At 38.4% G+C, this 72,089-nt stretch overlaps 2 protein-coding genes across 2 annotated transcripts; both read left to right on the top strand.

Moving 5' to 3' along the window:
- The first annotated feature begins 26,877 nt into the window (after positions 1 to 26,877).
- On the top strand, positions 26,878 to 30,937 carry LOC126815085 (uncharacterized). The gene is made up of 2 exons (XM_050540627.2): positions 26,878 to 27,015; positions 27,387 to 30,937. The coding sequence occupies exon 2, from the start codon at positions 27,387 to 27,389 to the stop codon at positions 29,316 to 29,318; it is 1,932 nt and encodes a 643-aa protein (XP_050396584.1). The 5' UTR covers positions 26,878 to 27,015; the 3' UTR covers positions 29,319 to 30,937.
- An 80-nt stretch (positions 30,938 to 31,017) lies between these two features.
- On the top strand, positions 31,018 to 44,168 carry LOC126815070 (uncharacterized). The gene is made up of 3 exons (XM_050540606.2): positions 31,018 to 32,722; positions 34,014 to 34,126; positions 39,259 to 44,168. Exon 3 carries the CDS (start codon positions 39,259 to 39,261, stop codon positions 41,239 to 41,241), a length of 1,983 nt encoding a protein of 660 aa, XP_050396563.1. The 5' UTR covers positions 31,018 to 32,722; positions 34,014 to 34,126; the 3' UTR covers positions 41,242 to 44,168.
- Positions 44,169 to 72,089: the final 27,921 nt, after the last annotated feature.

Genomic DNA, 72,089 nt, shown 5'->3' on the forward strand with positions numbered 1-72,089 from the left:
TATCGTGAGTTGGGTGGACGGTTACCAGTGACATATCTGACTGCCACGACTTCATCAAATGTCTTCCAAGACCACGATGTGTCATAAACACGATATCATATCCGCAAGGCAAAAAAGAACGTGTGCTATTATTTGTTTTGTGTTGCCATGAAACTATGACAACGCCACAGGTATATCCATATCGCCAGTTTGGTATAAATTGGAAAATATACATTTCACCAGGCGCGTCTCATCTAATCTCTCAATCTGATTAAAATACAGGTCTATATTTCGTTTCGTTTTTTATACTTTCGATGGCCTACACTACATGAAGATCTGACGGGTTGTTGCAATAGGTCAAGTCAGAGGTCATACGAAGCAGCTTTTGACCTATGGCGTCAGAAATTTGATTAACCAATCAGCATTGATGTTACTAGTGGATTACCGACAGTTCCGTGCAAAACACCCCTAAAGCTCGTCGTAACAGACCGTTTCATTGGCTAATAAATCACACTATTCAGAACACGTCAACGATAACAACTTTTCCAGATCCTAGTGTAGTAAAGACAAGTAAAACGAAATTTTGAACTATAAAAACGAAACGAAATAGAATCTGTGTTTTAATCAGATTGCTAATCTCTGATATGGCTATCAAAATGTCTGGCTCGCTAGCCTGGAGGTCGGGTGTTCGATCCCTGCAGCATTGGCCGAGAAAGTTCATCCAGATTTTCTGGTGTGGTTCTCCCTTGTCAGTGATGCAGGACTAAGGGCCCGACAAGGACAGCTGTCTAGTCGTTTGGATGGGACGAAAAACCGAGGTCCCGTGTACACATTATCGTGCACGTAAAAGATCCCTTGACAGTTGGAATTCGAGAGTAGGCCGTAGTGTCGCTGTCCGAGCAAAATTTCCCTCATAGCATACTGTATGGCGTATGCCCGTCTTCTTTAGCCCAGTTCGGAGCAGAACAGTAGGACGTTAAACCCCATTTCATTTCATCAAAATGTCTGGATATTACAATACCAGCAGCTGAAACGTTATCCTGAGAGAACCAACTCTTTGCCAATCACGAGGTAGATCAAGAACAGATTTCGAGATGAGGGTCGATTTTCATCCACGTCTGCAATCTCTATCGGTTACAGAGTCGGATTGATGTATGTTATTACATCCCAGACCTCAGCTGTATGGTATCCAATCTAATTCTAACGCATTACGTGATTAGCCAATGCAGTCCCAAGCTTGAACTGGGTGTAGAACTAAATCTATTTGTTAAGGACAGCTCAATTTTTGTCAAGGTCGCTGAGATGTAAATAAGGTTATTGTTGGCGAGATTGTAGGTTAGGGTTGGGGTGAGCATTTACATCTCATGACCTACGACGATATATTGAGCTGGCGTTATCATTGAGCAGTAACCCTAGGTGCAGACTATTTCACACAATACTTGAATAACTTTGTCAACGTTTCTATCGTGACATTTGTACGTGACAAGGAGTAGGGTCGCCTGTCCAACCTCGTGGGTTTTCTCCGGGTCCTCCAGTTTCCTCTCACTGCTAAAGACCCCTTAGCGCAAGCGAATTATTGAAATAAAATTAAACCATATGTTAGTCCCGAAATGACCTAGTTTGTGTCGAGTGGACGTTAAATCCCATTTCTCTCACTCTATCTCTCTTAAAGGGACAATAACACTCTTGCTGGGTTGACAGCCCCAGAAAATAAATAATAGCCTTATTCTAAGTACAAGATGTTTAAGTGGCCTACCTGTTGTGTAAATTATCCATTACATCCTATTTTACTTGTCCAGAGGGTTCGAAAGTATTTTTAAATCCAAGTTACATTTGAAAAGGTTTACGTTAGGCTTTTCAAATCATTTAGTTGAATTTTTCCAATTTTTTAATTTAGGTGTGTTAGTGTTAAGATGAAATTTGTATCACAAATTAATTGGAATATTGTAATATAGTCAAATTTGTTGACCAGAATAACGACTGGGACATATTATTCAGTTACAACAAGAGTGGTATTGAGCCTTTAAAACCACATCCCCTTTACATATGTGTGCTACATCCGCGCATGATATATCTTGGTAACGGAACTAAATCGAAGAGTTTCGATTGATTGCCAATTATAATGGTCGTGTGGGTAGTCCGGAATCCGCTACGTCAAAATTGAGTGCACCGATCACAAGGGATGTGGAGGCTACACGAGTTATCCTTCAATATAACCGACTGAAGTGACGAGTGATAACAGATACACCGGCGAATTTCTGCTCACTAATAATTCCTTCGAAGACCAAAAGCTGTTGTGTGAGACTGTGGGAGGATATCTGATGATTTATAAAGTAATTGAATGTCACTAAGATAAGGGCAAATGAGTAAAAGAGAAATTGCCCGCACATTCCCTTGTTTTTGTTTATTTTATACTTAAAGTTGCAATTTCATATTTTTAATTCATATTTTTAAAATTTATTAAAGTAAAGCCTTAAAATAGAAGGTATCTATATATAAACAGTCCTACCTTGTTAAAGAATAATCCCCTAATAATCCTATAATTCACTATTGCCAGTTGAGAAATTGGCAAAAATATCATTTTCAATTTTAAATTCAAACGTTTGAAGATAGCTATTCCATGGGGGGGATAGAAAAACAAGGGAGGTAATTGTGTTATTATTTCCGGGGTCAAAGGATTTTTAAGTGGGAGAATAATACCTATGATCGTATAATAGTGAATTGACAACCTATTGAGCAAAAGACATAGAAAACATTATGTTTTGACTTTCTTAGAAAATATGAAATTATCGCTTTAATAAAAACAAGTGGATGTACGGACTTTTTCTATTTTTCTTTTATCTTATAGAGACAGTCAATCATTTTTTTTATGAATTGACAAATATCCTCCCACAATTTCATATAACAACTTTTGGTCTTGGAAGGAATTATTAGTGAGCAGAAATTCGCCCATGTATCTGTTATCACTCGCCACTTCAGTCAGGGGATACTCGATTGAACCTTCTGGAAATGAATTCTCTCAATCCCCAATATAGTGACAATCGAGTGAATATCTCGACCAACCAATGAGCGGAAACATATTCGTTGTGCTTAATTACCTCATGATTCTACTCACACCACCTCCGTTGTCGGAACTGATAGAACTGTGATAGGACTGAATTCCACGCCACTCGATTGCATTTCTGTCAATTCGGGACGTTCCTGACTGACAATTGAGCATCCCCAAAGTATATAGAAGGATAACTCGTGTTGTCCTTTTCGTTCGTCACTTCCCTTTCTTGAAAGCTCCATACCACATCTATAGTAGCAATGATCTTTTTGTACGTGTACGTGTTGAACCAGTTCTACCACATATGTGATGATGACTAACACCAATATTGTCCTTTAAATGAAGCAATAAACCAGTTGGTATGTGTGTTGTACGATTTTAACGTAGTTCAGAGCCGTATTTAAAACGAGTATGGCCAACTATTGGCACATTTGTAATTGGCTACCAAAATGACTCTTTTGTTTGGTCATAGTGCTATGTAGTTATAGATTCTTACACAGTGTCATCATTTGACCCACTGTATCTTATTCCGTTATCAGTGACATTAATTATTTTACTTATTTTGTTCTATTCTTCATATATTAAAGGGACAATCCCGATTATATTTTGGAGAATAAAACATCTCAATTTTGTGTTAAAAGCCCTTAAAATCCTCTACCGTAGGGAAGATAAACTAACTCAATATACGTGATACGTTTTCAAACAACGTAAACCCGTCAGTCTTCATCTGGAAATGTATACCAGTGTCCCAATCTGTATTATACGATGTCTGGATAAAACCAGACTTTTATTTTATATAAATAATGTGTAGGTGCAATTTACCTTTCGTTATAGACCTGTAAAGGAACGGCAATAGATTATCAAGTCACCCAACGAATAAACTGACCCAAAATATTAAAAAGGTTACGTGTCGGGATAAGCGGTTTTGATGTTCACATCCAAACGACTCAATATTTTGAGCTGAAATTTTGAGACAAGGTAAATATACCATTCCTCTATATTTTGGCGCTTAATTTTCATACGTACTCGGATTTTTATGTTTGAGACTCTGTTCAAATCGGGATTGTCTCTTTAAAGATACATTATTTGTTTTGTTCTAAAGATACATATTAAAGATACATTATGGAAGATAAGATAAAGAGCTGGCAGTTCTCACTATAATAGTTAAACAAATAGATACTGTAAAGGGAATTTGATGAAAATTTCAGTCAAATTGATTAACTCTGAACCAAGAATTTAGCGATTAAATTTTCGGCTAGCCTCGATCATCATAACTACAGTCGGTACGATAAAAAAATAGCCTCAATTATCCATTTCATGATTAAATCATGAATGAAAGTTAAGCAGCAAATCGGATCCTAATGCAGTAAATATCGCAGGATAGTGATGACATCGAGAGTTGATTATGGTCTGGATAAGTTAATTAATGTCTAATTAATAATTTAGATAACATTTCAGGCCTAAAGAAAGACCTGAAATAGGCAGATTTAGCTCTGGCATAATGCATCTTTAAAGGGTTTAACCATCTAAGTGGATAGCTTCCATATCAAAACATAAATTAGAATTCAATGTAGGTCATTTTCAATCCATATTGACGTCATCTTAGCATGAAAATATAGGATAGTAATATCCAATATGTAAGACACATTTTAAAAACAGGACAAACAGGATCAGGTTTAGATATCATGGATTCTCAAAGTTTGTATGATGAATTCATGGTGTAAACACAAGAACCTGAGTTTGACACCCCCAAAATCTTTTAGGGTGACGACGTCTTTAATGATTCTGTGATCAACCAAGCTACCAATAAAAAGGTCTAGATAAAGTTCTGGGTGACATTTGTAATGAACAAATGCAAACACATCTTACATGACAATATCATGTGGAATTAATTAATAATGGCTAATTCATGATACAACAAAATAAAACGTGTAGAATGGACTATGGAGGTGTAACCAACAGTCGTTCAATTTGCGTTTCAGCGTTACTTGTAACAAGGGACTCGAAGAACGAGGCTAGACATATTCCACGAGTCATGTCGCAATAAAAACTATATATGTCCATTTCTAGGTCTCAAATAGTAGCGATTAAGCTCCTTTACAGTTGGGATTATGTATAGACGTAAGGTTTTGAACAAAGACTGGTTGCCATCCCACAAAACAAATAATATAAGACAAGTTAGAGAGAGAGAGAGAGAAATGGGGTTTAACGTCCACTCGACAAAAACTAGGTCATTTCGAGACTAACATATGGTTTTAATTTTATTTCAATAATTCGCTTGCGCGTAGGGGTCTTTAGTAGTGGGTGGAAACTGGAGGACAGGCCACAAAACAAATAAACACGGAAAATCAAATGAAAGAGAAAATTATATTTTGTGATTTAGAATTTTAAACAAGTAGAGCCATGTTAAACATACAATATGCAAGAGCTAAATCTGCTTATCGCAGGTCGTTCGTTAGGCCTGAAATGTTACATAAACTATTAATTAGACATTTATTAACAAAACAAGACCATAATCAACTCTCGATGGCATCGGATATTCGAGATTTTAAATAGATTAGAAAGGTTTGCAATTTAAAAATTTTAATTTAAAAATGGGAAAGCGGGGCTAAGTCTCGAATATACCAGTGCCCTGGTTACCACAATGCATACATCTCGTCATAACTACAAACAGTGATAACTTGCCTCAGTAATTTTTGAGCTATAATAGCAAGAATGGTCCGTTCATTATCTAAATCTTACATAATGTATCTTAAAACTAGACTTAAAAAGTTTAGAAAAACAAATATCAAGAGAGAGATAGAAAAATGGGGTTTTAACGTCCATTCGACACAAACTAGGTCATTTCGGGACTAACATATGGTTTAATTTTATGTCAATAATTCGCTTGCGCGTAGGGGTATTTAGCAGTGGGAGGAAACCAGAGGACCCGGAGAAAACCCACGAGGTTGGACAGGCGACTCTTACTCCTTGTCACGTACAACCGGGGATTCGAAACCACGCCAGTTGACTCAATGACAGGCCTTATGATACAGCACGCACGTGCTAACCATTCGGCCATCCCTCCCCCCCCCCCGAATATGAAGAATAAAGTATGAAATGATACACGGTAATGTAAACTGCTAGAAGAAAGCTGAGAATATATAAATGTAAAATTGCCAGGAGAAATGAAATTTTTAGTTATCGGATTATTAGTTCGTTGAATTAATGGGTCTGTCATCTCCCGGGATATTTCCTTTTCTTTGTGTCACATTAGGCAGAATATGTAATATTCAAGCGCATTACTGTATTAAGCCCGAGATCAGTTTCAAAGTTTGGTGTATAAATTCCATGGAGTTTAGAAATGAAATGATATTAAATAGGGTTCAACGTCCTACTGTTCGACACCCAAAACTGGACAATAGCACTTTGCCCTACTCTTATATTGAATTCCGAGGTTGTTTTACGTGTTCGCCCATGTGTACGCTGGATTTGTTTCTCGTCCAATCCAAACGACTATACGCTGTCCCTCCGCCCTGCACCACTATCAAAGGGTGGCAGGGGGGGGGGTAAAGGTGTATAGGTGAAAATACAAGTAGTTGAACTTGATTGTAATGAAATGAAATGAAATGGGGTTTAACGTCCTACTGTTCTGCTCCTATACTTTGCTAATGATGACGGGCATACGCCATACAGCGTGCAATGAGAGAAATTTTGCCCGGGCAGCGGCAATATGACCTACTCTTATATCGAATTCCAACTGCCAAGGGTCCTTTTACGTGCACGCCAATGTAAACACCGTCAATAACCATCATTGCGTCAATATATTGACGGATCAAAACCATTTTGATTTTTATTGATGGTTCATCAATATATTGACGGACGGTCAATTCATTGAATGACAATATTGATCGTGTGTGGAGAATCTGTCAATAATTGCGTCAATATTTTCATTCCATCGTTTTTTTCGCGGTTCTTCTTCGTCAACCGCCATGACTAGCGCAACAGTGACCGCTGCACCCATTTTGAAAAATGACCAAAAAATGATGAAATTATTGATGGAAATATTGAATCGTGTGTGGGCAATTCCCGACAATATTATTGGGTCAATATATTGATGAGTCAATACATTGGGTCATTAATATTGACGGAATTATTGAACGTGTATGGGCCCCTTTAGGTCTAACTACTAAATTATCAGATACATGTTCGATACTATTAAGTGGCCCATACACGTTCAATTTTTTCGTCAATTAATTGATGTCAATCAATTGATATCAATGAAATGACGAAGAAATTGAACGTGTATGGAGGACATTGACAGCGAATTAATTGAAACAATTTAATTGAATTAATTATTTGACGGATCAAAGTTCCTTTGGTATTTATTGAAGGCTCGTCAATTATACTATTCAAACAAAGTAGGGGATATTTGATTTTGGGGGCATAATACTAAAATATGCAAATGACTACGAAAAAAGTCACTATAGAACCTAACAGAAGAAACATTTCCAGTTACATGTGACGCCCAAACGCACCAATAGCTACCGCATGGAATGCAGGTGATGCTTGGAATCATCATGGGGGTCCAACCCAAGATTTGCACGACTCTGACTTTGAATGTTACAGTCATTGTGGCATTGAATTCCAGGGTGGAAACATCAGTTTAATTGTTTTAGTGACCAGAAAACAAACTTTGATATGCGTCGGCTTACCCAAAATGAAAGGTTACGTGCCCTTGGCATGCTACAGATCGGCACAACACAGGCGGTTGTGGCGCGGACGATGAATGTTTCTCAGTCTGTCATAAGCAGGCTATGGTCCAGATACCGTGATACACAATCTGTACAGGACAGACCACGCTCAGGTCGACCAAGGGCGACAACTCAAGCCCAGGATCGATTTATCCGTACCTTGGCCTTGAGAAATCGTGTCATCACAGCAAATCAGATCAGCGCTCGTCTTCAAACAGACACTGGTGTGAGAGTGAGTGGCCAGACGATTCGGAATCGACTGCATAGGGGTCACCTTCGCGCCCGACGTCCTCGCGTGATCCCTTGTTTGAGAGATCATCACATTCAGGCAAGACGTCGTTGGTGTAGGGATCGTCAACACTGGGATAATCGACGCTGGAGCAATGTGATGTTTTCAGATGAGTCAAGGTTCACTGTTGATTTTTTGGACAGACGTAGGAGGGTGTGGCGTCGTCGAAACGAGCGCTTCCAAGACGTTAACGTCATCAGACATGATCGATTTTGCGTTGGTTCTGTTATGGTGTGGGGAGGCATCACTGTTGCTGGAAGAACGGCTTTACATGTTGTTGCAGGGCGTGTTACAGGCCAGTACTACCGGGACAACATCTTGGCAGTCCATGTTGTGCCGTTCGCACGACGTCATGGCCGCCGTTTCATCTTCCAGGATGACAACGCAAGATGTCACAGGGCCAGGATCGTTACAGGTTACCTCCAACAACAGAACATCACCACATTACCTTGGCCAGCACTGAGTCCCGACCTCTCCCCCATCGAGCATGTCTGGGACATGCTTGGACAGAGGTTACGTCAACGTCAACAACGTCCTGCCAATGTCCAAGAACTTGCTGCTGCGTTGCAACAGGAATGGGACAATCTGGACCAAAATGACCTTAGACGTCTCATTAGGAGTATGCCACGTCGGATCAATGCTTGTTTGGCAAACAGAGGAGGATTTACCCGTTACTGACTTGGTTGTGATGCTGTGGTAACTTTGCTGTTTGACCCCGGGTATCATTTTACCCTTATAATGGTCAGTCTGTGCCTTACTTAGTCTAACGATCATTTGGAATAAATCGATGAATGTGAACTTCATTTCATTTTGTCATTTGTTTCTTCGTCAGTTTCATTAGGTGACTTTAATAACACTTAAAAATCAAATATCCCCTACTTTTTTTTGAATAGTATAAATAGACCGTGTGTCCTAGTGCCAGAGATGCTTTCATCTCGAAGTTTTCGATCAGAATGAAAATTGACGCTAAAACATTGATGGTGTGTGGGCAAGGTCGGTTTCGCCAATTAATTTATATTAATTAATTGCCATCAATCAATTAATTGATCAAAATATTGAACGTGTATGGGCCGTTTTACGATAGGCTAAATTATTCCATTGACTAAACGAGGAGTCAAATGAATACAAACATCTTAAATAAATGACATAAAAACGAACAAGGTTGTCCGGCAACGAAACGTACGTCCACAAAGCTTGCTGTGTTATGAATCGTTAGGTAATCTAAAGAAAAACTTTATACTGCATAATGTAATCGGCGCGCTGTTCTTCGGTAAAAAGACTTAAAAAAACCCAGTTCGAAAGCTTTTAGCTTCTTCTTGATTCGAGTATCTCAAGAGATAAGTGGGTGTTAAGAAATATGTTTTTCCCGGTAGTTTAGATATGTCTTTTAAGTCGGTGAACCATATTTTTAATACAATTCTTTAGCAAAATGCAAACCCCCTCATTAAAATCTTGATGCGTCATTTGCGCGCTATCTTTTAAATTAAAACTGAACAATGACAAGACAGGGGCCATAACTGGTCCATCTTCACGAATTTCAAAGATGTCAATGGATCACGTTCAAGTTGGTGGAGTACAGATTGCGTTCAGAGATAAAGTAAAAAATCTTAACAACAGTATGTCCAGTCATGTAAATGATCTAACCAAGATAAGCTACTACCATCTTCGGATCATCAGCAGCATCCGTCATGTGTTAACCACAGAATCCACAGCAACCCTTGTACACATATGAAGAGCCCCGGCCAGGGAAGAACGATCTAAGTCACTTGTTCAATGAAACCCCAGTTAATGGCGCCACCTGGTAGGAAATTGTATACGCTTTTTGTGGAACAATCTATTTCAGGTAAAAACAATCGGAGTTACATCGAACCAAGAACCTTCTGAAATGGGCTCCCGGACAAATACAAGTCCATCGTACTCTTTACTTAACTTAAATTTGCCTAAAAATTGAAGTCAGTTGTACTGGTAATTATGATTCATATTAAACATCATATTGAAGTTGTAATTAAACCCACTCGTTGTTATAATCGCGTCAAACATTCTGGTCCAAAAGTCTGTTTTGCCTTTTATGCGAAAAGACAAAAATGTAACTTAGATCGTTCTTCCCAGGCGCGGATCCAGAGGGGGGGGGGCACCCCCCCCCCCCCACTGCTCAGCTACATAAATTTTTTTGTAAAAAAATCTTTTTTATGAGAAAAATGTCATAATTGTGCATTATCCTTTATCGCGAGATAATGATATAGACATATGTGATATCACAATTAATGCTTTGCATCAATAAAATTGAATCACAATGTCATTCTATTAATTCATAATAAAAATTGATGTCAAACGGGATGTTGTATTTTTCTGTGTATGTATATATACGCCAAAATGACGATAGAGACCATGTATTTCGCAAAAAATTTCAAGCCGGGGGGGGGGGGATACAATTTCTCAGGAACCTGGCAAACCCCCTCCTGCAAAAATTCCCTGCTTCCCCTAGACTAACTACAATATTGTGGAAGATAAATCTCTAATAGGGAGTATCAGTCCTAATTGGGGTTATTTCCGTTCAGTATTTACAAAGATATGTGAAAGTGAAATTGCATCGGTCTATGATGTAATAAGCCCGCCGCCATTTTGCTGTCCACGAAAATTTTATGATTGGCCTATTTTAAATCCGACTGAATCCACGTCGGGAGATTATCTAGCGTTGGTATTTTGATTTTGTTTTCTTAAATATACATTATGGAAAATTAGATAAAGAGCTGACAGTTCTCACTATAATAGTTAAAAACTTGATAATGTAAAGGTAATTTGTTGAAAATTTCAGTCAAATTGATATACTATGAACCGAGATATCAGCTTCGGAAATTTGCGCATAGCCTCGTTCATCATTACTAAAGTTAGTACGTTAACAAGCATAGTCTCGATTATCCATTGTTTTGATTTAATTATCAATGAGCGTTAGCAGCATATATGATTCTAATCCAGTCGATATCGAAGGCTAGCCTTGACACCGAGAGTTGAATATGGTCTGGATAAGTTAATTAATGTCTAATTAATAATTTAGATAAGATTTCAGGCCTAAAGAAATACCTGCAATAGGCAGATTTAGCTCTTGCATAATGACATGTTAAATAATCAATCTGTGTACATATTAGCGTGGATTAAGCCGTGAGATATCTGATATATTATTTGTTACTTAAACATACATTCTGGAAGAGTTAAATCTGCCTATTGCAAGTCTTTATTTACGCTTCAGATGTTTTAGAAATTATTAATTAGACCTATATTTGCACGAAAAGCTCACAAAATCTACTATTCGGGTGGATTGGATACAGCTTGGATTTAAACAGTCGTCCATTTAAAATTAAATCAATAAATGGCGGACAAAGCTTACGTTTACCGTTAGTCACTGATGTCACTACCGGAAACTGGCGATGAAAGGCCTGCGAAGCGAAGCTACCATAGCCATTGAGCATGTTACTTGATAATCGAGAATATGTGGATGGAGTTATCGTCTGTCGACACAGTTGATGCCTATTTCTAGTGCAAACTTCCAACAGTGACAATTTCGTTCAGAACAAAGTAATTTGACTGAAATTTTCAACATTTTCTTTTTTTATCATCTATTTTTGGATTATTATAGCAAGGATGGCCAACTCTTTATTAAACTCTTAACTAATGTATCTTTTATTTAATCAAGCAATATTATATACAGGGAACTTTTCCTTAGACGTCAGACACTGGTGCTGGGGTGGCTAGGCAGAGCACCCGTCCCCCTTTCTATTGACAATATTGTTTAGAATGGATATGCTTTATTTAATAGAAACGCCTCTGGGGAATAACACTGTTTACAATATTGTACTATTCTCATTAATTTACTTGTCAAATGTATATTATCTTGTATATCCCTTTAGGCTTCTATTAGACTGTATTTTTCTCAAACTGACCTTAAATCGGAAGTCGTGGCCAGATTAGACTTGTTTAGTATATATACTACTTTAGTAGACACAAGAAATATGCATTTATCCTACTACTGAGTAGCCAATGTAGAGAATAAAACTATTAATAACAAATATTAAATGATTTCATCTATCGGTATATAATAATAGCTACACCAGTTCGGGGAGGGAGGGAAGAAGGGCGAGGCGGGGGGGGGGGCGAATGCATAAACTCTACGCTATTTCGGGATGGGGGGGACGGTGGATGGGGGGGGGGTAGCACGTGCGCGCTATATCATATGGTCTATCATTGAGTCATCTGGCTTGGTTTCGATTTCCCAGTTGTACGTGACAAGGAGTTGGTCGCCTGTCCAACCTCGTGGGTTTTCTCCGGGTCCTCCGGTTTCCTGCCACTGCTAAAGACCCCTATGCGCAAGCGAATTATGGAAATAAAATTGAACCATTTGTTAGTCCCGAAATGACCTATTTGTGCTGAGTGGACGTTAAATCTCAATCTCTCTCTCTCTAAAGACCCCTACGCACAAGCGAATTATTGAAATAAAATTAAACCATATGTTAGTACCCAAATGACCTAGTTTGTGTCGAGTGGACGTTAAACCCTCCCTCTCCCCCTCCCTCTCTCTCTCTCTCTCTCAGCAATTTCGCTAATATATGAAATGAAAATAAGGATGTCACAAAATATGTTAAACGTGGTATATAAGAACTTGCACCTTTTGGTCGACCTTGCATTTTTTTGTTATTTTTGTTTTTGTGTATAGAACAAAATAGTGTTGCTCTACAAAGTTAGGTACAATCAGGTTTCTACCCTCATCCACGCTAATCAAATATCTTGTATCAACCCTTTCATATGTTCTCAGATTAATAAATGTTATTTTGATGCTAACATCTGATAAGATGGCATGATGATAAACACACACAACATGTATAGTTTTCTACTTAACGCTCATTAGCACACACCGTCAATACATTTAATAACATGTTGTAGTTATTAATATTAGTTAAGTTATATATCAGTATGGCTGACCGTAGACTCGCACCATAATCAGTATTCCCCCAGAGCCCACTTTATTATTAATTTACGTAGTTTCCATGTTAATGTTTATTATAAGGTATAGTCTTGTAGGCACATCCATAAACAGGGGCCTGTTTCACGAAATTTTAACTAAGATAAAATCCATATTTTAGTAATTTGATTGGATAATATTACATTGATTTTAGTGCTTAGCCAATCAAAATTGAAGTTTCTACTAAAATTTGGATTTTTATCTTTAGTTAAAATTTCGTGAAACAGGCCCCTGGCCGATAAAAACACTTATTAACTCTTTTAGAATACCAATTGGTGCGTGTTTGTCTTCGGAATCATATTTGGAAGAATGTGTTAAAAATAAAAGCCAACTTTAGTATATTATGCAGACGCGTGGCTAAGCCAAAAGACTTTATCCAGAATTTCGATTCGCCGGTTGTACGTGACAAGGAGTAGTGTCACCTGTCCAACCTCGTGGGTTTTCTCCTGGTCCTTCGGTTTCCGCCCACTGAAAAAAAAACCTACGCGCAAGCGAATTATTGAAATACAATTGAACCATGTTAGTCTCGAAATGACCTAGTTTGTGTCGAATGGATGTTACCCCCTCCCCTCCCCTCCCCTCACTCTCTATTCAGAAACCAAGGGAAGAACTGACCCGCGAAGAATTAATTGGACATGATACACATTATTAGTGTAATGTGGTTACCATCACCTAAATAATATCAGTTTGTCATTTTGGTGATGGTATCGATGACATGACTGGATGACTGATATGAATACTAATGGCTACAAGGCAAATAATATTATATACATCATGTGATCGTTCTCATTACTCTCCATTAAATCTGGCCAAATATCGAGTAACCTTTTAACATTGTAAGCAAGTTTTGTTACACGCTCGTGTCGTCTCGTACAATCTCCCCGGTGTCATTGTAGTCCCTTGTCGTATCATTCTAGTATCATTTTCGATACGTAAAAATGATTGTTAGTATTACCATGGTAACGTTTCCCACCATGCTGATAGGAATCCGAGACTAAAGACAGGTTTGTTAAGACTCTTGTTTATCTTCTTCCGTTTTCAATAAAAAGCCACTAATGACTGCAAGCCTTGACAAAAATGGTGTCCAATATTGTGCGAAATCATGTCAGAAGTAACGTCTCCGCTAAGTAATTGGTTTTATTACAATGTGGTTAAGTCTGAATATTGTGGATCCACGTGACTATTGATCCGAGTAGCCCTGAAGAGTATAAAGAGTCCGTCTTCTACCCTAGACACGGCAATAATTTCTCCAGTTTAAATTAGTTCTTATCAAGCTATTCACGAGAGCTCCACAGATCTTGAATTATTACACCATTCCCATAACACCATAACCAGGCAACGTACATCCCAATAAAATGTTTGTTTTGTATCTTCATAACACCACATGTCTCCCGTCAAAAGGCAACACCTAGTAACTCACGTTTTTTCTTATTTTGAGAAAACAAAGGAAAACGTAATGAATGAATATTAAACCCCAGGCTTATTCAGTGTGAGTTACTAGGTTTTTCTGTGGCATACTAGGAAAATGAAGTAAGTTTCTAGGTTTTGTCATAGGTGTAACTGCTTACAAAATCAAAAGATCGGAATATCTAGAACAACAACAGGAAGCACATACCCTAGTACATGTAACTACAAAGTTGGTCCTAACTCAACTTTGCTAAAAAAAAAAGTGAGTTACTAGGTTTTGACTTTTGACGGGAGCTGTGTCTTCGCGTAAATCTCCGTAATAATTGAAATAAAACAGGATTTAACGTCATACTTTTCTGCACCCACTAGTCTAATGAAGAAACTTTGGCCCATACAGCAGCACTACGGCCTACTATTATTACGAATTCCAACTACCAATGTGAAACACTGTTTCTTGGCAACCCCCCAGCACCACAAGGAGAAACCACAGCGGGAAAACCCGAGTAACATTTTTGGCCAACACAGGGAGCTAACCCGAAACCTTCTAGTTAGCGAGCCAGTGTCTTACTCATTGATTAACAGCGGCTCTCCACGCCATAATAAAAGCACATCATAAACATCCAATAAAGAATGACATATTGTTTCAATGGCATTTAGTAATTGAATTGGAGTATACAGGTCACAATACTATGGAATACAATTACTGCTTATTACTGAGCGACATTTCGACTAGGCTTCTATAGTCATTATCAGGCAATGAGAAGCCTAGTCGAAATGTCGCTCAGTAATAAGCAGTAATTGTATTCCATAGAATTGTGACCTGTATAAAGAATGAAGGTATATATGTAAAATAGTTCAGTAATATAAATTACGAAGACAAATATTTCAAAACTGTGTTTGGAATTTAACATAATCATTTGCATTCAGAGAAATTAAATGCAATGAGTTTTAACGTCCCACTGTTCTGCTTCTACTGGGCTAATGAAACCGGCAATACGCCATGCAGTGTGCTATGATGGACAATTTCCACTCTTATATCGAATTCTAACTGTCAAGTGTTCTTTACATTGCACGCCAATGTGTACACAGGACCTCGTTTTTGTGTTCCATCCGAACGACCATATGTTGTTCCTTGCCAGACCTTTCGTCCTACATCACTGACAAGGGGGAACCACGGCGAAAAAATCCAGAAGAACTTTCTCGCCCATCGCAGGGATCGAACACGAGACCTCCAGGTTAGCGAACCAACGTCCTACCCACTGAGCGACCGTGTCTCCCCATGCATTCAGAGAACCATGACCAGAATTAAGAGAGAGAGAGGGAGAGAGAGAAATGGGGTTTAACGTCCACTCGACACAAACTAGGTCATTTCGGGATTAACATATGGTTTAATTTTATTTCAACAATTCGCTTGGGGTCTTTAGCAGTCGGAGGAAACCGGAAGACCCGGAGAAAACCCACGAGGTTGGACAACCAAATTAAGACTATGATATTCAAAGAAATAGGTATTGCCGGGTCACATATTACTGCAATAGAGTGATTTAATTTTTGAAAATTTGATTGTAACTTCTCATCCATTATGTTCGATAAAATACATGAACAGTCAAAATGGAACGGTAATTATTGTTGTTCTTTTCTTATTATTATTTTGTCGTTTGTGAATCAGTCATTTTTAATTACGTTCGCATTATCTTGTGGGCGATGTTATTCACTGTTTCATTACAAATTGGACTAGACATGACTCGCGTAGTGATTTTAAAATGTTCATTGTCTCTTAAATATTGGATATTAGGATCTTCCGTTTTCACCGTAAGATATCATCAATATTCAGTGAATTGGACAAATATTGAATTCCAATTCGTCATTTTAATTATAAACATTATGGATAATTTTGAATTCCAATTTGTCATTTTAATTATGAACATTATGGATAATATTGAAATCCAATTTGTCATTTTAATTATGAACATTGTGGATAATATTGAGTTATGGGATAATCTCCTTTAAATTCACTTTTATTTACGATGTCGTTTGGAAACTGGGATGCTGTCGTTACAGAGGGTGTGGTTTACGCCGAGTATCCGAATTTTATAGAGGAATATATAATCAATGTTTGGTTTAGAAGAGCCTTGGCTCAAGACGTTAATCAACGCTTAGTCTGCGAGCAGCCATGTTCCTAAAGCAACGACTGCGAGTTTCACAACATCTAGACGTTGCTTATTTACTTCAGAATTCCCGAACTTATAGCTATTTTATCTACAGACACGTGAGCAGTAGCGACCAATCAGGGGTTGTGACATCGCGACCTCCACGGAAACCTTGACATTGAATGAACCTTGAACTTTGCAACTCGATTATCACAAGTAGACATTTTAGCTTGAAAGCGCGAGACTTGGTATTCGCGACGATCGAGGAATCTGATAGGCTTACAAGTTGGGCTTGTACCCAATCGAAATTAGTGACGAAATATGCAGGGTATTACGTGAAGGCATTGGTAAGATGTACGTAGTTAAAGTGAGATCAAGCTTTCTATTGAAGATGGCGAGCAGCCCTCCCATTAATTTACCTAATTGTGTCAGGCGTCTAGAACTGACCTAAGTATTCCCCAAATGAATGAATGAAATTGGGCTTAGCGTCCTACTAATTCTGCACCATACAGTGTGCTGTGAGGGACATCCAGCCCGGGCAGCAATTGAATTTCCTTAAACATACATTATGCAAGAGCTAAATCTTCCTATTGCAGGTCTTTCTTTAGGCCTGAAATGGTATCTAAATTATTAATTAAATATTAATTAACTGATCCAGACCAAAATCAACTCTCGATGTCATCGCTAGCCTGTGATATTTACTGGATTTGAATCCGATTTGTTTCTCAACGCTCATTGATGATTTAATTCAAAAATGGATAACCGAGACTATGTTCTAATCGCACGGAATTTAGTAATAATGATCGAGGCTAGGCCTAAAATTCAAAAGCTAATCTCTCGGCTCAGAGAGGATCAATTTGACTGAAATTTCCAGCAAATACCCTTTACATTATCTAGATTTTAACTATTATAGTGAGAACAGCCAACTCTTTATCTACCCTCCCCATAATGCCCCTTTAACGTAAATCCCGAGAAACTGTCCCGGCAAATACCGGGTTGGAACCCAGATAGTCCTCGATATGGCTCCCAACCCCAAATAAATGAGAGAGAGAGAGTAATGGGGCTTAAACTAGGTCATTTCGGGACTAACACATGGTTTTTAATTTTATTTCAATAATTTGCTTGCGCGTAGGGGTCTTTAGCAGTGGGAGGAAACCGGAGGACCCGGAGAAAACCCATGAGGTTGGACAGGCGACCCTTCATCTTGTCACATACAACCGGGGAATCGAAACCTCGCCAGCTGACTCAATGACAGACCTTATGGTACAGCGCGCGCCAAACATCCCACTTACAGTATTGACCAGCAAAATATTTTAAGTGTGCTACAGCCGATCAGCCTAAGGGAATAAAGCCTGCTGTTTCCATTTGGACTCAGACTAGTGAACAGACAATTTTTTCCTTAATTTTTTTCTACCCTCTTCCTGTTTTTGTTGGTTGACATTTTGATCTAGAATTGGAGAAAAGGGATCAAATTTGCAATTTCATAGCAGTTGTGGGTAATACTGATGATATTACAAAGGAGGAATAGGGGGTATGAAGTGTCTTTCTGCAGAGCAATCATTGTGTCGGAAGTGAGATTTTCACCCCAGTCAACTTCAAATCCCCGTAGCAAAAAATCTAAACGGTTACCCCCCCCCCCCCCCCAAAAAAAAAAAAAATTATGATGAGGAGATTGCCAAATGTGGTCCCCATTGTGCCTATAAAGATTGGAACCAACGGAATGTTAAGCAAAAAGCTACAGTCTGTTATGTTACAGCCATTTAACATTGAAGTCAATGGGAAAATAATTGCTAGTCTGAGTCCATTTGTTATGTACGAGTTATCTCCCATTACCTAAAAGCTTCGACTTTAAAATTGTCAGTTGTCAACTATCAACATCCAACGAACGATTTGGACGCTTTGTGGGTTGATTGTACATGCATGGCCCTAGAGGAAAATGAGGGTTTCAGCACCAATCGCTAGCAATTACATCTAATGGAAGACTGTCCATTATGTAAATAGAAAGAACAACTGAGGGGCATTTTTCAGACAAGTGTCTATTATTGGTAAAACTGTCCATAATTTTCAATAAAGAATGGACAGTTTTCTAAATATCTAAATAAAAGACGATTGTTTAAGAAAAGCGTACATATCGGCTGGAGAAGAAAAGTTGGGCTTTAAACGCCATATCATTGACATCAATGTGTTGTTGTTTTGGGTTTTTGTTTTTTTATTTATTTGTTTTGCATTTTGCGATACATCATTCATAATTTATCGATATTTTTGGTTAAACCACTTCGGAATAGGGACAATATATCAGGGCATTTTTTTTTACAAAATCTGTATAACAGGTTCCGTAATGGCTAAATGAAACCCATGAGGCTTTCACAAAGTTAGTTCCGGAATTATGGTCGGTGATGATTGTTGATAACCTAACTTTATAAATATAAGGAAATCAGTCACATTTGATTACCCAAAAGCATTACTGGTCTACATTTAGATGTAAGAAATGGTCTCCAGGAAGTTAAATGACAATATTGGTGTCAGTCATTATCACATACGTGATAGACGTTCCAAATATAATTTTAACACAGAGATCATTGCTACGATAGCTGTGTAATACAGGTTTCCTGAATCGGAAGTGACGAGTCATCCCTCTATATAACTGACTGAAGTGACGAGTGATAAAACGATCGGAGTTACATCGAACCTAGCCCCTTCTGAAATGGTCTCCCGGACAAATTACGTCTATCGTACCTTTTATTTGACCTTTTAGTTCGGCTGAAAAGTGGAAGTCATGGTAATTATGATTCGTATTAAACATCATTATAAAATTGTAATTAAACCCACGCGTTGTTCTGTTCGCGTCAAGCATTCTCGTCCAAAAGACTGTTTTGCCTTTTATATGCGAAAAGAAAAAAATGTGACTTAGATCGTTCTTCCCCTGGACCCTTCAATTGGTTAATGGTAAACGGGCTACTTTTAATTAGAAGTTTAATGTAGCTCAGTCTGGCTTCCCCATGTCTTAGCATGGATTAAGAAGGGTGTTAATGCTTTATCGTGACTCCAATGGTTCGCACCACATATAAAACACGCAAACAAGGCATTTAGTTAAGGGTGTGGGGTATAACATCATTTACAAACGTTATTTTGGTAGCAAATAACTTATCGTACGTTGTATATAAAGATTCAGCATTTATCGGGTGGTTGTTTCCAATAAAAGTATGGTATATATGGAAAAAATAGACGCCCAATCTTACAAGAAAAATACTGGATTTCCCGAAAAACACCCAAGGGGAAAGCACTGGGCAAAAATGTCACTAACTGGCAACCCGACTGTTGTCTGCCAGCTTATTGTGTGCTAGCTTGACTGAGGGAGTGGTTGTTATTTCTTGATTAAATGGTTAGGCGGTTTTGGCAACATTGAGGGGTGATAAAGTACAATGGACCCTCCCTCAATGAAGTTAGGTATCAAACATGGCTTCTAACAGCAAGTATTTATAGCTTGAGGTATCTCGCCGCGAATACAAAGTTTTGAGAGGGATTTGAAGCAAATATTTGATAGATCAATTGGTTTGAATATGCTTTTTTGTCCAAATATATCATGAAATCACACAGTTTTTAGACGCGAGAAGGCATCTTTAAGAAGGGTCACGGTGGCTAAGTGGGTAAGACGCTGGCTCGCTAGCCTGGAGGTCGGATGTTCGATCCCTGCATTGGCCGAGAAAGTTCATCCAGATTTTCCGGCGTGGTTTCCCCTGACAAAGGACAGCTGTCTAGTAGATCGGATGGTACGAAAAACCGACGTACCGTGTACACAATGGCGTGCACGTAAAAGATCCCTTGACAGTTGGAATTCGATAATAGATTAGGTCGTAGAGCCGCTGTCCGGGCAAAATTTCCCTCATAGCACACTGTATGGCGTATGCCCGTCTTCATTAATAAGTTTGCAGATGATCATAAAATAATATTTTTTTATGCAAAGAGTGGACATGCAAAGCTTTATTTCTATATAGAATGAATTGCAATCTATGGTAAAGTTTAGTTTTATCTCTACGTATTGCTTATTGTTGTTATATTCCTATGCTTATCTGTGTTCAAGCCTGACATATTGTATAGGTTGTAAATGCATTTAATATGTACGAAATACACCTCGGTCGACAACTCGGTATTATACGTTTAAAATGCATTTAAAGGAGCTAAGTGTCTATGTATGGTCTGGAACCCAAAACCGACGACAATTGGTAAAAAAACACATATTTATATAAACTGATTTACATTCATCGTTGTAAACATGAAATGAAATGAAATGGGGTTTAACGTCCTACTGTTTTGCTCCGAACTGGGCTAATGAAGACGGGCATACGCCATACAGTGTGCTATGAGGGAAATTTTGCCCGGACAGCGGCACTACGGCCTACTCTTATATCGAATTCCAACTGTCAAGGGATCTTTTACGTGCACGCCAATGTGTACACGGGACCTCGGTTTTTCGTCTCATCCGAATGACTAGACAGCTGTCCTTGTCAGGCCCTCCGTCCTGCATCACTGACAAGGGGAAACCACGCCGGAAAATCTGGATGAACTTCTCGGCCAATGCAGGGATCGAACACCCGACCTCCAGGCTAGCGAGCCAGCGCCTTACCCACTTAGCCACCGTGATCCCCCGTTGTAAACATATATCTTAATTGCTGATGAGTTTTGTTCGCCAAACAAAGCGAGCTGTCAAAACTTAATGGCAGTCCCCTGGGCCTGCTTAGTCAAGTCTATAAAATACCTGTAAAACATATTATGGAAGATCAGATAAAGAGCTGACAGTTCTCGCCATAATATTTAAAACAATAGATAACGTAATGAAAATGGGCTCAATTTACTTCATTCTGAGCCGAGATAACCGAATTTCAAAAACACTGTAGCCTCGATTGGCATTGTTACCATTGTCACGATAATAAACAAAGACTCGATTATCCAAGTTTACGGTCAATCATGTACAGCCGTTGAATCACTCTACAGGTCACACTTTTTATCTGATTTTGCTGAAACTTGAAATGCACGTTTATAACCAAACGATCTTGGTGCCTTTCGATATTCGCGCACATCGGTTCCTTATTTCCTGAATTATGGCCCTTGATTGTACGACAAATCGCGTTTTTAGCTTGTGGTCCCTCTAGAGGTAACCATTTTTATCAGATTAAAAAAGGGTTTGAAATTATTACCGTTACACCCTAATGATGATTGGGTTCGAATTTCGTAAAAAAAAACGGACCAAAACTGCCGTACAAAATGGCCGCCCCTCGTACGCAGATAGTGTAAATATATGGTGTATCAAGGTTGTGGACCCTCTAGAGGACACAATTCAGATTCGATCTTGATGAAACTGCCAATATAACTTTGTATCACAAAGATCTTGGTTCCTGTAGATAGTCGTGCATATCGGATTGTAACTTCCTGAATTATGGCCCTTGATTGTACGAAAAATCTCTTTTGATTAGCTTGTTCTCTATCCATCTCTTGCAAAATGTGGGCATATCTGCTTGGCAGCCACTGGCTAGCATTTTGCTCTAGATATGTTTGGTTCACAAAATGAATTAGTGATTTATTGCATAGGGTGGATTGGATTAATTTTAATTTACAAAGTAAAGTCTGTCAAATTTAAAATGTTGAACGTCGGCGTGGCAGGGTACCAACATGGTGAACGTTTAGCTAGTGTGTCACAATCGAAACGATATTTGGGGACGGGTTGTTTCTGTGTCAAATTTTGGCACTGAAGAAAATTTTGATATTATGTCACTTCTGTGACGCCATTTTCGGTTGGGGTTCTGTCCGATTTCCAAAATGGCCGACAAAATTTAACGAAAAACGAATTTCTAGTTAGGATGGGTGAGTATCACGCATATATAGGGTTTTCGTAGCCAATGAATTTCACACAAAATCTTATTTTCTATCCAGACGGACCTTCAGTATAATCTATCTGAATACAAAGTTTATGAAAATATACATTTAAACAACATTTAATATGATCTACTACCTGTAGGACTCTCCCTTCAACTTAAAAATAAATTAAACGTAAACTTTCTTGTAGCTGTAAAATACTCGACTAATAGTAATATACCAGTTGTTTATTTGTAACATGTTTAACAACATCACATCCCTCTACGCAAATTAACAATACAAATGAAAACGGGAACATTTTTTATGTTTGTAAAATAAATATCAATGATAAGTTTAAGTCTACCATGTAATACGGAAATTTGCAACACGTTTAAGCACAATATATTCCTACACGACCTAACAATAAATTGTTCATTGCATAAAAAGGAAACATTTTTTAAATATATAACTGTAAAATAATATACGAATTGTCATTTTATATGGTGTATTTTTTTACTGATAATTAAAGTATTCAAGTAATGCGGGAATTTGAAACCCGTTTTAACATCATACCTTTCGCCTCCCTTTTCAGGGATGGACACTCAAAAGGAGTATGGTAGTTTCGGGGGTCCCTAAACTTGTTAATGTTCTTGCGTAGTCATGAATTTACGTCGTTTTTGATGAATTATCAAAACACCAGGATATACTCGAGAAAGCACCATTTACAGTCAGTTTTTTTTCAAAAGAAATTTCGAGCCTGGTTGGAGAGAACCCTGGCGTTCACCTCATGAGGCAAAGATAAGCCTGTCCTATCCTAGGTATCATATGTGTAATTTTATGTCAACTTCACAATTGTTAGTATAAATATAGCATTTACTTGACAATTATCACAATTTTCACCTGGCCTTAAAACATTTTGCTTGGATTTGTGTTCCTGGTGTTATAAGCTTTCCAAAAAAGTATAGTTTGTTTAGTAGGGAGAACCTTGTAGCGGAACTGGGTTTCTAAGCAAGCTAAAAAAAATTGGCTGCAGGCCTACTAGACTATACGACAAGAGTTGCCGGGCAAAGGGTCTTTAATGTAAAAACGGACCACATTACCATTTCTGAACGAATAAGAGAAATTAGGTTCTTTTAAGAACTTATTTATGATATATAACACATGGATATATCATAAATAATTCTCAATACGACTAACGATGGTGCAAAGGCATAGGAGGTGAAATGACTTGTGATCTGTGAGATCCTGTATAATCAATTCCATATGCCCATTGTATTGTTTATGGTGTTGGGGATTGAGAGTCGGATAAGATGTAACATTTTTGAGCATTATCATTTTCAGCATTCATTTTTGAGCTCGGCGAATCTGAAAACCTTATAAAAGAGATATTATAAGCTATATAAAACAGAAAATTGACGATTTTCTAAAACATCATTCATTTTACTGAAATTATGGCCGCCATTATCAATTTTCGCCATCTTGGATTTTTCAAAGATTTTGTTAAGATTAAACATACATTATGCAAGAGTTAAATCTGTCTGTTGCAGGTCTTTCGTTAGGCCTGAAATGTTTTCTAAATTATTAATTAGACATTAATTAACGGATCCAGACCATAATCAACTCTCGGTTGCATCTGATTTCTCCGATATTAAATAGATTAGAACGGTTCAGCCGTATTTTGATTTAATCTAAAAATGGAATAGCGCGAGACTTAGCTTCCAACAACCAGTACGGTGGTTGGAAATTATTGCATACGTCTTGTCAAACCTTCAAAGGCTAATATCTTCTATTGCAATAGAGTAATTTGAATGAAATTTTCAAATAATCCATTTTACATTATCTATTTTCGAACTATTGTAGCAAGAATGGCTAGCTCTTTATCTAAATCTTCTATAATGTTTCTTGAATTGTAAGTACAGCAACATTCAGCACCCTTTAAATTGGATAGTACATGTTATATCAAACAATGAAATGACTATTATCTGACAAATTGGCCTTTTCAGGAAATTTGATCGCCATCTTGAATTTGGTACACTCATATTAGAGATTATTTTTTTATGATCGATGTTTCTGATATCTATTAAATCACTTTAGTTGACCAAATAGATAATTTGGCTTATATCGGCCTGAACACGATTTGTTAGTAAACTTATGACCAGACATGGAAAAAAAAATCGAAAATGTTGCTTTTTTCCAGATTAATCTTTCATTTTAAAACTGATAATACTGATTGGCCAGAATTATATTATGAACATTTTGAGCTATATTACATATCCATAGGTGAAACTGTTGAGTTATGAAGGCTTCCCCGACTCTCAATATTTCAAATGAAAAACAAAACGGTGGCCATTTTTAAAAATGGCCGCCAAACTGACATTTGGCAAAGTGACCCGGAAGTCCATCAACCAATTTTGGATGCGCATGAATGGACTATGTCAAGGCATTCACATAACAAGACACAAGAAATGGTTCCACTACTGATGTCTTACGTCTTACTCCAGCCATAGTAGTGGACCGTCCTTAGGCCTTCCTTTGCGCAAGTTTTGTAGTCATTTGACTACAAAAAAGTTACTGGCCTATAACTCCCTAAATTTCCAATTAAACTGACCCCAAACTGTACTGTACATAGCGTAACATATAATAACCCAATTCTGATTGAAATAAAGGTGAAACCTTATCGCATAATTATATGATTAGATATAACCCAACTGCTATGCAAAATTTTTGTTCAGTTAAAATGGCCGCCGTACCAAAATCACGTTCACTCGAAAATACAGAAAAACTATTCGGTATGATGAAATTAAGATTTCTGTGTTCCACTCTTCACTATTTGTAACATAATCACTTATTTCCATGCAAACTATGATGATATGTGTTGAAAATTTTGCAACTGAACCTAATTTTACTTGCGTAAAGAGTCGAATAGTGTATCAATTGCAGCCGTAGATAAGAATTATCTCGGCTAAAAATTGCTGCTAAACAGACACCTGCACCAATTTTGAACATTCTACCTCAATTAGAAGGAGAGTTATTGTGTTCCAAAGTCTCGACTAATCAGATTGAAGTCTGTACTTTGCCTCCGCAGAAAATGGTCAGCATCGAACCTTGTTAAGGTATTGATGTAATAGAACCATACATAAAGTTTCGCCATTATCACTCTATTAGAATCAAAGTTGTCGAGCGCCAGAGTCTCGACCGATCAAATTTGCTTATAGCCTTGCTCCCATAATCAAACTCAGTCAATGTATTAATGTGATGAAACTATACACCAAGTTTCGCCACTCTCCCATTCACTTGATTTGATTTGTTTATTTGGTGCAATGTCTATTTTCTGTCTTGTCCGCAGGTTTATCTTGTAGATTTTTGTTTTACGTGTAGTGCGGTCCTCCTGCACTTACTATTAATTAGAACAAAAGTTATCGTGTCCCAAAGCACAAACCAATCAAATTGCTTATCGTCGCACTCGCGTCAAGGCATTCGCCCAATAAACACCTACACCAATTTCGAGCATTCTAGCTCAATTGGAAGGAAAGTTATTGTGTCCCAAAATGTTTGACGGACAGACAGACGGACGAACCCATTTTAATGGTCCCCTGCTTTCGTCGAAAGGCGGGGGACAGTTAATTAACTTACCAAGACCATGATCAACTCTCGATGCCATCGGATACTCTAGATTTTCAACAGATTTAAATACAATTTGCGGTTAACATAAAAAAAGGATAATCGAGACTTAGTTTGATATATATCGTAACAACGGTAGCAATGACCCTTGAGGCTACACTGTTCGTGTAACGGCAATAACTAGACTCAGAGTGAAGTAATACGAGTATCTAAATTTCGATTGTTGATTATAAAATACTGTACACCCTAGCCACACATAAGACGCTGGCTCGCTAGCCTGGAGGTCGGGTGTTCGATCCCTGCATTGGCCGAGAAAGTTCATCCAGAGTTTCCTGCGTGGTTCCCCCTTGTCAGTGATGCAGGACGGAGGGCCTGACAAGGACAGCTGTCTAGTCGTTCGGATGGCACGAAAAACCGAGGTCCCGTGTATACATTGGCATGCACGTAAAAGATCCCTTGCTAGTTGGAATTCGATATAAGAGTAGGCTATAGTGCCGCTACCCGAGCAAAATGTTCCCTCATATCACACTATAGCGTATGCCCGTCTTCATTAGCCCAGTAGGACGTTAAACCACATTTGATTTCCCTAGCCACACGGATACAAACTAATATTAACCTCCTTAGATTTGTTTGTATCATATTTTTATACCCTTAGATTGTATATTATTTACGAAATAAAAACAGCTTTAAACCAAGTGTGTTGAAAATGTTTTATGCAAACCCGCCATTCAAATAAACCAAATGAATACACGATCAAAGCTTAGTACAAAGTTCTGCGCAGACGGCTTTAAACACAATAGTGTAGTATAATTCAAATTCCCGTACTGACCTGTATTGCGCGACTGGATTATATCACTCAATGAAGTGTTACACCAACTTGAGGTAAATGGTTATTCTGTCCAGACCTAAGAGTATCTTCTAGAAAGGTAAGCTTATGCCGAAGTTCGTTTTTTGTGGGGGGGGGGGGCAAAGGTTTATCGCCTGCGAGCTAGATCATAAGGTATGTCATTGAGTCAATTAGAGTGTTTTCGATTCTGGCTTGTTCGTGACAAGGGTGGAGTTGTCCGTCTAGCCTGGTGGGGTTTCTCCGGGTCCTTCCGTTTCTTCCCGCAGCTAAAGACGGGTCTCCTGTTCAACCTCGTCGATTTTCTCTGGGTCCTCTCACTCACATCTAAACGCGTAAGAACATTATTGAAATAAAATTGAACCATATGTTATTCTCGAAGTGTTGTGGTTGGTGTATATATGGAGGTTAAACTCTCTCCCTCTCTTTTAGATGTGCTCATTTATTTTTCAGATGATGTGGTTTAAAAAAATAGAAATTAAAAAAACAGTGGAGCGGAAAATTCCAAAGGTTGTCTTCTGCCTTATTCTATTCTCGTGTGTATTTCGAATACTTTACTGGTCCTACTTGGAAACCATTCCGATGGAAGAATTCCCCATTTTGTCTCCGGATTTCTTTGTGGATACAACTGGGTGTAAAATACCGGATTATAACCCATTCAGTACTTCCATTAAAAAGTTCTTTAAATATCGAGAGAAATATGGCTGTTTAGTGAAAGATGCATACACGAGTCAAGAAGGGATTACCCTAAGAATATCTGCGAAACTGAAAAGTTTCACAGAGTTTTCCCATTGTGAATACAGGGGAATAGAAAGAGAGTCTAATTCCGAACACAAAGTTATTTTTACTGAATCTATAAAATTTACGGATGATGTAAACGTTACACATGGTCAAATCAAAGTCACCTGTTTTGATGAAAACGGAAATGATATCTATAGAAATTATCACGCGTTCATTTTACCCAAAACGGAACGCATTAAGGAATTGGATAAGCAATTAGTCCAACACAAGGCGCAAAACAGACCAAGTGAATTGTTGAATGTCTGGATGATTGGTATAGAATCTATGTCCAGGCTCAACCATATACGAAATATGCCAAAAACAAGAGATCTTTTGCTAAACAAACTCGGAGCATTTGACTTTAAAGGTTACACAAAAGTAGCAGATAATTCTTTTATCAATATTGTGCCGATATTAACGGGACATTTTGACCAAGAGGAATTTGAAAGGCTAAATATCACCCAATCCACAAAAACACCAGCCGATGATCTTAATATCATTTGGAGGAATTATTCTCAAGCTGGTTATTCAACACTATATGGGGAAGATTTTCCAGAAAGTGGAACATTCCAGTACACCATGGGTGGTTTTCAAAAACTGCCAACTGATTATTATTTACGACCTTTTGCTATAGCTCTTAACGACGATCCGTACGTATGGAATAGTTTCCATAACTGTGTTCAGAATCGTTCAGAAACAAGCATCATACTTCAATACGGTTTAGACTTTTTTCAAACTTTCCGACATCGTCCAGCGTTTGCGTTTTCATTCCCAGTACACCTGACTCACGGTGAGGCAATTAAATACGCGTATACCGCCGACGATTACTATTTTGAAATCCTGGAAAAAGCTCTACATAACGGAATTTTTAACAATACTGTGTTGATTTTCTTTGGCGATCACGGATACCGTTTTGGAGATTTTGTAAAAACATTTATAGGCAAACTGGAGGAACGAATGCCGATGATGTATGTCACAGTTCCAAAGTGGTTTCATCAAAAATATCCTCAAATCGTGAATAATTTATCGCATAATACAAAAAGATTGACATCAAACTTTGATATTTATGAAACATTAAACGATATTTTATATTTTACCGGTAACCCAAAGGGAAGTATTGACGTCACAAAACAAAGGGGAATAAGTCTGTTTGAAAAAATCCCAGGCGAAAGAACGTGTGACAATGCTGGAATCCTTCCACACTGGTGTGTCTGTAAATTAGAAGAAGATGGACTAAGTAAAAACTCTGAATTTCGCGATAGAAGTGTGCAGTTCTTCGTAAATGAAGTTAATAATAGATTAGAAAATTATAAAATGTGCTCAAGAGTCCAACTTAGTAAAATAAAAGACTTTAAAATATTTAAATCTACAAGCAAAAGTCCCGATAACGTTTCTGCTCTCTCTAATGGATCAAACATGTACATCATTAAAATTTCTGTTTTATTAAATCCGGGATCGGGCGAGTTCGACACCACCTTAGTTTACAACGCGCGATCTGAAACATTTGATACTCCCGGAGCAATCAGTAGAATGAATAAGTATGGCCACACGGCGGATTGTGTTAAAGGTGAAAAGATTCAACCGCTCTGTTACTGTGAATATTGATTGACACCACTCCTCTTGCAGTGTCACGGCCGATTCTTGCAGTGTTGTCGGTTGACTTATATGGTTATACTACTTCTGTTTATAAAATTCAGAAGTAGTATATCCATAAAAGTGTGTTAATTTTAATCGTTTATTAATGATTAAATCTATTTACTGGTTGTTTATCAAAATGAAATGTTTAATTAACAATGTGTTAATTTAGCACAAGGAAAACATAAGTTAAATTTGATGATAAGTGAGTTAAACATACATTATACAAGAGCTAAATCTGTCTATTGCAGATCTTTCTTTAGTCCTGAAATGTTATCTAAATTATTAATTAGACATTAATTAACCTATCCATGACATAATCAACTCTAGATGGCATCGCTAGCCTGTGATCTTCAGTGGATTGTGAGCCGATTTACTGCATAACTTTCCTTCACGATTTAACGATTAAATGGATAATCGAGACTATGCTGTTTATCGTACTAACTTTAGTAATGATGACCGAGGCTAGGCGGAAATTTCAATCGCTTAATTCTCGGTTCATAGTGGATCAATTTGAATGAAATTTTCAGCAAATTGCCTTTACATTATCTAGTTTTTAACTATTATAGTGAGTACTGCCAACTCGTTATCGAATCTCCCATAATGTATCTTTAATGTCAAGAGGTAAAGGCTACTTCGAAGCGTCGCACAAATAAATCAGTAATTGTTCTTCCATAAGTATGTGTTTTAGTTTATTGCTCTATCCAGTTACTAATCTAAAGGATCAAGAATCATTTGTTTTGGATTTTTCCCCAGCTCACACTAAATCCGAGGTTCTTCTACCAGCCTATATTTTTATACACGTATTTGAAAAATACATTTAGGTCTACGTGTAATATTTAATGCATAAAATCAAAATGTTTTGATCTTTTGAATTCTATTATGTAAAATACATGAATAAAGTATAAATAATGAATAAAGAGAGAAAAATAAGATTTAACGTTGATGCGACGTTGTGATCTTATGATCCAAACCCTCAATAATGATAAAAGCCAAGACATGTATTAAATATGTTATTGAATTGGAATAGAAACTGAAAATAACCTAACACCCCGTGCGGGATATTTCATTCAAATATTGTAAAAGGGTTGGTAATAAAAGCTTTATTGTCGAAACTTGAAATTGTAGTAGTTGAAAACAGACCAATAGAAATCCAAGTTACTAAATTGAAGGATTCCTGAGATCGAATTTAAAGAGAAAATTGAATTTGATAAATTTGAAGTTTAGTGTAGTGTAATATGTCCTTGAAGTGTGACTGTTTGTTCTTTTAAAACCGAGGTCCCATGTACACATTGGCGTGCACGTAGAAGATCCCTTGACAGTTGGTTGGAATTCGATATAAGAGTAGGCCGTAGTGCCGCTGTCCGGGCAAAATGTCCCTCATAGCACACTGTATGGCGTATGCCCGTCTTCATTAGCCCAGTTCGGAGCAGAACAGTAGGACGTTAAACCCCATTTCATTTCTCATTTCTTTTCATGTTTAATGTGTTCGAAGTAAATGTTGTTTTAAACCAATATTTCATGTTGAAAATGTTTTATGCAAACCTGGCCATTAAAATAAATAAAAGGAATACACGATAAAAGCTTTATACCAGGTGTTGTTGAGACGGTGCCCTGAAAGCTATAATTGAATATTGCGCAAGACAGATTGCTCAATATGATTCAAACATTGACTAACTCTTTTAGACATTGACCTGTTTGGAGGAGTGTGCAATGTAATATCACTCTGATATATGGAAATGATATACGGATTGGGGAATGCTCATTAGTCCGCGGTTTACTAATCCGCGTGTTCATTAGTCCACCGATATCCATTATAGGGGTAGGGTTACGGTGCACGAGTCCACGGGTTCATTAGTCCACCAATATCTATGATCAGGGTTAGGGTTGGGATTGTGTTTTTTGATACCCATATGTATAGTATTTCTTATAGCGGCGGACTAGTGAATCCCCCTCTCTGCGGATTAACATCCTACCGGTAAATGGTTAATCGACCACACCTAATATAATCTTCAAGAAATATATATATATATATATGTATAGACAGCAAAACATCATTGAATATGTAAGCAGTAACAATGTTACTGATCACAACCTGTTAGAATTTGGATCGTAATGTATTCTGGCCTATGCAATATCCAACACCATAAACAGCCTTATTATGCTCAACTGTCGAACGGGAAGTTTTTTTTAAAGTAGTACATATGGACATTTTCTTAAATAAGAAGACAGAATAATTTTATTTCGTTCCAGTAAATAAGGACGTACATTTCTGATATTTAACGACATCCACAATCGCGATCAAAATGACGCATGTTTGGCAGAACGAACCCACCGAGGAAGGGTACGTCACCTTTGTATCTATAATAACATCCAAATCAGCTTTGGTGGCAAATTGCCTTTTAATTCTCAGAACCAAGTGGTAAATATACTACAAGACAGCCAAACGTCCTAAGTTGAATTTTTGAAATAATATATTGCAAAAAACATACAAAAGAGGTATAACAAAATGGGTTCAGGGTAGCTTCAATGCCCACACAATAAAATCAAACCATCTTTGGTGACTCAAAGATGTTTTATATGAACAGATGAAATAACTATGGACATGACTAAGTTGATTTAACTTCGATGTTGCATATTCGATTTGTTTCATCTCCCAACTGGACACGCAATAAAACCGAAACTAATTTTGGTAGCAATACGACAATATTTTTTGATTCATAAAATCCAGGGACGAATACAGTACAAGACAACATTTTAAAGATTTTATATAAAAAAAAGAACATTTTCAAGATAACGCGTGTGCGTTGGATCATAAGGTCTGTTATTGACTCAAGTGGCGTGGTTATGATTTCCCGCTTGCACGTAACAAGGAGTAGGGCTGCCTTCCAGCCTCGTGGGTTTTCTTCGGTCCTCCTGTTACCTCCCACTCCTTGGGATCCCTACGTGCAAGCGTATTATTGAAAAAATGTTGAACCGTTTTAGTCCCGAAATTACCTAGTTTGTGTCGAATGGACGTTATACCCCATTTCTCTATCTATGGGCTTCTGTAAACATAGTTTTGTTACCAAAGAGTATCGTGTCCAGTTAGCCTGCTGTGTCATATTTGAGTATGTTTACTGTAGAAAATTATAGGTTTCTTTATTTTTATCTAATCTAACGTATATGTCTTAAATTGCCCCTTTCAATACAAATAGATAACCATAGTAAATAACTATATAAATATATTGGCGCTAGGAATATGTTTGCTAACTTCATTTCAAATCTGGGTGCTTGAATAATGCATGATTATGTTACAAGTCATTCAAATTGGTGTATTTAGGGAAGTACAACATACAGTGGGAGCTTTGGATAATTAATGAGAGGGATTCAAGGTAGGGTTTATATAAGAATATAAATATAGTACTATGACTATCAGTAGTTTTCGATATTTTTTTTTGTTCAGCTTCAGGAGACGTCCTGCATTAGTCATTCAGAGGCGTATTATTGACTTTGTAACAAGGACAACGAACCAATGTTCGGTAATATTTGCATTAGCTCAGTTTACCCGCGGCTACATGGGTGCATGTCTTCTAGTAGGACTTAGCCAAAGTGCAGCAGAACCGCACTGCACGCAAAACAAAATCTACACAGATATTGCAAGAAATAACCAACAAATATCAATTCAGTCCGGGTCCTCCCTCAAAATTCGGAAGCAAACATGATTTAATAATAATAGTGTATATTTATAATGCGCAATTTTCCATACACGTATGCATGCTCAAAGCGAGAGAGAGAGAAATGGGGTTTAACGTCCATTCGACACAAACTAGGTCATTTCGGGACTAACATGGTTTAATTTTATTTTAATAATTCGCTTGCGCGTAGGGGTCTTTAGCAGTGGGAGGAAACCGGAGGACCCGGAGAAAACCCACGAGGTTGGAATGCTCAAAGCGTCATACACTGTGTATCTTTCACCATTTACACAACAGTATATTCGGTCAAATACAACTGTATACACATTCAACATGAAAAAACGTAATAGAAATAATATAAGACTTGAGATTTTCCAATGTACCAGAAAAATAAATATACTACCCACTTTTTTGTCCCCTAAAATTAATTTAGATCTATAAAATTCAATCTCAAATGTAAGAATTGATTTGAACGCAATATCATTTATTATACAACTATTTAATTAAAGGATTTAAATCGTTAATTTTTGGGACCTAGAAATTGACACAAATGTGTTGCAACGCATATAATAATGTAATATGAATGTATATAAACTGATTTAATTTCAATCCTTTCCATTTTTACTCTAATTTAAAATCAGTTATGTTCGGCGAAATACGCCAGAAGTCTCAATCGAATGGCAATCTCTAGCGTCTGGATATTCCAGCCTACTCTGGAACGCATTATGGTACACGATTCGTGTACCGATAGTAAAATGTTTATTTTGTCTTAAACATTGGATGTCAGAAGTCAATTTTTCCCCCGGAAGATCACAACATCAATGTTGAATTAAATTGACCAATAATTCGTGTGTTCAATGTCGAAGACTTTGGATGCTATTGAGTTAGAGACTTAGCTACTTTAATCAGGGTTCCATGATAAATATGTTCTGATGAAATTATCGCAATCATTATCATAGGACATATAATCAGGCTATTGATATGATTAAAGATAGCAGCAGATTCTCGCAAAATCGTTTCCATTGAAAACCACTGATGTTGTAGACTGTGAATACAAGATAATTACTGAACTAACACCAAATCGTTTATGTGGTAGGAACACTGGTATGTTACTTATTTATCTAATTATTTATATTCGGTCAATTACAATAATTATTTTGAAATATCATTATGGTGTTTCACAATGACTTGGCTTAACGGGTGTGGTATTGAAACCGTGATGATAAAACCTCAGAATTTGTCTAACACTATCTTTTTATTAAATATTTACATAATATAAAGATACCATAACCATTAACAGGATTTACATAACATAAAGGAGGGCTTGACAAGGACAACTGTCTAGTCGTTCGGGTTGGACGAAAAACCGAGGTTCCTTGTAAACATTGGCGTGCACGTAAAAGATCCCTTGACAGTTGGAATTCGATATAAGAGTAAGCCGTAGTGCCGCTGTCCGGGCTAAATTCCCCTCATAGCACACTGTATGGGGTATGCCGGTCTTCATTAGCCCAGCTTGGAGCAGAACAGTAGGACCTTAAACCCCATTTCATTTCATTTTATTTTCATAATATAAAGATACCATAAAAATTTATAGGATTGGACAACGTGCTGAATTAAATATAAAAAAAAACTATATACAAGTACATATTTACATAAATATTAAACCTTGGACTGGCAAATTTTTAAATGACATTCTGAAAGTGATATAATTATGGAAGTCCAACTGGGACAATATTGGACTGACAAAGTTTAAAATGACACCCTGAAAGTGATATAATTATGGAAGACCAACTGGGACAATATTAATGATATTCGTTTCTACATTTTAGTTTAAACATTGTATATGCGACAGCCATATTTTAAACATGAAATTGACCTTAGGTTTCTTTTTCGGTGTTTTATCGGTAACATTTCTATATCATTAAACATTAAAATTGTACAGCACAAAGGTCAATTCGTTGGTTTCTAAAATTATCTTAAAACAGTAATGGAATTTGAACTCTTGTGAAAATATTTTCAATGTTTCAAAAGGTCTTGATATTAAAGTCTTGAAATAAAAATGTCACGAAAAATACAACGAATATGTACCCCATTGATACAGACTATAGACCATACACTAAAATAGATGTAAACAAGTCGAGTCCCGCCAGAGAGAGGGAGATGGCGTGATTTCGATTCCTCGGTTGGTGACAAGGAGTTGGGTCGCCTTCCAACGTCGTGGGTTTTCTCCGAGTCCCTCTAATTTCCTCCCATGGCTAAAGACCCGTGCACGCAAGCGAATAGTTGAAATAAAATGTTAGTCCCGAAATGTCCTAGTTTGTGTCGAGTGGACGTTAAGCCCCATTTCTTTTTCTCAATACTTACGCACGATTGTTTGTCAATAGCCTATTGGTGGTATGAATATATAATTAATATATATATTGCCTGATTCAGGTCTAATAACAGGGTCACGCGGAGATAAGTGACACATATTTAACGCTGTACTAGGATGCCTTAGGGGCCGATGGGGTTATCGCACAAAGCAAGATACTCTAGATTATTCGAAGGTGTAATACTGGTCAGAGATTAATATCTTATACATTTGTATACAACTAGGCTAAGTATACAGTATAAATATTCCCTCATACTGTACTAATGTCCAAAAGAAAGTATACACACTAAAAATATGACTAAGTTTTGTTTAAATCAACAAAATGTGATAAAACTACACTGAACATGTCTCGTGCGTCCAAACTCAATATTTCCAAGCAAATAAAAGGCAAAACAAATGGACATTGTACCCGAATACCCCATACAATGGAAAAACGACTTTGTTTGAAGCAGGACAAAATGCACAGTGTATACTTTCTTTTGGACATCAGTATATATTAATTTAACGATTTACATTTTTCGAAAAGTATTAAATGTCTGACCAATTCGTCGCTTTTCTGGCGAACCGACGAATCTGAAATATTTAAGTATTGAGAATTATGCGTTTGAAATTTGCTCTCTGTTGTTATCTCTATGTCCATCAAATAATAAAGTTTATGTAAAAATGAAATGAAATGGGGTTTAACGTCCTACTGTTCTGCTCCGGACTAGGCTAATGAAGACGGGCATACGCCATACAGTGTGCTATGAGGGAAATTTTGCCCGGGCAGCGGCACTATCGCCTACTCTTATATCGAATTCCAACTGCCAAGGGATCTTTTACGTGCATTCTAATGTATACACGGGACGTCGGTTTTTCGTCTCATCCGAAGGACTAGACAGCTGTCCTTGTCAGGCCCTCCGTTCTGCACCACTGACAATGCCAGACGAGGCATTCTGGGGTTTATAGTGATACATATACATCAGGACACAGAACGCCATTTACATAAAATTTACATTTACAAAGTTTATGTAAATGGCGTTCCGTGTCCTGATGTATATGTATCACTATTAACCTCAGAATGCCTCGTTCGGCATTTTAGTCCAAACGTGGCAAAAACGTATTAAAATTTTTGCCGTAATTTTGCCAAGTTGTAACGTATCCAACCTTGTGATCAGCCTCGTTCTGGTCAAAATACCTCGTTCCAAAAACATGGCAATTTAAATAAAAATACGTTTTGGAACTCCAGACGAACGTGGCATTTTGCTTTTACAACGTGGCAAAAATTTTATTAGCTCGTTTTTGCCACGTTTGGACAAAAAAAGCTAAACGAGGCATTCTGAGGTTTACAGTGTTATATTTTTTTTTCATTATATTATCTGTAATACTTGTTTTTATTTATGTATATAAATATACTTATGTGATATTGGTTTAGTTTGTCTCGACAAAAATCACCATGTGTTTGGCACCATATAGCCCGGTTGGAGCTGACGTGCCAAAAAAACTCGTTCGTTCATTCATTCATTCATTTAAGGTTACTGGGTATGACACACTTATACAATTTAACTCTTATAAGATTAATTAAATACCGTTTTGTTTTAGGTCAAAAATGGATGATACCATTTGAAACTCGACACATTACTGTCACAGCTCGATCTTTCCGTACACATTAACGAATTTACTGTATCTTTTAGAGGACATTGAGGATTTGCGGGACCATCGTCTTGGGGTTTTTTTTTAGGGTTAAACCCGTTTAGTTCCATAGACCTGTATCAACATTTTAAAGGTGCATGTTGTAAGATTTAGATAAAGTGATAGCTATAATATAGGTTAATATTTGACTGAATATTTCAGTCAAAGCGCTTTATTCTGAGCAAAGTTATGCATGTTTGAAGATTAGACATGAAATAATCGCCGAATGACAGTCCATAAGCTTAATCTGATCGTCAAGTACACAATAATAGTCTCAATTTTCAGGCCTTCACCGTGAGTGTCGCCTTATAATCGCTTAACGTAGATTTGGCGGTCATTCTCTAAATTCACTCAATATCTAAGCCATCCGATGATCTAAGGAGTTGATTATGGGCTTGGTATGCGATTGAATGTCTAAATTATAAATAATATAATACTGGACGCCAAAAAAAGAGACCTGCAATAGGCAGATTTAGTCCCACGTTCCTGAAGCAACGACCGCGAGTTTTACAGCATCTGGCATTCCTGAACTAGAAACATTATCCCCCTTTACCTCAGACACGTGAACAATGGCGTCCAATTAGAGATCGTGGCACACACTAAAATCAAACATGGCGACCTCTACGAAAACCTTGACATTGAACGGACCTTGAACTTCGTAACTCAATTATCACAGGTATACATTTTAGCTGGAAAGCGCGAGACCTACTTTTGGTATTTTCTATTGAGGAATCCGAGAGGCCTATCGAAATTAGTGACGAGTAATATGCAGAGTATTACTTGAAGGGCTTGATAACAATTACGGATTTAAGGCCAATTTCTATTGGAGATGATTTAGCTCCTGCATAATGCCCCTTTACATTCTGTAAGAGCTAAATCGGCATATTGCAGGTCTTTTGTCTGGCTACAAATGTTATTAGAACGCCGCGATACAATAGATAATCGAGACTTAATCTCGATTGCCAAGTACCGTTGCTACGATAATAAACAATCTAGCTATATTTTGTCAAAACTTCAAACACTCATCACTTCGCATAGAATAAATTATTGACAGAAATTTCAATAAATAAAGTTATCATTATCTATTATTGAACTATTATAGCAAGAACGGCCAGTTCTTTATATAATTCTTATATACTGCATCTTTAACTGGTAATATTAATTAAATTTCCTCGATCTTTAAGGGGGTATTGATTTTTAATATCCTATCAACCCACTTATCGATACTTCAAGCTAATAATGAAGCAGGTGATATTCCCAGCCACTTTTTTTCAAGGAAATAAAGCAGGCTGTATGCGAGTTAAAATATTGAATAACTTTAATACTCGTCTTCCATCTGCTGAAGCTTTAGATGTGGGGGTTGGGTTGCCGAATGATTTAACGCGTGGGCGTTATATCACAAGGTCTCTCGTTAAGTCGAGTGGCGTGGTTTCAATTTCCCGCTTCTACGTGACACGGAGTAGGATCGCCTGTCCTCCGCATTCCTCCCACATCTAAAGACCCCTACGCGCAAGCACACTATTGGAATCAAATTGAACCGTATGTTAAACACCATCTCTCTTCTATCTGTGCTTACAACCAAATGTGCGTACAGTGACATGAGAACGTGGGCTTGTGTGAAGCAAGTGCAGCGAAATGTCTACAGTGAAGTGAAAATCAACATGCCTAATGCTCCAATTAAAATCTAAAAGTTTGTAAATAAAATCACGTATGAGGTTTTACTATAGTGGTTGTCCGGTAGAAGAAAATGAAATGTTTCTATGCATTGGTGTATTTGTACAGTAGCTTTTGAAAGGGAGAGGCAGAAATGGGGATTAACCTTGACTCGACACAAACTAGGTCATTTCAGGACTAACATAAAGAATGTTCAATTTTATTTCAATAATTCGCTTGCGCGTATAGGGGTCCTTTAGCAGTGGGATGAAACCGGAGGTCCCGGAGAAAACCCACGAGGTTGGACAGGCGACCCTACTCCTTGTCACGTTCAACCGGGGAATCGACACCACGCAAGTTGACACAATGACAGACCGTATCATACAACGCACACCCTTTGAAATGGATTCAGCTATTAAATAACTAAATCCCATAAGTCAAGCAATGCATGTAAAATGGATGGGTGGGTGGACGGGGCCGAGGACAACGACAATTAACATGATATGCGCACAAAATGTAGCTCTTGTTATTTACTTTTCAGATGATGTGGTTTAAAAAAATAAGAACTAAAAATAATGTGGAGCGGCAAATTCTAAATGTGTTCTTCTGCCTTATTCTGTTCTCGTGTGTATTCCGTATATTTTACTGGAACTACTTGGAAACCATTCCGATGGAAGAATTCCCCATTTTGTCTCCGGATTTCTTTGTGAATACAACTGGGTGTAAAATACCGGATTATAATCCATTCAGTACTTCCATTAAAAGGTTCTATAAATTTAGAAAGAAATATGGCTGTTTAATGAAAGATGCATACACGAGTCAAGAAGGGATTACCCTAAGAATATCTGCGAAACTGAAAAGTTTCACAGAGTTTTCCCATTGTGAATACAGGGGAATAGAAAGGGCGTCTAATTCCGAACACAAAGTTATGTTTACTGAATCTATAAAATTTACGGATGATGTAAACGTTACGCGTGATCAAATCAAAGTCACCTGTTTTGATGAAAACGGAAATGATATCTATAGAAATTATCACGCGTTCATTTTACCCAAAACGGAACGCATTAAGGACTTGAATAAGCAATTAGTCCAACACAAGGCGCAAAACAGACCAAGTGAGTTGTTGAATGTCTGGATGATTGGTATAGAATCTTTGTCCAGACTCAACCATATACGAAATATGCCCAAAACGAGAGATCTTTTACTAAATAAACTCGGAGCATTTGACCTTAGAGGTTACACAAAAGTGGCAGACAATACGTATATCAATATTGTTCCCATGGTAACAGGACATTTCGCCGAAGAGGAATATGAAAAACTGAATATAACCGAATCCAAAAAAACACCTGCTGATCAACTTAATATCATTTGGAGGAATTATTCTCAGGCTGGATATTCAACACTATTTGGGGAAGGTCATCCAGTGATTGGAGCATTCCATTACGTCTTAGGTGGTTTTAAGAAACTACCCACGGATTATTATTTACGACCTTTTACCCTAGCGCTTGAAGACGATCCGTACGTATGGAATAGTTTCCATAACTGTGTTCAGAATCGTTCAGAAACAAGCATCATACTGCAATACGGGTTAGACTTTTTTAAAACTTTCCGACATCGTCCAGCGTTTGCGTTTTCATTCCCAGTACGCCTGACTCACGATGAGGCAATTAAATACGCGTATACCGCCGACGATTACTATTTTGAAATCCTGGAAAAGGCTCTACATAACGGAATTTTTAACAATACTGTGTTGATTTTCTTTGGCGATCACGGAAACCGTTTTGGAGATTTTGTAAAAACATTTATAGGCAAACTGGAGGAACGAATGCCGATGATGTATGTCACAGTTCCGAAGTGGTTTCATCAAAAATATCCTCAAATCGTGAATAATTTATCGCATAATACAAAACGATTAACATCAAACTTTGATATTTATGAAACTTTAAAAGATATTTTATATTTTACCGGTAAACCAAAGGGGAATATTGACGTCACAAAACAAAGGGGAATAAGTCTGTTCGAAAAAATCCCTGATGACAGAACGTGTGACAATGCTGGAATCCTTCCACACTGGTGTGTCTGTAAATTAGAAGAAGATGAACTAACTAAAAATACTACATTTCGAGATGGTAGTGTGCAATTTTTCGTAGATGAAGTTAATAATAGATTAGCGAATTATGATATGTGTTCAAAAGCCGAACTTAGTGAAATAAAAGAGTTCAAAATATTTAAATCCTCAAACCGAAATGCAGATAATGTTTCAAAGGGTGTCGAACAAAACACAATTACAAATTCTTCTCTCTCTATTGGCTCAAACACGTACATAATTAAAATTTCTGTTGTACTAAATCCGGGATCGGGTGAGTTTGACACCACCTTAGTGTACGACGCTCGTGCTCAAAAATTTCATTCTGCCGGACAAATCAGCAGAATTAATAAGTATGGCCACACGGCGGATTGTGTCAAAGGTGAAAAGGTTCAAAAACTTTGTTACTGTAAAAAGCAGTCGTCATTTTTCTCCTGAAATGAGTTTTGTGGATATATTCTGGGATTGAACGTTTATGTATGCCCGAATGCCATCCAGACGTATATTTCAGAAACAATGCGGTTAAAGAAACAAATATTATTATTGTTTACGTCCCTTTGATCGAGTAGTTAAACCGTCAAAATGTCGCACTGTATAAATAATTGAACTACTTCAATAGAGACAGGACATGGTGCTGGTTCTATATATACTAATGTCCAAAAGAAAGTATACACACTAAAAATATGACTAAGTTTTATTTAGATTAAAAACATTTGATAAAACATTACTGAGTTTGTCTCTTACGTCAAAACTCTTCTAAGCAAAATGAAAAAGCGAAACAAATTGACATTGTACCCAAATGCCGCATACGATGGAAAACGACTTTGGTTGATACTGCACGAAATGCACAGTGTATGCTTTCTTTTGGACATTAGTATAGATTATTTAATGACAAATGAAATATGTTATAGGCAAATCTTATCCAGTTGTCTGCATCATTAATCCTTATACCTTTAGGCATTACAAATGCCCCTGCTTAATTACGCCGCTTGGTGCAGAAAAGTAGTACCTTAAGCCCCATTTCATTCTGTTTTCATTTTGCAAATGGGAATTCGGCTACTTATCATGTTATTCAGCTGTAAAATCAAGTAGTAGGCAGGGTGGAGTTGTCTCTTTATTTTAATTATTTTAGATTTATTATCTAATTTCAATTTAAGGATATACTTGCAAATATACAAACATCAATTGGACAATAATACATCCAAGCTACCATAGAAAATGTATTTGTTGTGATCAATATTAGTAATGCTTCGACAAAAGCTTGCTTGACAAGCTACTAATTTTATCCTAACCGCCGTTATGTTTGTAGAGCGCTTTGTCATTACCAAGCAACATGCGAGTACTGCAAGACTTGAGTGTTTGGCGTTCGTGCTCGGTAATAATAATCTTGTTTTAAATTATTGTGGTTTTTATAGGCGTTTCCAGTGTATAATGTATATTCCTGGCAATTACAAATATCTTTATCATAAATGAAATGATGTTTAACGTCCTACTGTTCTGCTCCTATACTGGGCTAATGAAGACGGGCATACGCCATATAGTGTTCTATGAGGGAAATTTTGCCCGGGCAGCGGCACTATCGCCTATCGAATTCCAACTGCCAGGGGATCTTTTCGTGCATTCCAAAATATACACGGGACCTCGGTTTTTCGTCTCATCCGAAAGACTAGACAGCTGTCCTTGTCAGGCCCTCCGTTCTACACCACTGACAAGGGGAAACCACGTCGGAAAATCCTGATGAACTTTCTCGGCCAATGCAGGGATCGAACACCCGACCTCCAGGCTAGCGAGTCAGCGTCTTAAACAACTAGCCACCGTGACTGCTACCCTTTATCATAAATAAGACTGGTTACATAACGTATAGCTCTGTTCTTTAGAAACTTTAAATAGACGAAAATGGGTGTAAAACCACATAAGAATGTAATATGAGTGCATTTAAAGTGAATTAATTAGCTTCAATATTTAGCGGCAAATCATTGAGCGCCTGCCACTTCATGATTCCGCATTTGATGAAGAAGTAAGTAGGCCACGAAGGTTACGTAGCCTATTTTGCACTCAAAAATGCTCGGATGTAATGGCCGCTCGACGGTTATCGTTTCAGTCTATTTTTTTTAATGGTTATACTTTTTTAAATACAACATGACCGTTTATTTAGTTATAATGTGATAAACTAAGTTAAGACCTGTTATATATATATATAAATATTGTGGTATAATTGTCGAGATATTTGGAGATAATTATTTCTGGTGGAGCACCCTATCAACGTTTGGGAAATGTAGAACCAGTCTTAGCTCCACGTGCAAACTTGAGTATAATGGTAATGCCTGATGAACATTTTCATTTAAGGGCGTCACTTTTGACAAGCACCTGTGATGTTACCACATCATTGGTTGAATGAATCAGTTGTGTAATTTCTAATAGTTGCATGTATGTCCATGTTTTTTAAAAAATGAATTATATTTAATTTTGTACTCACCTACAGAAAGCATCCGGAAGCAGCAAGAAAAGACAATAAAAACAAATAATTTGAATGATGGCTGAAATTTAAAACACATAGAAGCAATAATACATTTACATAAAACAAGACAATAACCAAGCAACTTTGGCCGTACCTTTAACATTAAATCAGTGATTCTCAACCAGTGTGCCGCGAAATTTCTCACTAAAGAAGTCAGCTATTTGACTCATGAAATTCGAAACACTGCAATAAAGTAGGTCCATAGCTGTGTTTGTCTTTATTTAGTTTGAATTATTCTATGGGTCTATGACTAGTCCGACGGTTGTATGCCGTCTATGACTTGCCATGTTTTCAATTTGAACAAATATTTTTCATGTATATTAAGCCAGGTGTCCCGCTCTGTTTTCATGTGTTCCAAGGTGTGTCGGTGGCAAAAAAAAGATTGAGAACCACTGCATTCAAAGGACGCCTAATGGCCGTGTTGTTTCAAAGAAACTAACAATATTACTAGCGATAGTTTCTTTAAAAATTAATAAAGACTCTTAAGCCGCTTTGTTTGCGCTGCATATGAATCAGAGCGCTAGATAATCCCATATATACTATTCAAAAAAAGTAGGGGATATTTGATTTTTAAGTGTTATTAAAGTCACCTAATGAAACTGACGAAGAAACAAATGACAAAATGAAATGAAGTTCACATTCATCGATTTATTCCAAATGATCGTTAGACTAAGTAAGGCACAGACTGACCATTATAAGGGTAAAATGATACCCGGGGTCAAACAGCAAAGTTACCACAGCATCACAACCAAGTCAGTAACGGGTAAATCCTCCTCTGTTTGCCAAACAAGCATTGATCCGACGTGGCATACTCCTAATGAGACGTCTAAGGTCATTTTTGTCCAGATTGTCCCATTCCTGTTGCAACGCAGCAGCAAGTTCTTGGACATTGGCAGGATGTTGTTGACGTTGACGTAATCTCTGTCCAAGCATGTCCCAGACATGCTCGATGGGGGAGAGGTCGGGACTCAGTGCTGGCCAAGGTAATGTGGTGATGTTCTGTTGTTGGAGGTAACCTGTAACGATCCTGGCCCTGTGACATCTTGCGTTGTCATCCTGGAAGATGAAACGGCGGCCATGACGTCGTGCGAACGGCACAACATGGACTGCCAAGATGTTGTCCCGGTAGTACTGGCCTGTAACACGCCTTGCAACAACATGTAAAGCCGTTCTTCCAGCAACAGTGATGCCTCCCCACACCATAACAGAACCACCCCCAAATCGATCATGTCTGATGACGTTAACGTCTTGGAAGCGCTCCTACGTCTGTCCAAAAAATCAACAGTGAACCTTGACTCATCTGAAAACATCACATTGCTCCAGCGTCGATTATCCCAGTGTTGACGATCCCTACACCAACGACGTCTTGCCTGAATGTGATGATCTCTCAAACAAGGGATCACGCGAGGACGTCGGGCGCGAAGGTGACCCCTATGCAGTCGATTCCGAATCGTCTGGCCACTCACTCTCACACCAGTGTCTGTTTGAAGACGAGCGCTGATCTGATTTGCTGTGATGACACGATTTCTCAAGGCCAAGGTACGGATAAATCGATCCTGGGCTTGAGTTGTCGCCCTTGGTCGACCTGAGCGTGGTCTGTCCTGTACAGATTGTGTATCACGGTATCTGGACCATAGCCTGCTTATGACAGACTGAGAAACATTCATCGTCCGCGCCACAACCGCCTGTGTTGTGCCGATCTGTAGCATGCCAAGGGCACGTAACCTTTCATTTTGGGTAAGCCGACGCATATCAAAATTTGTTTTCTGGTCACTAAAACAATTAAACTGATGTTTCCACCCTGGAATTCAATGCCACAATGACTGTAACATTCAAAGTCAGAGTCGTGCAAATCTTGGGTTGGACCCCCATGATGATCCCAAGCATCACATGCATTCCATGCGGTAGGTATTGGTGCGTTTGGGCGTCACATGTAACTGGAAATGTTTCTTCTGTTAGGTTCTATAGTGACTTTTTTCGTAGTCATTTGCATATTTTAGTATTATGCCCCCAAAATCAAATATCCCCTACTTTTTTTGAATAGTATACATGAAAATATGATTTTAAAAGCATATTCTGTCTCCACAACCCACAGTCTAGATCTAAACAATAATATCTTTAACCAAGTTTATAAGTTTATGATATATCAAATAGATATTAATCTCGATCAAATTGCTATTTTATTTTCAATTTTATATATATCTTCGACCAGTTCTTTAAGGTTGTTGCTCGTGTTTTCGCCATAAGGTCCGATGTTATAGTAGCTGTATGGGTGTGTGTGGGTGTGCGCGTGTGGGGTGGGGGTGTGCCTGCATATATGTTTGTATACTATAACCTATAATACTATAACATAAGCAAATTTTCAGATGTTGAAACTGTCAATTTTAAAAACTATTCACGCCATTTACTGATGATCGACAACTCATTTTCACTTATTATTTATTTATTTATTTATATATTTTAAATTGTTATAGTTCTTTGTAATTATTTAGCATGAATGTTCAACCTACTGCTCTTAACTGTACTCTCACTTTCACCATTTAAAAAAAAACACCATATAAAAGGAAGCGATATTATATGATTGTTTTCGTATCCTTTAGACTGTACAATAGTATGATTATATGTAATTGTATTGAATAAAATATTGTTTAAACCAGTATATTATATACATGTACTACACATTTTCATCCATTTTATTACATGTAAAAATCGTAACTATGTATATAGACACCTTTGTTGTTTTTTATTAATATTACTATACATTTTCATGCATTTTATTACATGTAAAAATGTGAATCTTAACTATGTATATAGACACCTTTGTTGTTTTGTATTAATATACTATTCAAAAAAAGTAAGGGATATTTGATTTTGGGGGCATAATACTAAAATATGTAAATGACTACGAAAAAAGTCACTATAGAACCTAACAGAAGAAACATTTCCAGTTACATGTGACGCCCAAACGCACCAATAGCTACCGCATGGAATGCAGGTGATGCTTGGGATCATCATGGGGGTCCAACCCAAGATTTGCACGACTCTGACTTTGAATGTTACAGTCATTGTGGCATTGAATTCCAGGGTGGAAACATCAGTTTAATTGTTTTAGTGACCAGAAAACAAATTTTGATATGCGTCGGCTTACCCAAAATGAAAGGTTACGTGCCCTTGGCATGCTACAGATCGGCACAACACAGGCGGTTGTGGCGCGGACGATGAATGTTTCTCAGTCTGTCATAAACAGGCTATGGTCCAGATACCGTGATACACAATCTGTACAGGACAGACCACGCTCAGGTCGACCAAGGGCGACAACTCAAGCCCAGGATCGATTTATCCGTACCTTGGCCTTGAGAAATCGTGTCATCACAGCAAATCAGATCAGCGCTCGTCTTCAAACAGACATTGGTGTGAGAGTGAGTGGCCAGACGATTCGGAATCGACTGCATAGGGGTCACCTTCGCGCCCGACGTCCTCGCGTGATCCCTTGTTTGAGAGATCATCACATTCAGACAAGACGTCGTTGGTGTAGGGATCGTCAACACTGGGATAATCGACGCTGGAGCAATGTGATGTTTTCAGATGAGTCAAGGTTCACTGTTGATTTTTTGGACAGACGTAGGAGGGTGTGGCGTCGTCGAAACGAGCGCTTCCAAGACGTTAACGTCATCAGACATGATCGATTTGGGGGTGGTTCTGTTATGGTGTGGGGAGGCATCACTGTTGCTGGAAGAACGGCTTTACGTGTTGTTGCAGGTCGTGTTACAGGCCAGTACTACCGGGACAACATCTTGGCAGTCCATGTTGTGCCGTTCGCACGACGTCATGGTCGCCGTTTCATCTTCCAGGATGACAACGCAAGATGTCACAGGGCCAGGATCGTTACAGGTTACCTCCAACAACAGAAAATCACCACATTACCTTGGCCAGCACTGAGTCCCGACCTCTCCCCCATCGAGCATGTCTGGGACATGCTTGGACAGAGGTTACGTCAACGTCAACAACGTCCTGCCAATGTCCAAGAACTTGCTGCTGCGTTGCAACAGGAATGGGACAATCTGGACCAAAATGACCTTAGACGTCTCATTAGGAGTATGCCACGTCGGATCAATGCTTGTTTGGCAAACAGAGGAGGATTTACCCGTTACTGACTTGGTTGTGATCCTGTGGTAACTTTGCTGTTTGACCCCGGGTATCATTTTACCCTTATAATGGTCAGTCTGTGCCTTACTTAGTCTAACGATCATTTGGAATAAATCGATGAATGTGAACTTCATTTCATTTTGTCATTTGTTTCTTCGTCAGTTTCATTAGGTGACTTTAATAACACTTAAAAATCAAATATCCCCTACTTTTTTTGAATAGTATATTATGTATATATATGAGTTTTACATAGGCTAAGAGAGGGGGTTGGATGGCCAAATGGTTAGCAGGTGCGCGCTGTATCACAAGGCCTGTCATTGAGTCAGCTAGCGTGGTTTCGATTCCCCGGTTCTACGTGACAAAGAGTAGGGACGCCTGTCCAACCTCGTGGGTTTTCTCCGGATCTCTCTCCTCAATCAATCCCGTTCAAATATCCTGCATAAAAATATTGTTTGTTGTTTTTTAAAAAGGGTATATTTTGTCTGTTGATTTTGAATTTGGACTGTGATACTCATATGATGCGCGTTTTTTTTCTGGGGTCACGGTGGCTCAGTGGGTGAAGGCGGCTGGCTCACTTACCAAGAGGTCACGTGATTTTTCAACGTGCTTTCCTTGTCAGTGGTGCGGGGAGGAATGAAATGAAATGAAATGGGGTTTAACGTCCTACTTTTCTGCTCTTATACTGGGCTAACGAAGACGGGCATACACCATACAGTGTGCTATGAGGGAAATTTTGCCCGGGCAGCGGCACTATCGCTTACTCTTATATCGAATTCCAACTGCCAAAGGATCTTTTTACGTGCATTCCAATGTATACACGGGACCTCGGTTTTTCGTCTCATCCGAAGGACTAGACAGCTGCCGTATTCAGTGTCAGGTTAGTGCAGAAAAGTGACGAACTTGAAATGAAATGAAATGAAATGGGGTTTAACGTCCTTCTGCCCCGACCGGGCTAATGCAACGGGTAAATCCATACAGTGTGATATGAGGGAAATTTGTCCTAACAGCAGCGCAAACGACCTAATCTTATATGGATTCCAACTGCCATGGGATCTTTTACGTGCATGCCCATGTGTACACGGGGCCTCGGTTTTGCGTGCCATCCGAACGACATTGAAAAGGTGGAACCACGCCGGAAAATTCCGATGAACTTTCTCGGCCAACGAAAAACTTTAAAACTTTATTTCATTTTATTAATCGCGCTGTTTCTTGAAAGGTGTCACGTTTATAAAGTAAGCTAAGAACGTATCGAGTATAGTACATCAGTTAGTTGGATAACTCTAAATCAGGCCATATCAGTCTAAAGTTCAGAGGTCGTGATATATAATCTTAACTTTAAATAATATCGTATTCTATAATTATAACTGTAGGCTTAAATTATTGTAGTTGTTTAATACAATCTATTAAATAAATATGCACCAACAAGGAAAATGAAAACTATACTATGAGGAAAATTTTGTCCAGGTAGTTGTTAATGGAGCTCTTAAAGTAGCTAATATCATCAAAAATCTTCGACATTGAAAACACGAATAATTTGCCAATTTAAATCAACATTGATCTTGAGATCTTATATAGGGAAAAGGTAGGCAAGCTTCTAATATCCAATATTTAAGATATAATAAACATTTTACCAGCGCCATTTGAAACAGGGGACTCAAAGAACGAGGCAAGACATATCCACAATGTCATGTCAACTGGTGACGCTATATTCTTATCTGGAGAGCATGTGCAATAAATACCATCGATGTAGACTCGAATAACCAGTATAAAGATTGCCATTCATTTGAGACTTCTGGCTATTTCGTCGAATATAACTGATTAGAAATTACAGTAAAAACAGAAACGATTGAATGTAAATCAGTTTATATACATTCATATAACATTATTTTATGCGTTGCGACCCATTTGTTTTAATTTCTAGGTCCCAAATAGTATCGATTTAGCTCCTTTAAGTGCATTGCAATTTGTTCATGGGTGGGTCTCTGTTTTCAGACAGACTAGACGTAGTTTTCATGTCATGTTACGCTCTCCGTCCTGCGCCCCTGACAAGGAGAAAACAAGCTGGAAAACCAACCTCAAAGGCGTTAATGCATCTTTAAAGGGACTATCCCGATTTGAACAGAGTCTACAAAATAAAAGTCCGAGTACGTATGAAATTTAAACGCCAAAATATAGAGGAATGTTGTATATACCCCTTCTCAAAATTTTAGCTCAAAATAATCAGTCGTTTAGACGTGAACTTCAAAACTGCTTATCCGGACACGTAACCCTTTTAAGATTTCGGGTCAATTTTTCGACTGGTGACCTGATAAACGATTCCCGTTCCTTTTGAGGTTTATACAGTGAATGACCCATGTGCTATACTTGATAACGAAGGGTAAATTTCACCGTCACATTATTTTTATAAAATTCTTGGTTTTATCCAGACACCGCATAATACAGCTTGAGACGCTGATTTCCTGATTTCCATTTCCATATGAAGATTGACAGGTTTAAGTTGTTTGAAAACGTATCACATATATTGAGTTAGTTGCTCGGCCCTAAGGTAGAGGCTTTTATGGGATTTTAACCCAAAATTAAGCAGTTTTATTCTCCAAAATATTATCGGGATTGGCCCTTTAAAGTGTATGGGGGTGATATAGATAATATAATGAAATATAAACCAAGCTTAACTCTCGTATCTAGGTAATGGCTGAATTGCTGTCAAAAAATGATGTATCACTACGCCGTAATGTAATCAGGTTCAGTAAAAGTGAAGTCTATAGCAAAAAATTATATTTATATGTATTTATTTATTTATGCATGTTAGAAAGGATTGGATGATAAATAAAATCTCCTACTCATCTTTTTACTCGTAGGAGATTTTCTATTTAATCAATAGTTGTTCCCCGCATTTCGGAGAAATGAAATGAAATGAAATGGGGTTTGATGTCCTACTGTGGTACATGGGTCGGAAATGACGAAAAACCGAGGTCCCCGTGTATACATTGGCGTGCACGTAAAAGATTCCTTGACAGTTGGAATTCGATATAAGAGTAGGCCATAGTACCGCTGTCCGCGAAAAATTTCCCTCATAGCACACTGTATGGCGTATGACCGTCTTCATAAGCCTAGTCCGAGTAGAACAGTAGGACGTTAAACCCCATTTCATTTAGTTCCAGATAATAAGCGTGTACGCGCTGTATCATAAAGTCTGTCATTGAGTCAACTGGTGTGGTTTCGAATCCCTGGTTGTACACGTGACAAGGAGTAGGGTCGCCTGTCCAACTTCGTGGGTTTTCTCCGGGTGTTCCGGTTTCCCCCCACTGCTAAAGACCGCTCCGCGCAAGCGAATTATTGAAATTAAACTATAGGTTAATCCCGGAATGAAATAGTTTGTGTCGAGTGGACGTTAAATCCCACCTCTCTCTCTCTCTCTCTCTGCAACAGAGCGCTTTTTACAATTAAAATACATATAACGTAAAACAACAACTTTAAATGAACGGGAGCCAAGGTGGCTAAGTGAGTAAGGCGCTGGTTCACTAGGCGTGATGTCGCAGGTTAGATCAGTGTGTTGTCCGAGAAAGTTCATCGGGATTGTCCGGTGTTGTTTCTCCTTGTCAGTGGTGCAGGACAGAGGGCCTGACAAAGACAGCTGTCTAGTCGTTCGGGTGGGACGAAAAACCGAGGTCCCGTGTATACATTGGCATGCACGTAAAAGATCCCTTGCTAAGACGTTAATCCCCATTGCATTTTAATTGCATAAAATTTGGATTCACGTGGGTTTTCTCCCGCTCCTTCGGTTTCCTCCCACTGCTAAAGACCCCTATGCACAAGCGAATTATATGTTAGTCCCGAAATGACCTAGTTTGTGTCGAGTGGACGTTAAACCCAATCTCTCTCTCTCTCTCTCTCTCTCTCTCTCTCTCTCTCGATTCACGTGGTGTTTTCTTTTAGACTTTCACGTACGTGATAGTTTTAAGTCGAGCACGACATTGTGTAATTGATAGATATAGCAATCGGGTTAATGTCTCGTTCTCAACCTTTATACCACACTTTATGAACTTGGATTGAACTAAAGTATTCAGTTCTCTGATATGGCGGTCAACGACCAGAAAAGTAACACAGTAAACAAGCGATAACATAAGACGTACTTATAAGAAATACCCTTCAGCAATAATTGAAGTATTGTCACGCTTGATTATTGAGGATATAACCATTTGGAGAAACAATTGTTTCCAAGTTCGGCCACATGACAATCTGATTAAAATACAGATAGATCATAAAGTCTGTCATTGAGTCAACTTGCGTGGTTTCGATTCCCCGGTTGTACGTGACAAGGAGTAGGGTCGCCTGTCCAACCTCGTGGGGTTTTTCCGGGTCCTCCGGTTTCCTCCCACTGCTACAGACCCTACGCGCAAGCGAATTATTGAAATAAAATTGAATCATGTGCTCGTGCCAAAATGACCTAGTTTGTGTCGGGTGAACGTTAAACCCCATCTCTCTCTCTCTCTCTCTCTCTCTCTCTCTCTCTGATGTGTTAATATTTAAACGACTATATCTCCAATAGCAATTGTTGGGGTTTTTTTAAGGCGGCGATTCTCCGTATCGGAGCAGCACTAACCTTGATGTCTTGTGTTCGATTCCGGTGTGGGTCTATCTTGTTAGTGGGGTGCAAGACGCTGGACCCGAAAAAGGACAGCTGTCTAGTCGTTTGGATGGGACGAAAAACCGAGGTTCCGTGTACACATTAGCGTACACGGTGTTACCCACTGTCCGGGCAAAATTTCCCTCACAGCATACTACATGGCGTATGCCCGGCTTCATTAGCCCAGTTGGAGCAGAAAAGTGGGACGTTAATCGTTATAGTTTGTGTTTATGTGTAAGTCTGATAGCAACCTATGCCCACGCTTGTTATTCGAAATAAAAATCCTATGGATGGAGAATAATATAAACCCTGACGAAAATTAAATAAATTGATATTATGTACCTAAAGTATTAAAATAATCGTTTCGAATACGACCGCCTGTCACAATGTCGACCTGGCCCCTTATTAAACTCACATTACAATAATATCACGTGAGTGTGTAATGTCATTGACCTTTTTGAACAAGACTTTAATACATACGTATTCAATGCATATATATTAAATTCATTGAATTCATTAAATCACAAAGACAGCCACCTAATCTCAAACACCTCCTAACCAAAGCAAAATTCAATTCATCTATCACAAGGACCGGCATTTATGTATCTAAATGCCTGGATCTTCGATGCAAATTTTGCGACCATATTACGCCAAAAAACAAATGTAATTTTCTTAAGTTTACATTTAGTGTCAACGACAATATGAACTGTGACGCAAAAAATCTCATATATGTCTTGACTTGCAATGGGTGTCTAAATTTTTACATAGGGGAGACATCCACGCATCTACGGGATAGAGTACGCAACTATCGACGGGATTGTAATATTGAAAATGGACCTTTATTTGTAAATAGAAATATCTTTAAATAAACACCTACAAGTAAAATTCCAAATTTCCCCTTTTTATAAAATGAAAGTCGATGACGACACCACGAAAAGGAAATTAATGGAAAACCATTTTGTCTTAATAATGAATAATTGCTCCACCAATCCGCAGACATTCAGCAATTCGTCGTGACAGGCTCCTAATCAACCGTCTAATCACGATTTGGGGCAATCTGGCCCACTCCTCTTGCAGTGCCACGGCCAATTCTTGCAGTGTTGTCGGTTGACGTTGACGTCGCCGAACACGTCTCCCGATCAAATTAAACGTAACACACTAAAACAAAGATACACTAAGCAGTAAATCTTATGCAAGAACCCCCGATAGGAAAGCAAACATGGGTAGATAAACCAGCACGCGGCAGTTTTCATCAACCCTTTCTTGAAGTGTCAAATTTGACAATGAACCCCTTCCACATGTATGGCGCTATTGCGTGTCGCATGTGCAGCTCAATGGTTCTGATGGGGTGATAAGTTCTTCATCTGTGAACATACTCTCAAAGCATGTCAAGTGTCCATGACTATTTATCATATCACAACCTGCATAGGTATTTGCATTTCAATATCCCCTACTTTTTTTTGAAGAGTATATATTAAAATGTTTATAAACTTGTGTCGGGCATACCTTTTATCTTTTCATCGTTTATCATGAAACAAAAAAGTAGTGCAGCTTTCCGTTCGTGCTAATATTTATGGACATATATAAATCATAATTTTAATCTAGTGTACATGTCTCATTCCCTAACGTTGTTATATATTAAATGTTTGTCTTGTTACTAACAACGTTAGTAAATGTAGATTAAATTAAAATTTTGATTTGTTTTGTTTGTAAATTTTTATATATATATTATTTGCCATGTTGTTATTTATCGTTATTTATGTACATGTTTATATCGCATGCAGTCCTTAATGGATGTTTCGATACAATAAAAAAATTTTCTTATACTAAACATGATCCATGGGCGGATCCAGAAAAGTGTCACGGTCGTGTTCTCTATCCTTTTTCATTAGATGGTGGGATGCCATGGTCTTTCAAAGCGGTGGATTTCTATCTTTAAAAAGCTCAGTGAGTATGTATGCCTATACGTAATTTGGAGACGATGGTGGCATCATGCATTCCCAACTGTCAAATTTCCTTAACAGGAACCTTACAAACCCCCTCATGCAAAAATCTCTGGATCCGCCCCTGTGATCACACTTCCCTGTTGCTGTTTCACGGAGGTACAGTGATAAGACCCTGGAACAGCTTTTTCTGATAACCATGTAATACGTATAATAGAACAGTAACAAGTCGTGATGTAAAGGAATGTTATAAGGGAGACAACCACATTATATTTGGAGGCATACGGATGCAGACCACCATTAATTTCCCCAATGACTTCAATGTTAATTATGGCTCTTTGCCCGGCTTTAACTTTTCCACAAATTTTCGTTGGGCTTAATGCTTTTCACGACAGACAGAGAAACAAATGGCCATTTCGTCTTTGCACTAAAATTTGTATGAGGTTGACCACCAAAATTTTGAGATACACAAACTTGAAGAAGCATATTAAAAACATGTAGAAGCATATTAAAAACATGTAACTATTCACCGTACAAACCAACCTGATAACTGTTACCCCCCCCCCCCCCCGTTCTCTTAATCATGAATATTTAGCAAATCCTAATGTTAATTCAAACCCTCTTCGTCCGTTCTAGACCAAAAAATCAAAAAGAATGGGCATGCAAAAGGGGAGAAAAGAGACAGAGAAAACAGAGAAAAAAGAATTGCTATAAATAGACGAACTACAATACCACCATTAATTTCCCTGTTGACTATATTTTTAATCTGGTTCCATTGGCAGCAACAGCTCGCCGTGTCTTTGCTTCAATCTTTGTGGACCTCTGAGATCTTGTGATACACAAACTTGGGGTAGCATAATATAAACATGTGAGTATCCGTAACCAAACTCTTATCCCTGTTGAACAGTAGGACGTTAAACCCCATTTCATTTCATTTCTTATCCCTGTTGTCCTTCCGCCTCTAAACCAAGGATATTTATAAAAACTGGTAGAAAATGGTAAGTCAACTACGTTTCATCACTCTCACCCAATTAGAATCAAAGCCTCGACCAATCAAATTGCTTATCATTCTACTTAAAGATACATTATGTAAGATTTAGATAAAGAGCTAACCATTCTTGCTATAATAGTTCGAAAATAGATAATGTAAAATGAATAATTTGAAAATTTCATTCGAATTACTCTATTGCGAGCGAAGATATTAGCCTTTGAAGGTTTGACAGGACGTATGCAATAATTTCAACCACCGTACTGGTTGTTCGAAGTTAAGTCTCACTCCTCCATTTTTAGCTTAAATCAAAATATGGCTGAACTGTTCTAATCTATTTAATATCGGAGAAATCCGATGCCATCGAGAGTTGATTATGGCCTGGATAAGATAATTAATGTCTAATTAATAATTTATGTAACATTTCAGGCCTAAAGAAAGACCTGCAATAGCTTGATTTGGCTCTTGCATAATGTATGTTTAACCGGAGTAGCAAATGCTCATTATCCAACTTAGTCAAGGTATGGATATTATGAAATTATACACCAAAATTCATCATTCAATTAGTAGCAATCGTGTCCAAAAGCATTGAACAATCGCATTGCTTATCCCTGCTTAGCCTATGCAGAAAATGGTAATCTTCAAACTCCATGCACTTAATTAATAAACACGTACGCCAAGTCTGAATATTCTAGCTCAATTAGAAGAAAAGTTATTGCGTAACAAAAAGTGTGACAGACAGAAAAACTGACAAACGACACATTTTAATAGCCCTTTTTTCTCAAAAAGCGTGGTAAATTAATCCAAGGTGATCTTGCGCCATGAAATAAAATAGACTAATCGAATGTGGAATTTAAAGCGTGTAGTGTTTTAATTAAAGGGCTTGGGTTGCCGAGTGTTGTATCGTTTAGGGCTGGTGAGGTTTCGATCCAAGATTTTAGGTTTTCTTCGGCGACCCCTGTTTCCTTCCACTGCGAAAGACCCCTTCGTGCAAGCGAATTATTGAAACAAATTGTATAGTGGGTTAGAAAACATCAACACATCTCCTCTACAGTCCCTACATTGTAGAAGTCTATACTTCCAGTAGAAATCTATCTTCTCAGAAGAAAACATCGTCTAAAATCTCTAACTATTAATTTACAACTTTGAAAACATGCCTGTTCCTATTCTGGGGCTTTTCCATGGAATAAAGTTCCAAAGTCAATGGAACAACTAACGTCTGTGGGTCAATTTAAATCTCAACTGAAAACATTCTCGATCAAAACCCTGATCTGTAAAAAATCAGCGCCTTGGAAACTGTTCTTCGGTATTAACACGCTTTATAAATAACGATATTAATATTAGTCCCAAAATGAACAAGTATGTGTCGAGTGGAGAGAGAGAGAGAGAAATGGGGTTTAACGTCCACTCGACACAAACTATGTCATTTCGTGACTAACACATGGTTTAATTTTATTTCAATCATTCGCTTGCGCGTAGGGGTCTTTAGCAGTGGGGGGAAACCGGAGGACCCGGAGAAAACCCACGAGGTTGGACAGGCGACCCTACTCCTTGTCACGTACAACCGGGGAATCGAAACCCCGCCAGTTGACTCAATGACAGACCGTATGATACAGCGCGCGCGTGCTAACCATTCGGCCATCCAACCCCCCCGTGTCGAGTGGAGGTTAAATCTCTCTCTCTCTCTCTCTCTCTCCCCCCCCCCCCCCACGAATTTCACGAAAATGCCCTTTAAGTTGCACGAAATTATTGCTCTTGACGATACCTGATCATGTGAAATATTTTCAGACGTTAAGGAATCGTGATTTCTCAAACTGTCACATTTGCCCAATAAAGATTAAATTGATTCAAGTTTCGTGTCATATCAGCCTTCTAAAACAATGCAAATTGGACACGCATTGGCAAATTAGTCTGGTTTTTGAAATCTATCATTTTCACTTAATTAAGCGTGTCTTTCATAGTAGCATGGATACAATTATGCCGTTTGTGATAACAGTATGGTTACGGAAGCGAAAGGTTAGACGCTGTACAGTTTTCACTGTGTCACAGACACGACCTTTCGTTTAAATTTGTTACTTAGTTTGGCTACCCTACTCTTTGTCACATATCACGTGTCACGTACACGAGTGGGGTCTAAACTACGACACTTGTATTTATAACAGATCCTATGATCTAAAATGCACGCGTCACACCTCTTGACCACACTACGCCATTTTAATCCTTTAATGACTATATATTTCCACATAGCATTCAAAGATGATAGTAAGAGCTAAATCTGCATTTTGGCTTCAAATGTAGTACTATCGGACTTCCTTCTTGTGTTTGTTTTCTTCGTGATCGTAATATATAAAACTACAGGTCACTGTTTTCTTCAGCTTTATTATTAACTGCTTACAAGGCTTGTATGTTCCACGTTCTCAATAAAGCATAAATGATCGCTGCTAGGAATATCACTGTGAGTTCTGACCAGTCTCGATCAACACCCTCCTTTATAACCCTATAATTTCTGCACAAAGTAGATTGACCTTGACGTTAATTTTAATCCCAAATATGGAATAAACCTCCCCATTTCCCAAGACCAGGGGGGGGGGGGAACATTACCTTATTTGGTCTACCAACCATAGGTCATAAATAGATAGAATTTGATGGATACTTTAATGGATATGGTTAGGATTTTACCAAAATATCACTGGGTTTTTTTTACATGTAAACATGTCGTCCGCTTTTATTAGTACGTGGGATTTGACTCTATAGAAAGAGTGAATCAACAATTTTTCAAAGACCCAATATTGTCTTAAGGACCAAAGAACCCTTGGCAGTTGAAATTCGATATAAGAGTAGGCCGTAGCGCCGCTGCCCGGGCAAAATTTCCCGCATAGCACACTGTATGGCGTATGCCCGTCTTCATTCGCCCAGTATAGGAGCAGAACAGTAGGACGTTAAACCCCATTTCATTTCATTTCATTTCCAAACTAAAGGCACTAAAGGTGTTGTGAATGATTTTTTGAGGACCCCCTATTTCAGGTATTGTCACTTTACCTTGCCCTTAATTGGCCAGGCGACGTACAATCGGGAAATCGAAACCACGCCACTTGATTCATGAGCTAAAGCTTTCTGAAACAAAATATTTTTAAATTCCTTACGTGGCGCTTAAGAATGACTATTAAAGTACAGATTGTTCTTCAACCTTGCTCAAAAATCGGTTTATTGAAATATTTTCAATGATTATCAATACCTTGAAGTAAAAGCTGGCTGTTAATTTTTAAAAATGTAATCTTTAATAACATGCAGATATCTAAACTATAATTTGACTGATTATATTGATAGAAGAACCATTGGCTGTCATAGTTAATCACACTGAAGCAAACAAACAAACAGAGGCCGTTTAAAATTATATATCTGACTGCCCTCCACTTCGAATTATTGAAATTAAAATGCATAATGTGTGTTCCTTTGCCTGAACGTAACGTTTAAGTAAGTGACTGAGATGGAGTTTATATAGTATTTCAGGCCAAAAGAAAGACCTGCAGTAGTAGACCATCAGCCCAGTGGGTCAACCTATCTGAAAAGTGTACCAATTTTCTCCTATATGGTATCAATGTATGTATATCTGGTATCATCAGAATGTAAGTCTACCGGGTTTCTGGTGGTGGGTGTGGTATTCCACGCCCAAAATGCAATGCCCCCCAACTAGGTTAGATTAGCTCAAAAGTGTACCACATGAAAATCGTACAGCAGTGTACCGTACATTTTCAGGTGTTACAAAAACACTCTTGACAGACATTTCTAGTGGTGGGGTACCCCCGACAGAGCTATGTAATTGCAAGACATTTGTAGTGGTGGAGTATCCCTGACAAGAGTTATCTAATTTCCAGACCACAGCTAAGCTAGATTAGTTGAAATCTGTACCACCTAAGACAGCTTTGGAGTTGTTCAGTACCACGACGGGAATCATGAATGACAACTGCCAGACAATTTGTGTGGTGGGTAACCCCTAACAGACACGCCCAAAAATGCCAGCTCTTGCAAATTGTGTATTAACTGTATTCCTTTGTTAAGTAAGTGACTGAGATGGAGTTTAACGTCCGCGTACTTACAGGGATAATGAAGACGAGTATAAACCATGCTGTGTCATAGGATGCACATTTTACTTGAACAGGAATTGAATTCCAACCAGCAAGGCTTTTTTTTACCTGCACGCCAAGGTGTAGTTGGGACCTATATCCCAGGATGGACATTTTACTCGAACATGAATTGAATTCCAACTAGCACGGCTTCTTTTACATACACACCAAGTTGTAGTAGTCGGGACTTTGGTTTATCGTCCCATCCAAACGACTAGACGTTGTTCCACTGACAAGGGGAAAGACCAACCCCACAATCAAACCCGGAACCTGCATGTGCGTAACGGCCAAGTAAGTGAATGAATTGACGTTTAAAGTCGTTCTGCACCAGAAAGAGAGAAATGGGGTTTAACGTCCACTCGACACAAACCAGGTCATTTGGGGACTAACGCATGGTTTAATTTTATTTCTATAATTCGCTTGGGGTCTTTAGCGGTGGGAGGAAACCGGAGGATCCGGAGAAAACCCACAAGGTTGGACGTTCTGCACCAACTGGGCTAGTCAACACATACTTCCGCCATGCAGTGAACAATGAGAGAAACTTTGCATGGGCAGCAGCGTTTCCGCCTACTCTTCGTCGTATTTCAACTTTCAGGGTTCTTTTACATGCTCTGTTTTGTCCCATCCGAACAACTAGAAGCTGACCTCACACCGCGTTGATAAACCCCCAGGAGCGATCGGAACTGGTTCTCTTTGTTATAATGACTATAAACTACTTTCACTTTTCGTCGAATTTTTACTTTCAGGATTCTTTTTGTACTAATGTCAAAAAGAAAGTATACACTGTGCATTTTGTGCTGCATCAACCAAAGTCGTTTTTCCATGGTAGAATGTCAATTTGTTTCACATTTTTATTTTGCTTAGAAATGTTGAGTTTGGACGCAAGAGACAAGCTCAGTAATCTTTATCAAATGCTTTTAATCTAACTTAGTCATACTTTTAGTGTGTTTACTTTCTTTTGGACATCAGTATACATGCTCTGTTTTCGTATCATCCGGACGACTAGACACTGATCCCAGACCGCGTTGATAAATCCCCAGGAACATGTTATAATGTAACCGGGGGGTGTAAATTCTCAATACAAACTAAGGTGACTATAAACTACTTTCACTTTTGCATGAAATAACAGTAGCGTTAATTTACACACAATATTTCACTGTGTCATGTTTTCCTTGAGGACTGAATTTTAAACATTATTGACAAAAAAAAAAAAACAAAACAAAAGACAAATGCAAAATTAAATAAGATCATTAAATGTTTTTCGTGTTGAATTATTTCCCAAAAGAGGAGTTGTTTTCTTTTTATATTTTGTTTTTTTATTTGTGTTGCTGTCATGGAAGATCTAATTACAGTGTAAATGGCAGTATAATGATGATGTCCCATGTTGTAGTCACATCGTTTTTCCCCAGCTCAACATGATAATTAAACTCAATACCCTGACATATGACCAACTGGGAATGTTTTTATAATCCTGCTGAGTTAATGATTGCCAGATATTTTGCTTACTTTGATTAGTCCATGAAATGAAATGAAATGGGGTTTAACGTCCTACTGTTCTGCTCCTAAACTGGGCTAATGAAGACGGGCATACGCCATACAGTGTGCTATGAGGGAAATTTTGCCCGGGCAGCGGCACTATCGCCTACTCTTATATCGAATTCCAACTGCCAAGGGATCTTTTACGTGCATTCCAATGTATACACGGGACCTCGGTTTTTCGATTCATCCGAAGGACTAGACAGCTGTCCTTGTCAGCCCCCACCCCCTGTTCTGCACCACTGACAAGGGGAAACCACGTCGGAAAATCGGGATGAACTTTCTCGGCCAATGCAGGGATCGAACACCCGACCTCCAGGGTAGCGAGCCAGCGCCTTAACCACCCAGCCACCGTGGCTCCCCCCATATAAAACAACTTCTCCAGTACTTCCTGTGTCGCGAATAAGAATACGTGTACTAAAATGTATGATAAACTGTGGTTCCGTTGGTACCATCCATAATGTACGCTAGAGTTTGTTCTGTGCTAGGGTTTGTTCTATGTCGTGATAGAATGGAGAGAGAGAGAGAGAGAGAGAGAGAGAGATATGGGGTTTAACGTCCACTCGACACAAACTAGGTAATTTCGGAAGTAATACATTGCTCAATTTTATTTCAATAATTCGCTTGCGCGTAGAGGTCTGTAGCAGTGAGGGGAAACCGGGAGACCCCGAGGTTTGATATACGACCATACTCCTTGTCACGTACAACCGAGGAATCGAAACCACGCCAGTTGACTCAATGACAGACCTTATGATACAGCGAGTACGTGCTAATCATTCGGCCAGCCAACCCACCGATAGAATGTGGATGTTGGTAGAAAAACTTCTCCTTTTGAGAGTTCACAGTTTGCGACAAATGGTGCAGGTCCGAGGGCCTAACAAGGAACAGCGTCTGGGCATTCGGAAGTGGTGACAAAACAATCGTTGTCGTGTACGTAAAAGAACCCTTGACAGTTGGAATTCGATGAAGAGTAGCCGAAAACATCACTCCCCATGACCCGCAGCAAATATTATTTCCATGCTATGATCAGTGACAAATATTCAAAATGTCTAGCGTTTCGTTTTAAAGGAACCTATTAGTGACATCAAAGAGTTTCTATAACCATTAAATAGTGATAAAACATCCGGGAAACACACGCTTGATCTTCTCAATTTGTGTTGAAATGTATACAATGTCATTGTTGTGGGGGGGGGGGCACAGAGACTCGTTGGGTATGGAGCTGGAGAGATCGAAAACAATTAAATCGTGATAAAACACGTCCGTATATACCGTGGACGTGTTTATACCATTGGCACCAGGTGAAAGATCCCCAGAAAGGTTTTATATTTAGCCGTAGTTCAACAGTCGGATCCCGGTTTCACAAAGCATTCATTGTGAATATAACAATAACAAAAGCCATTTATTCGTTCATTCATTCATCGCAAGTACACTACAGTATTTTCTTACTTTATTTACAACATTACCCGTATATATACTCGTCGGGACTCTGATGTAACTGTTGTGGTATAACATCTTTAAATAGTCCATCTTCGTGTTCAAGTGACGTTTTATGGTCACTGGAAGCAGCGTACTATACCAGAATCGACTTTCTAAAATTCGTGGAACCAGTTACAAAACCATTCTTCCCATTATGTTTCTACCAAAACAATCTTAACCGTACTGCGTACGTGACGAGATACATGTAGACTGTTGACTATTTCTCCATACACGGGGAAAAAATAGTTCCGAATGATTAACGCTTTGAAATAATTCAAAGTCATAAAAATGTACAATAATAAACATACTTCTTAAACCCATCAATAAATTAACTCGTATTCATATTTGGGGTTCTCAACAATATCGTGATATTATTTTCACTCCATAACATGTAAATTGTAAAGATATATGGAAATATTTCAAAATGGCGGCGAGCGTAAAACTTCATTGTGTCTAGCAAAAGTAACGTCAATAAATTGTTAAATAAAAGAAAAAAAAAGGATTAAAAACACCCCTGACAACACATCTTTGTGTGGGAATTTCATATGTTAACAACGGGAATGTTTGTTTTTCGGAGCGGAATTGTCTTCGTCGTGGGCTGATGTTGAAGAAGGGAGGTCGGATTCATTGACGACAATATCATCATCTCGCTTTCTTTTGTTCTGATAGGTTTGGGATTTCAACATTTTGAAATGATGTAAAGAATGTTAACATTTCTGATATATATATTATTCGCATGATTAACTCCCTTTATCAAGTGAAGATATCAATTTAAAGCTTTTACAGTAAATATGGCTGCACAAGCGCTGAAAGTCGGCAAATATGCTGTAACAGCAACTCGGTTTTAAGAATGATCACACAGTACCAGGTCTAATTATAAAACAAAACACAGCTAATTAAATTGATTAAACGTTAAGCTTTTAATCTGTTTGATGTTGATCCTCCGTTGTTCGTGATAATTAATTGGCAGTGGTTTCCATTCGTGGACTACTAAACACTGTTAATTTTAATATACCCGACAGTTTACATCACGACACGCACGGTCTTTCTTCGGGTCCGGGGATTTTATGATTTAGCACAAAATCTGTTACTTTTCCGGCGTGCAAAATGACCTACGGGTCTGATCGAGTTTCGGTCATTTTCAAAAGTTCTCGGTCCCGACCGGCATATACGGCCGTCATGGAACCAATGCATTCATAGACTTTAATTAAGAATTTTACTCAACTTTCAATCAATGTTTATGAGAAATATCTTTGATTCAGAAACGCAAAAATTTGCACATAGTTTCTTATTGATGTATTTTATACATTAAAACAACAAAAGTTTTATAAAGGGCTATGCTTTAATTAAGATAAGGCGAACAGTTTTCAGTAAATTCTTAACTTTAGTCTGAAAATGTTTGTGAAAGCGGACCTGGGACAAATTTCCAGTATTCCACCATAAGGCCAAACCAAGTTTATGTATGATGTGTTGTTTAATATTTCAAAACATAAATATTTGGATCTAAAACTTTGGAGAAGAGGAGAGAGAAGTAATAAAAAATTATTTTATAGAAGTAAAGTAGTATATTCAACAATTTTCTTGTCCCTCGGATTCCCAATTCCCCAGTGCTTCAGATTAAAAAATGCCTTAATTTTTATGATATTTTTCAATTTAGATTGATATTTACACCATAAAAGGGAGAGAGACAGAGAAATGGGGTTTAACATCCACTCGACACAAACTAGGTCATTTCGGGACTAACATATGGTTTAATTTTATTTCAATAATTTGCTTGTGCGTAGGGGTCTTTAGCAGCAGTGGGAGGAAACCGGAGTACACGGAGAAAACCCACGAGGTTGGACAGGCAACCCTACTCCTTGTCACGTACAACCGGGGATTCGAAACCACGCCAGTCGACTCAATGACAGACTTTATGATACAGCGCGCGCACGCTAACCATTCGGCCATCCACCCCCCTGGAGAAGAGGAACCAAATCGGTGGCCAAATGGTCAACACAATCGCATTGAATCAGAAGGTCTGTCATTGAGTCAAGTGGTATGGTTTCGATTCTCTGCTTGTACGTGACAAGGAATAGGGCCGCCTGTCCAACCTCGTGGGTTTTCTCCAGGTCCCCCCGGTTTCCTCCCACTGCTAAAGACCACTACACGCAAGCGAATCATTGAAACAAAATTAAACCATATGTTAGTCCCGAAATGACCTAGTTTGTATAAGTTAATCTCTCTCTCTCTCTTCCTCTCTCTCTCTCTCTCCCTCTCTCTCTGTCTCATAGGAAGCAAAATTTTAATTAGTGTTCCGAAAGAACAAACTTTCAAATTTGTGTGGCCTAACCTTGCAATGTATGACGTTTACTTGTTTTCTTTAGACGAAAAGTAAGCCGTTAAACCTTTTTTTTTATTCCATTTCATGTCATTGTTAATGATCAAAACAGAAACTACACTGTCTACAATTTAAATTCTAATTATTACTTTGGTTTGTCATTCAAGATTTAATTCTATATAATTTTCATGTCAGATTCGTATAAATACTACTTGTGCCAGAAAGAATAATTACAATACAATTAGAGAGACATGGGGTTAAACGTCCACTCGACACAAACTATGTCATTTCGGGACTAACATGTGGTATGAGTCAATAGCAGGGAGATGAAACCCACGAGGTTGGACAATACAATTCCATAAAACACTGTCTCGTAAGGTACGACTGAGCCTTTAATCACGAGGATTGGGGCTGCGTGTTCCCTTCTGTCCTCCCAATTCCTAGGGGTGCGTAGGAGGGGGGATGGCTGAACGGCTAGCATATGCGCGCTGTATTATAAGATCTGTCATTGAGTCAACTGGCCTGGGTTAGATTCCCCGGTTGTACGTGACAAAGAGTAAGGTGGCCTGTCCAACCTCGTGGGTTTTCTCCAGGTCCTCCAGTTTCCTCCCACTGCTAAAGACCGCTACGTGCAAGCGAATTATTGAAATAAAATTGAACGATATGAGACGAAAAACCGAGGTCCCGTGTATACATTGGAATGCACGTAAAAGACCCCTTGGCAGTTGGAATTCGATATAAGAGTAGGCGATAGTGCCGCTGCCCGGGCAAAATTTCCCTCATAGCACACTGTATGGCGTATGCCCATTTCATTAGCCCAGTCGGAGCAGAACAATAGGACGTTAAACCCCATTTCATTTCATTTCTTATTCACGACATAAACTCCTTTTTATTAGCCCGGTTGGTGCAGAAAAATAAGGCGTTAAATCTCATTTCATTTCAACATCTGTTTATACATGCTTAAGTCACCTGATTTGATATGGCTAACAATGTCTGTGTATTCGTCTCGTAGTCAATCTTCTGGACATTTTGTTGGGTGTTACCATAGGCATAGGAGCCGGGGGGGCAGGGGGGGCATTTTCCCTCCCAAAAAATTTATTTTCGGGCAATGAAAAATTCGATGACCTTTTTTTTCTATTAGCGTTTAGAGAAAAAATATCATTTCTATGAGATCCACACTGCCCGAAAAGTATTTTGCCCGAAGCTCTCTTATGATAGGTATGCCCGAAAAAACGGTATTGATTTCGGGCAATTTTCTCTTATGCCCCCCTGAATTACTTTGAGCTCCTACGCCTATGGGTGTTACAGTCCTTTTGTGTTTTCCATAAGATATACAAGAAATCAAAAGTAAAATCACAAACATAATCTTTGAACATCTCTGCATCAATAGCCTTAATTTGTATTAAAGAGCTTGGTTATATGTGAATACAGTTATATTTAAATAACTTCATTAGAGTAGGATTGTAACACAACCATTGACGAGTATTAAATCTTTCAAGCTTTATGTAATTGACGTCATATGTAATCAAACGATCCACAGTTGGATGTACTTTTTTACTGGTTACATAACTGAAGGCCATGTCGGCTATTAATAAACTGTTTTGTGTCGATCAATCTGGAAGTATTCGAATTTAACACTGGTGGAGTTGGATTGCTGAATGGTTAGCACGTGCGCGCTGTAAGAGCAGAACAGTAGGACGTTAAACCGCATTTCATTTCAGGGGGGTTGGGTGGCTGAATGGTTAGCACGTGCGCGCTGTATCATAAAGTCTGTCATTGAATCAACTGGCATGGTTTCGATTTCCCGGTTGGACGTGACAAGGAGTAGGGTCGCCTGTCCAACCTTGTGGGTTTTCTCCGGGTCCTCCGGTTTCCTCCCACGGCAAAAGACCCCTACGGGCAAGTGAATTATTGAAATAAAATTAAACCATATGTTAGTCCCGAAATGACCTAGTTTGTGTCGAGTGGACTTAAACCCAATTTCTCTCTCAAATTCTACATCGTTTTGGGGTGGAGTTTCTTTTAGATATGCTTTCATATTTTAAACCATCCTTGTGTACATTCGGCTCGCCCTGATGTGGTAATCACTGAAAATTTATCGGAACCAGACTTTTTTTTCTGTTTTTATTTCCGTTCTTGCTTTATTGACGCCAATGTAGGGAAGATTAGCAAGTTAGATGTCAACACAAAAATCAACGACAGTTCCTTTTCTCCAATACTAACATATAATTTAAACTTGGATACTTTGTGTGTTAGTGAGATAAGTGAGGAAAATAATAGTCTCTAGCAACAGTCACTCATTCAGAAAATCACCGCTTAATAGCTATTATTAAGCTTTTAAGCAATCTTTAGCACCATTTCAAGCCAGTCAACCAGTGTCTTTATATGTGATTGTCACGACACAACATTTAAAGACTTTTCTGACTTGTGGCAGTGGGTGACGCTTTCATTACAATGTGTCAAACTGAAACATCAATGGGGTTTGTTATTTGTGGGAGTAGTGCAAAATACAACATAGTATTTGATTTTAACAACACAATACTTGATATTTACAACACAGTAATTTATATTTACAACACTTTATATTTACAACACTTTATATCACTTTATATTTACAACACAATAATTGAGGTTTACAATACAACACTTGAGGTTTACAACACAGTACTTGAGGTTTACAACACAGCACTTGAGGTTTACAACACAGCACTTGAGGTTTACAACACAGTTCTTGAGGTTTACAACACAATACTTGATATATACAACACAATACTTAATATATACACACTTGATGGATTATACTTGAGGTTTACAACACGGTACTTGATATTTACTTGATATTAACAACACAATACATGTACTTGATATTTACACAACAATACTTGAGGTTTACAATACAGGACTTGATATTTACAACACAGTACTTGATATTTACACAATAGGGACGTACTTGATATTTACAACACAATACTTGATACTTACACAATATTTAAACCAAACACTTGATATTTAAACAAAAACTCTTGGTATTCATACCAAACCTCGTTACATGCAGCTGTGCTTGATATTTACCCACAATTTGGATGTTAGCGCCAATTTCTTGATATTTACAACACAGCACCTTGGATTTAAGAACCAATTACTTGATGTTTACAAAAAATTCATGATGTTTTAAAAACAGGGCATTTTATTTAGTAAAGTAATTATTGGAGAAAATAACCCACTGTTGAACAAATATTGCACAAGTTTGTTGTAAAAAGTAATAAAGAAGCAGTGGGTCAATATCTATGATATCGTCAAGTTATTAAAAGCACACGCTTTTGGCAATAAAAAATTATTTTATAGAAGTAAAGTAGTATATTCAACAATTTTCTTGTCCCTCGGATTCCCAATTCCCCAGTGCTTCAGATTAAAAAATGCCTTAATTTTTATGATATTTTTGAATTTAGATTGATATTTACACTATAAAAGGAAGAGAGACAGAGAAATGGGGTTTAACGTCCACTCGACACAAACTAGGTCATTTCGGGACTAACATATGGTTTAATTTTATTTCAATAATTCGCTTGCACGTAGGGGTCTTTAGCAGTGGGAGGAAACCGGAGGACCCGGAGAAAACCCACGAGATTGGACAGGCGACCCTACTCCTTGTCACGTACAACCGGGGATTCGAAACCACGCCAGTTGACTCAATGACAGGCCGTATGGTAGAGCACGCACGTGCTAACCATTCGACCATCCAACCCCCCACTATAAAAAGGCACTTGTTGTAAACATAAAAACACCCACAAAAATCAACACTTTCTACTTTGACAAATGAGCTTTCAGAGAGAGAGAGAGAGAGAGAGAGAGGGAAATGGGGTTTAATGTCCACTCGACACAAACTAGGTCATTTCAGGACTAACATATGGTTCAATTAATTTCAATAATTCGCTTGCAAGTAGGGGTCTTTAGCAGTGGGGGGAAACCAGAGGACCCAGAGAAAACCCACAAGGTTGGACCCTACGTCACGTACAGCCAGGGAATCGAAACCATGCCAGATGACTCAATGACAGACCTTATGATACAGCACACACACATGCTAACAATCGGCCATCCAACTCCCCAATAAGCTTTCACATACTGTATCTAGTTTGTACTTTACGTGAATAGCGTAAAATTATGTAGAAAGTTGACAAGAAAGGTGATAAATAGCTACTAAGGTAATTGGTCTTATTTTAAATCTTAGTAAAACCCTGTTAGATTGAATACTGACTTCTAATGAGTTTTTCTTTGAATTAAGTTGTATTCTTTTCCTGGAATTGTTTTTTATCTTCTACAAATTGTCTTGTTCTGAATTTAGTTTTAAAATCCACCCTATAATCGAATAACGATTAACTGTTATTTGTATTATACCCATACGTTTCAATGCAAGTTTAGTCTGAGAATAGTTTTGCAGTTTATTTAACGTTGTTGTTTTGGCTGTCAGGTGATGCAGGACTAGAGGTAAGATATCATGTGAAGGAATAACAGAAATGGGGTTTTACGTCCACTCGACACAGACTAGGTTATTTCAGGACTAAGATATGGTACAGTTTTATTTTATTAATGCACTCGCGTGTAGGGGTTGTTACATGCAAACTTGGGATCAGAACCATGCCGCTTGACTCGATGACAGAGCATAAGATCACTTGACCTACAAGAAAATTCTTTGAGATTTTCCATCATAGTGTCTCCTTGCCAATGATGCAAGGCGAGGGGGGGGGGGCTGGTAAAGAAAATGGAAATGAAATGGGTTTTAACGTCCTACTATTTCTGCTCCTATTCTGGGCTAATTAAGACGGGCATATGCCATACAGTGTGCTATGAGGGAAATTTTGCCCGGGCAGCGGTCTTATATCGAATTCCAACTGCCAAGGGATCTTTTACATGCACGCCAGTGTGTACAAGGAAACTCGGTTTTCGTCCCATCCGAACGACTAGACAGCTGTCCTTGTCAGGCCCTCCGTCCTGCATTACTGACAAGGGGAAACCAGCCTGGTAAAGAAATATCGGCTAGTCGTATGGAGGATGGCACCAAAAACTGTGTATTGGGTGACGTGCACGTAAAAGAACCCTTGGCAGTTGGAGTTCGAAGAAGATTAAGCGATTCGTGTAGAAAAGTAGAACGTTAAGTCCCATTTCATTCCACTAGTGTTGTCAACTTCTCTCAGGCGGATGGGATTTAAAGTGCTTCCATTGGTTTTATGAAAGTCATTAATAATCCTATTATTTACCCAGTGGCGGCGCCAGGGGGGGGGGCAAGGGGAGGCATTTGCCCACCCAATAATCTGGTCTGCCTTATGTTTGCCCCCCCCCCCAATAATTTTAGAAAATTGTGATACGTTTCAGTAATCAATACCTTCTACGGTGAATAAATCCCACATCCCCACTCATTTCCGACAGTCTATTTTTCAAAATTTTCTTGGCGAGGTCCCCAAAGGACTCGCTACTTTGGCGCTCACAAGGGGAGTCCGTTCGTTTGACATTCTGTTCTCTAGTCGGATAAACTAGTGATCAGGCGACGGACGGTATCTGGTCAGATCTATTTATCTCAACGATCGGTGCCTGACAGAATACTGTAAGACAGCATTTCCGACAGTCTATTTTTCAAAACTTTCTCGGGGAGGACACCCTTCTTTGACGATCTTGAGTGGGCTTCGTCGTGATTCGCAAGTCCGTTCCTTTTACACTTTACCTCATCGATCAGTGCTTAAAATACTGCCAGGCTGCATTTCCAGCAACCTGTTTTTCAAAATTTTCTGGGGGAGGCCCCTAACCCTAGTTGAAGCTCGTGCCTTTGCCCCCTTAACCTTGGACTTTGCCCCAGCTTTGCCCCTCCAATTACCGACGGCTGGCGCCGCCACTGTATTTACCATATATTTAATTATCGGTCGGTTGGACGGTATGTCATTGAGTTAATTGGTATGGTTTCGATTCCCCGGTTGTACGTGACAAAGGAATAGGGTCGCCTGTCCAACCTCATGAGTTTCTCCCGCCCCCCCCCCAACACACACACCCGCTAAAAGACCCCCACGCGTAAGCGAATTATTGTAATAAAATTGAAATTGAACCATATGTTAGTCCAATAATGATCTAGTTTGTGTCAAGTGGACGTTGAACCCATCTCTCTCTCTCTCTCTCCTTATATAATTATGTCACACCACCTGTCCGTAACAGGTGGCACAAGGTATCAATAGTTTGTAGAAATAGAGCTGTAGTGAAATAGTTTCCTAGCTTCACAAAGAAATAAATTAGTTTGGGGAGTGATATTACTTTTAGCGTTTCAAATCTCACGATATTATAGCACTGCTCCAGTCAAAATCTCTCTCATAGCACATTGTAGACTGTGTGTTTAGTTTGTTATGACCACGTAGTATTTAATACAGCCATTCACCCAATATTAAATTGTCTATGGTATCACCTCAGTGGAAGCGGACATTAAATAAAGCTATTTCACAAACACACCAATAATAAGCCAGGGGTAAACTTACACAATAACTGGGCACCCAAGATTATTTATTGAAATAAAATGTACCATATGTTAGTCCCGAAACGACGTAGTTGGTGTTGCATGAACGTTACTCTCTCTCTCTCTCCCTCATTTTGATAATGTTGGTGGAGAACCCACAGGACCTACCATCAACATCATCACAACAATACTTGCCAACAAATATTTCCTTGGACGTAGTTCCGATTCCCCGGTTGTACGTGACAAGGAGTAGGGTCGCCTGTCCAACCTTGTGGGTTTTCTCCGGGTCCTCCGGTTTCCTCCCAGTGCTAAAGACCCCTACACGCAAGCGATTTATTGAAATAAAATTAAACCATATGTTAGTCCCAAAATGACCTAGTTTGTGTCGAATGGAAGTTAAACCCCATTTCTCTCTCTCTCTCTCTCTCCTTGGAATGACAAACTTGTGTTTGTTTGAAGTTTTTTAAGTATATTTTATCCTAAGCCGTGTAATTTACAGATGACATTTACAATAAGAGTTTAACATGAATAATTAAACCTAACATTGAACTATCAATACTGTTATATCACACCAGTTTTTTTAAATAATGGCAACGTGTAAGGTAATATTACCGAGTCACCATTATATAAAAAATATAACACAAATGATTAGTTCACAATTCTATGGTATCCAATTACTGTTCATTTTACTAAGCGACGTTTGGAATATGCTTCTCTAGGCCATTTCAGAACTAACACAAGGTTCAATTTTATTTCAATAATTCGCTTGCGCGTAGTGGTCTTTAGTAGTTGGAGAAAGCCAGAGGACCCGGAGAAAACCCACGAGGTTGGACAGGCGACCCTACTCCTGTCATGTACATACGTATGTCATGTATCATACGGTCTGTCATTGAGTCAACTGGCGGGGTTTCAATTCCACGGTTGTACGTGACAAGGAGTAGGTCGCCTGTCCAACTTCGTGGGTTTTCTCCGGGTCCTCCGGCTTGCTCCCACTATTAAAGACCCCTACGCACAAGCGAATTATTGAAATAAAACTGAACAATATGTTAGTCCCGAAATGACCTAGTTTGTGTCGCGTTAGACGTTAAACGCCATTTCTCTCTCTGAATCTCAGAAGC

The sequence above is a fragment of the Patella vulgata genome, chromosome 1 (genome assembly GCF_932274485.2).
Source record: "Patella vulgata chromosome 1, xgPatVulg1.2, whole genome shotgun sequence".
Lineage (NCBI taxonomy): Eukaryota > Metazoa > Mollusca > Gastropoda > Patellidae > Patella > Patella vulgata.

Coding starts and splice junctions, on each gene's coding strand:
- LOC126815070 (XM_050540606.2), top strand. CDS start 39,259: ATGATGTGGTTTAAAAAAATAAGAACTAAAAATAATGTGGAGCGGCAA.
- LOC126815085 (XM_050540627.2), top strand. CDS start 27,387: ATGATGTGGTTTAAAAAAATAGAAATTAAAAAAACAGTGGAGCGGAAA.